Raw genomic sequence first — 72089 nt, forward strand, 5'->3', positions numbered from 1 at the left:
GCCGAAATATAGCGCAACTTCACTTTAAGACTGAAAGAGTAGCCGGGACCGCCTTGCGCGCATCGTGATTTTGACCAACTTGGGCTCGATTTCCCGGAAGCGGGGGGATATTTTCTACTTCCGCGTACTCTAAACTAACGCCTGATGGCCTTGGTTTGCAGTGAAATGGACACAGGAAAACTTTTTGAGCGCTCACTTTCAAGCTTGTGGGCCGAAATACACCCACACTTCACTTTAAGACTGAAACAGTAGCCGAGACCGCGTTACGCGCATCGTGATTTTCATCAACTTCTGCTCGATTTCCCGGAACTTGGGGAATATTTTCCAGTCCCGGGGAATCTAAACTAACTCCTAATGGCCATGGTTTGCAGTGAAATGTACACAGCACAAGTTTTTGAACGCACACTTTCGAGGTTCTGGACCGAAATAGAGCCCCACTTCACTTGAAGACTGAAAGAGTAGCCGAGACCGACTTACCCGCATCCTGATTTTGAGCAACTTTGGCTCGACTTGCCGGAACTTAGGGGATATATTCCAGTTCTGAGGACTCTAAACTAATTCCTGATGGCCTTGGTTTGCAGTAAAATGGACACAGCAAAACTTTTTAAACGCTCAATTTCGAGCTCACTGGCCAAAATATAGCCCCACTCTATTTTAAGATTGAAAGAGTAGCCGAGGCCGGCTTTCGCGCATCGTAATTTTGACGAACTTAAGCTCGATTTTCGGAAACTTGGGGGATATTTTTCTCTCCCGGGGACTCTAACGTATTTCCTCTTGGCCTTGGTTTGCAGTGAAATGGACACAGGAAAACTTTTTGAACGCTCACTTTCGAGCCTTTGGGCCGAAATATAGCCCATTTCATTTTAAGGCTGAAAGAGTAGACGAGACCGCCTTACGCGCATCGTGATTTTGAGCCTCTATGGCTCGATTTCTCGGAACTTGGGGGATAGTTTCCAGCTTTGGGAGCTCTAAACTAACTCCTGATTGCCTTAGTTTTCAGTGAAATCGACACAGATTAAATTAGCGCCCGCTCGGTGCCGAGCTTCTAGGTCGAAATATAGCCCCACTTCATTTTAAGACTGAAAAAATAGACGAAACGGCCTCACGCGCATCGTGATTTTCAGCAACTTTGGCTCAATTTGCCGGAACTTGTGGGATATTTTTCAATCCCAGGGACTGTAAACTAACTCCCGATCGCCTTGGTTTGCATTGAAATGGACAGAGCAAAACATTTTAAACGCTCACCTTCAAGCTTCTGAGCCGAATATAGCCCCACTTCACTTTAAGCCTGAAAGAGTAGCCGAGAGCGTCTTACGCGCATCGTGATTTTGACCAACTTTGGCTTGATTTTACGGAACTTGGGGGATATTTTCCAGTCCCGGGGACTCTAAAGTAACTCCTGCTGGCCTTGCTTTGCAGTGAAATAGACACAGCAAAACTTTTTGAACGCTCACTTTGGACCTTCTGGGCCGAAATATAACCCCACTTCACTTTAAGACTTAAAGAGTTGCCGAGACCGCTTTACGCGCATCGTGATTTTGACCATCTTCGGCTTGATTTCCCGGGACTTGGGGGATATTTTCTAGTCCCGGGGACTATAAAATAAGTCCTGATGACCTTGTTTTGCAGTGAAATTGAAACAGCAAAAGTTTTTGAAAGCAGAGTTTCGAGCTTCTGGGCCGAAATATAGCCCCACTTCACTTTAAGACTGCAACAATAGCTGACCCGCGTAAGGCGAATCGTGCTTTTGACCAACTTCGGATCGATATCTCGGAACTTGGGGGATATTTTCCAGTGCTGGGGACCCTAAACTAACTCCTGATCACCTTGGTTTGAAGTGAACTTGACAAGGGAAAACTTTTTGAACGCTCACTTTCGAGCTTCTGGGGCGAAATATAGCCCCACTTCACTTTAAGACTGAAAGATTAGCCAAGACAGTCTTACGCCCATGGTGATTTTGACAAACTTAGGCTAAATTTGCCGGAATTTGGGGGATATTTTCCACTCCGTGGGTCTCTAAACTAATTCCTGATGGCTTTGGTTTGCACTGAAATGGACACAGCAAAACTTTTTGAACGCTTATCTTCGAGCTTCTGGACTAAAATATAGCCCAACTTCACTTTAAGACTGAAAGAATAGCTGAGACCGCCTTGCGCGCATCGTGATTTTGACCAACCTCGGCTCGATTTCCCGGAATTTGGGGGATATTTTTCAGTCCCGGAGACTCTAAACTAACTCCTGATCGTCTTGGTTTGCATTGAAATGGACACAGCCAAACTTTTTGAACGCTCACTTTCGAGCTTCGGGCCTAAAATATAGCCCAACTTCACTTTCAGACTGAAAGAGTAGCCGAAACCGTCTTGCGCGAATCGTGATTTTGACCAATTTCGGGTCGATTTCCCGGAGCTTGGCGGATATATTCGAGTCACGCGAGCTCTAAATTAACTCCTTATGGCCTTGGTTTTCGGAGAAATGGACAGAGCAGAACTTTTGTAACACTCACCTTCTAGCTTGTGGGCTTAAATAGAAGCCCACTTTACTTTAACCCTGAAATAGTAGCCGAGACCGCCTTACGCGCATCGTGATTTTGACCAAGTTCAGCTCGATTTCCCGGAACTTGGGGGATATTTTCCAGTCCGGGGGACTCTAAACTAATTCCTGATGGCCTTTGTTTGCAGTGAAATGCACAGAGCATAACTTTTTTAACGATCACTTTGCAGCTTCTGGGCCGAAATATAGCCCCACTTCACTTTAAGACTGAAAGAGTAGCGGAGACCGCCTTACAGGCATCGAGATTTTGACCAACTTCAGCTCGATTTCCCGGAACTTGGCGGATATTTTCCAGCCCGGGTGACTTTAAACTAACTCCTGATGGCCTTTGTTTGCAGTTAAATGCACAAAGCGTAACTTTTTAAACGGTCAGTTTCGAGCTTCTGGGCCGAAATATAGCCCCACTTCACTTTAAGACTGAAACAATAGCCCAGATCGCGTTTCGCGCATCGTGATTTTGACCAACTTCGGATCGATATCCCGGAACTTGGGGGATATTTTCCAGTCCCGCGAACACTAAACTAACTCCTGATGGCCTTGGTTTGCAGTGAAATGGACACAGCAAATTTTTTTGAACCCTTACTTTGGAGCCTCTGGGCCGAAATAGAGCCCCACTTTATTTTAACACTAAAAGAGTAGCCGAAACGGCCTTACGCGCTTATTTATTTTGCCAAACTTTGTCTCGATTTTTCGGCACTGACGGGATATTTTCCAGTCCCTGGGACTCTAAACTAACTCTTGATGGCTTTGCTTCGACGTAAAATTGACACAGGAAAACTTTTTGAACGCTCACTTTCGAGCTTCTGGGGCGAAATATAGCCCCACTTCACTTTAAGACTGAAAGATTAGCCGAGACCGCCTTACGCACATGGTGATTTTGACCAACTTCGGCTAAATTTGCCGGAATTTGGGGGATATTTTCCACTCCCTGGGTCTCTAAACTAATTCCTGATGGCTTTGGTTTGCAGTGAAATTGACACAGCAAAACTTTTTAAACACTCAGTTTCGAGCTTGTGGGCCGAAATATTGCCCCACTTCACTTTAAGACTGAAAGAGTAGCCGAGACCGCCGTACGCGCGTCGTGATTTTGACCAACTTTGGCTAAATTTCCCCGAGCTTGGGGGATATTTTCCATTCCCGGGGACTCTAAACTGGCCCCCGACGTCCTTGGTCTGCAGTAAAATGGACACAGCAAAACTTTTTGAACGCTCACTTTCGAGCTTTTGGGCCGAAATATAGCTCCACTTTACTTTAAGATTGAAAGAGTAGCCGAGACCGGCTTACGCGCATCGTAATTTTGACCAACTTAGGCTCGATTTCCCGGAGCTTGGGGGATATTTTACAGTCCCGCGGACTCTAAAGTAACTCCTGATGGGCTTGCTTTGGAGTGAAATGGACACAGCAAAACTTTCTGAACGCTCACTTTCAAGCTTCTGGGCGGAAATAGTGCCCCAGTTCACTTTAAGAATGAAAGAGTAGCCGAGACCGCCTTACGCTTATCGTGATTGTGACCAACTTTGGCTCGATTTGCCGGGAAATGGGGGATATTTTCCGGTACCGGGGACTCTAAAGTAACTCCTGATTGTCTTGGTTTGCATTGAAATGGAGAGAGCAAAACTTTTTGAACGTTCCCCTTCGAGCTTCTGAGCCGAAATATAGCCCCACTTCACTTTAAGACTGAAAGAGTAGCCGAGACCGTCTTACGCGCATCGTGGTTTTGACCAACTTCGGCTAGATTTCCCGAAACTTCGGCGATATATTCCAGTCCCAAGGACTCTAAAGTAATTCCTGATGGCCTTGGTTTGCAGTGAAGTGGACACAGCCAATTTTTTTGAACGGATACTTTCGAAATTCTGCGGAGAAATATAGCCCAACTTCACTTTAAAACTGAAAGAGTAGCCGAGACCGCCTTAGGCGCATTGTGATTTTGACTAACTTCGGCTCGAGTTTTCGGAACTTAAGGGATATTTTTCAGTCCCGCGGACTCTAAACTTACTCACGATGGCCTTGGTTTTCAGTTAAATTGAGAGAGCAAAACTTTTTGAACGCTCACTTTCGAGCTTCTGGACCGAAATGTAGCCCTACTTCACTTTAAGACTGAAAGAGTAGCCGAGACCGCCTTACGCGCATGGTGATTTTGACCAACTTCGTCTCGATTTCGCGGAACTTGGGGGATATTTTCCAGTTCCGCGGACTCTAAACTAACTCCTGATGGCTTTGGTTTGCAGTGAAATGAACACAGGATAACTTTTTGAACGCTCACTTTCGAGCTTCTGGGCCGAAGCATAGCCCTACTTCACCTTAAGACTGAAAGAGTAGCTGAGATTGCCTTACGCGCATCGTGATTTTGGGTTACTTCGGCTCGATTTCCCGGAACTTGGGAAATAACTCCCAGTCCCGGGCACTCTAAACTAATTCCTGATGGCCTTGGTTTTCATTGAAATGGACACAAGCAAACTTTTTGAACGTTCACTTTCGAGCTTCTGGGCCGAAATATAGCCCCACTTCACTTTAAGACTGAAAGAGTAGCCGAGACCGCCTTACGCGCATGGTAAATTTGTCCAACTTTGGCTTGATTTCTCGGGGTTTGGGGGATATTTTCCAGTCCCGAAAGCTCTAAACTAACTCCTGATTGCCTTGGTTTTCAGTGAAATGGACACAGGTAAAAGGAGCGCACGCTAGGTTTCCAGGTTGTAGGCCGAAATCTAGCCCCACTTTATTTTAAGACTGAAAGAGTAGACGAAGCCGCCTTAAGCGCATCGACATTTTTAGCCACTATGGCTCCATCTGCCAAAACTTGGGGGATATTTTCCAGTCCCGGGGACTCTAAGCTAACTCCTGATAACCTTAGTTTTCAGTAAAATGGTCACAGGTAACAGGAGCGCACGCTCCCTGTCGAGCTTGTAGGTCGAAATAAAGCCCCACCCCATTTTAAGACTGAAAGAGTAAACGAAACTGCCGTACGCTTATCGTAATTTTAAGAAACTATGGCTGAATTTGCCGAAACTTGGAGGATAGTTTCCAGTCTCGAGGACTATAAACTATCTCCTGATGGACTTAGTTCTTAGTGAAAAGGACACAGGCAACAGGAGCGCACGTTCGGTGTCAAGCTTGTAGAACCGAAATATGGCCCCACTTCATTTTCAGAGTGAAAGAGTAGCCGACGCCGCCTTACTCGCATCTTGATTTTGAGCATCTTTGGCTCGTTTTGCCGGAATTCGGGGAATATTTTCCAGTCCCGAGGACTCTATGCTAAGTCATGATGAACTTAGTTTTCAGTGATATGTACACAGGCAAAAGGAGCGCACGCCCGGTCTCGAGCTTCTAGGTCGAAATATAGCTTCCCTTAATTTTAAGACTGAAAGAGTAGCCGAGACCGCCTTACGCGCATGGTGATTTTGGGCCACTTTTGCTCGATTTCCCGGAAGTTGGCGAATAATTTAAAGTCCCGGGGACGCTAAACTAACTCCCGATGACCTTGGTTTCCAATTTAATGAACACAGCAAAACATTCTGAACGTTCACCTTCGAGCTTCAGGACCGAAATATAGCCCTACTTAAATTAAACACTGAAAGAATAGCCGAGAGCCCGTTACGTGCATGGTGATTTTGATCAACTTCGGCGCGATTTCCTGGAACTTGGAGAATATTTTCCAGTCCCGGGGACTCTAAACTAACTCCTGACGGCCTTGGTTTCCAGTGAAAGGGACAGAGCAAAAACTTTTTGAACGCGCACTTTCCAGCTTCTTGGCCGAACTATAGCCCAACTTCACTTAAAGACTGAAAGACTAACCGAGAGCGCCTTACGCGCATCGTGACTTTGACCAACTTGGGCTCGATCTGGCGGAACTTGGGAAATATTTTCTAGTCCCAAGCGCTCTAAACTAACTCCTGATGGCCTTGCTTTGCAGTGAAATGGACACAGCCAAACTTTTCGAATGCGCACTTTCGAGCCTCTGTGCCGAAATATAGCGCAACTTCACTTTAAGACTGAAAAAGTAGCCGGGACCGCCTTGCGCGCATCGTGATTTTGACCAACTTGGGCTCGATTTCCCGGAACTGGGGAGATATTTTCTACTTCCGCGTACTCTAAACTAACGCCTGATGGCCTTGGTTTGCAGTGAAAATGACACAGCAAAACTTTTTGAACGCTCACTTTCGAGCTTGTGGGCCGAAATACAGCCACACTTCACTTTAAGACTGAAACAGTAGCCGAGACCGCGTTACGCGCATCGTGATTTTGATCAACTTCTGCTCGATTTCCCGGAACTTGGGGAATATTTTCCAGTCCCGGGGACTCTGAACTAACTCCTGATGGCCATGGTTTGCAGTGAAATTTACACAGCACAAGTTTTTGAACGCACACTTTCGAGGTTCTGGACCGAAATAGAGCCCCACTTCACTTGAAGACTGAAAGAGTAGCCGAGACCGACTTACGCGCATCCTGATTTTGAGCAACTTCGGCTCGATTTGCCGGAACTTGGGGGATATTTTCCAGTCCCGGGGACTCTAAACTAACTCCTGCTGGCCTTGCTTTGCAGTGAAATGGACAGAGCAAAACTTTTTGAACGCTCAATTTCGAGCTTCTGGGCCAAAATATAGCCCCACTTTACTTTAACACTACAAGGGTAGCCGAGACCGCCTTACGCGCATGGTGATTTTGACAAACTTCGGGTTGATTTCCCGGAACTTGGGGGATATTTTCCAGTCCCGGGGACTCTTAACTAACTCCTGCTTGTGTCGGTATGGAGTGAAATGGAAACAGCAAAACTTTTTGAACGCTGATTTTCCAGCTTCTGGGCCCAAAAGTTTAGCCCCACTTCACTTTAAGACTGAAAGAGTAGCCGAGACCGCCTTATGCGAATCGTGATTTTGACAAACTACGCCTCGATTTCTCGAAACTTGGGGGATATTTTCCAGACCCGGAACCTTTAAACTAACTCCTGATTGCCTTGGTTTGCAGTAAAATGGAAACGGCAAAACTTTTTCAACGCTCACTTTAAAGCTTCTGGGCCAACACATAGCCCCACTTCACTTTAAGACTTAAAGAGTAGCCGAGACCGTCTTAAGCGCGTCGTGATTTTGACCAAGTTCGGCTCCGTTTTCCGGAACTGGGGGGATATTTTCCAGTCCTGGGGACTCTAAACTAACTCCTGATTGCCTTGGTTGGCCGAGCAATGGACACAGGAAAACTTTCTGAACGCTCACTTTCGAGCTGCGGGGTCGAAATATAGCCCCACTTCACTTTAAAACTGAAAGAGTAGCCGAGACCGCCTTGCGCGCAACGTGATTTTGACCAACTTCCGCTTGATTTCCCGGAACTTGGGGGATATTTTACAGTCCCGCGGACTGTAACGTATTTCCTCTTGGCCCTGGTTTGCAGTGAAATGGACACAGGAAAACTTTTTGAACACTCACTTTCGAGCCTGTGGGCCGAAATATAGCCCATTTCATTTTAAGGCTGAAAGAGTAGACGAGACCGCCTTACGCGCATCGTGATTTTGAGCCTCTATGGCTCGATTTCTCGGAACTTGAGGGATAGTTTCCAGCTTTGGCAGCTCTAAACTAACTCCTGATTGCCTTAGTTTTCAGTGAAATCGACACAGATTGAATTAGCGCACGCTCGGTGCCGAGCTTCTAGGTCGGAATATAGCCCCACTTCATTTTAAGACTGAAAAAATAGACGAAACGGCCTTACGCGCATCGTGATTTTCAGCAACTTTGGCTCAATTTGTCGGAACTTGTGGGATATTTTGCAGTCCCAGGGACTGTAAACTAACTCCCGATCGCCTTGGTTTGCAATGAAATGGACAGAGCAAAACATTTTAAACGCTCACCTTGAAGCTTCTGAGACGAATATAGCCCCACTAAACTTTAAGCCGGAAAGAGTAGCCGAGAGCGTCTTACGCGCAACGTGATTTTGACCAACTTTGGCTTGATTTTCCGGAACTTGGGGGATATTTTCCAGTCCCGCGGACTCTAAACTAACTCCTGATGGCCTTGCTTTGCAGTGAAATGGACACAGCAAAACTTTTTGAACGCTCACTTTGGACCTTCTGGGCCGAAATATAACCCCACTTCACTTTAAGACTTAAAGAGTTGCCGAGAACGCTTTACGCGCATCGTGATTTTGACTATCTTCGGCTTGATTTCCCGGGACTTGGGGGATATTTTCTAGTCGCGGGGACTATAAACTAAGTCCTGATGACCTTGTTTTGCAGTGAAATTGAAACAGGAAAAGATTTTGAAAGCAGAGTTTCGAGCTTCTGGGCCGAAATATAGCCCCACTTCACTTGAGGAGTGAAAGATGAGCCGAGTCGGCCTTACGCGCATCGTGATTTTGACCAACTTCGGCTCGATTGGCGGGAACTTAGGGAATATTTTCCAGTTCTGTGGACTCTAAGCTAATTTCTGATGGCCTTGGTTTGCAATGAAATGGACACAGCAAAACTTTTTGAACGCTCATCTTCGAGCTTCTGCGCCAAAATATAGCCCCACTTCACTTGAAGACTGAAAGAATAGCCGAGACCGCCTTACAGACATCGTGATTTCGACCAAGTTCAGCTCGATATCCCGGAACTTGGGGGATATTTTCCAGTCCTGGGGACCGTAAACTAACTCTTGATCACCTTGGTTTGAAGTGAACTTGACAAGGGAAAACCTTTTGAACGCTCACTTTCGAGCTTCTGGGGCGAAATATTGCCCCACTTCACTTTAAGACTGAAAGATTAGCCAAGACCGCCTTACGCCCATGGTGATTTTGACAAACTTCGGCTAAATTTGCCGGAATTTGGGGGATATTTTCCACTCCGTGGGTCTCTAAACTAATTCCTGATGGCTTTGGTTTGCAGTGAAATTGACACAGCAAAACTTTTTAAACACTCAGTTTCGAGCTTGTGGGCCGAAATATTGCCCCACTTCACTTTAAGACTGAAAGAGTAGCCGAGACCGCCGTACGCGCGTGGTGATTTTGACTAACTTTGGCTAAATTTCCCCGAACTTGGGGGATATTTTCCATTCCCGGGGACTCTAAACTGGCCCCCGACGTCCTTGGTCTGCAGTAAAATGGACACAACAAAACTTTTAAAAGAGTAGCCGAGCCCGCCTTACGCGCATCGTGATTTTGTTCAACTTCGGCTCGGTTTCCCGGAACTTGGGGAATACTTTTTAGTCCCGCGGACTGTAAAGTAATTCCTGATGGCCTTGGTTCGCATTGAAATGGACACAGCAAAACTTTTTCACTTTCGAGCTTCTTGGCCCAAATATAGCCCCACTTCACTTAAAGACTGAAAGAGTAAGCGAGAGCGCCTTACGCGCATCGTGATTTTGACCAACTTCGGCTCGATTTCCCGCAACTTGGGGGATATGTTTTTAGTCCCGGGGACTCTAAACTAACTCCTGATGGCCTTGGTTTGCATTTAAATGGACATAAGAAAACATTTTGAACGCTCACCTTCGAGCTTCTGGGCCCAAATAAAGCTCCACTTCACATTAAGACTTTAAGAGTAGCCGAGACCGCCTTACGCGCATCGTGATTTTGACCAGCTTAGGCTCGATTTCCTGCAACTTGGGCGATATTTTCAAATCCGGCGGACTCTAAACTAACACCTGATTACCTTGCTTTGCAGTGAATTGGGCACAGCATAATTTTTTCAACGCTCACTTTCGACCTTCTTTGTCGAAATATAGCCACACTTCACTTTAAGACTGAAAGAGTAGCCGAGACCGCCTTACGCGCATCGTGATTTTGACCACCTTCGAATCGATTTCTAGGAACTTGCGGGCTATTTTCCAGTCCCGAGGACTCTAAACTAACCCCTGATCGCCTTGGTTTGTATTGAAATGGACAGAGGAAAACATTTTGAACGCTCACCTTCGAGCTTCTGGGCCGAAATATAGCCACACTCTACTTTAAGATTGAAAGAGTAGCCGAGTCCGCCTTACGCGCATCGTGATTTTGACCAACTTCGGATCGATATCTAGGAACTTGGGGGATATTTTCCAGTCCCGAGGACTCTAAACTAACCCCTGATTGCCTTGGTTTGTATTGAAATGGACAAAGGAAAACATTTTGAACGCTCACCTTCGAGCTTCTGGGCCGAAATATAGCCCCCACTCTACTTTAAGATTGAAAGAGTAGCCGAGTCCGTCTTACGCGCATCGTGAGTTTGACAAACTTTGGCTCGATTTCCCGGAACTTAGGGGATATATTCAAGTCTCGGGAACTCTAAACTATCTCCTGATTGCCTTGGCTTGCAGGGAAATGGAAACAGCAAGTTTTTTTGAACGCTCACTTTGGACCTTCTGGGCCGAAGTAGAGCCTCACTTCACTTTAAGACTGAACGAATAGCCGAGACGGCCTTACGCGTATCTTCATTTTGACAACCTTTGTCTCCATTTTCCCGCACTTACAGGATATTTTCCAGTCCCTGGGACTCTAACATAACTTCTGCTCGCCTTTGTTTGCAGTGAAGTTGACACAGGAAGACCTTTTGAACGGTCACTTTCGAGCTTCTGGGCAGAAATATAGCCCCACTTCACTTTAAGACTGAAAGATTAGCCGAGACCGCCTTACGCACATGGTGATTTTGACCAACTTCGGCTAAATTTGCCGGAATTTGGGGGATATTTTCCACTCCCTGGGTCTCTAAACTAATTCCTGATGGCTTTGGTTTGCAGTGAAATTGACACAGCAAAACCTTTTTAAACACTCACTTTAGAGCTTCTGGGCCGAAATATTGCCCCGCTTCACTTTAAGACTGAAAGAGTAGCCGAGACCGCCTTATGGGCATGGTGATTTTAACCAACCTCGGCTCGATTGCCAGGAAGTTGGGGGATATTTTCTACTCCCGGAAACTCTAAATCAACTCCCGATGCCCTTCGTTTGCAGTGAAATAGACAGAGCAAAACTTTTTAAACGCTCACTTTCAAGCCCTTGGGCAGCAATGTAGCCCCACTTAACTTCAAGACTGAAAGAGTAGCCGAGACCGCCTTACGCGCATCGTGATTTTGATCAACTTCGGCTCGATTTTCCGGAAATTGGGGGATATTTTCCAGTGCCGGAATCTCTAAACTAAACCCTGATGTCTTTATTTTTTGCTGAAATGGACACAGGTTAAAGAAGCGCAAGCTAGGTGTCGAGCTTCTAGGGCGAAATATAGCCCCACTTCATTTTAAGACTAAAAGAGTAGCCGAGACCGCCTTACGCGAATGGTGATTTTTGAGCATCTTTGGCTGGATTTGCGGGGACTAGGGGGATATTTTTCAGTCTCGGGGACCCTAAACTAACTCCTGATTGCCGTATTATTAAGTGAAAAGGACAGAGGTAAACGACGCGGACGCTAGGTGTGGAGCTTCTAGGCCGAAATATAGCCCCACTTTAATTTAAAACGGTAAGAGTACCATAAACTCTTACGCACATCGTGATTTTCAGCAACTTTGGTTGATTTGGCGGATTTTGGTTGATATTTTACAGTCCCGGGGACTCTAAACTAACTTCTGATGGCCTTAATTTTTACTAAAATGGACACAGATAAAAGAAGCGCTCGCTCGGTGTCGAGCTTCTAGGCCGAAATATAGCCCCACTTCACTTTAAGACGGAAAGAGTAGCAAAGAACGCCTTCCGCGCATCGTGATTTTCACCAACTTCGGCTCGATTTCCCGCAACTTCGAGGATATTTTCCAGTCCCGGGATTTCTAAACTAACTCCTCATTGTCGTGGTTTGCAGTAAAGTGGACTTAGCAGAACTTTTTAAACGCTCACTTGTGAGTTTCTGGAACAAAATATAGCCCAACTTTACTTTAAGACTGATAGAGTAGCCGAGAGCGGCTTACGCGCATGGTGATTTTGACCAAATTTGGCTCGATTTCCCGGAACTTGGGGGATATATTCCAGTCCCGGGGACTCTAAACTAACTCCTGATGGCCTGGGTTTGCAGTGAAATGGACACAGGAAAACTTTTTGAACGCTTCCTTTCGAGCTTCTGGGCCGAAAGATAGCCCCACTTCACTTTAAGACTTAAAGAAAAGCCGAGACCGCCTTACGCGCATCGTGATTTTGACCATCTTCGGCTTGATTTCGCGGGACTTGGGGGACATTTTCTAGTCCCGGGGATGCTAAACTAAGTCCGGATGGCCTTGTTTTGCAGTGAAATTGAAACAACCAAACTTTTTGAAAGCAAAGTTTCGAGCTTCTAGGCCGAAATATAGCCCCACTTCACTGGAAGAGTGAAAGATGAGCCGGAAATGAGGGAATATTTTCCAGTTCTGTGGACTGTAAACGTATTCCTGATGGCCTTGGTTTGCAGTGAAATGGACACAGCAAAACTTTTTGAACGCTTATCTTTGAGCTTCTGGCCTAAAATATAGCCCAACTTCACTTTAAGCCTGAAAGAATAGCTGAGACCGCCTTGCGCGCATCGTGATTTTGACCAACTTCGGCTCAATTTTCTGGAATTTGGGGGATAGTTTCCAGTGCCGGAGACTCTAAACTAACTCCTGATCGTCTTGGTTTGCATTGAAATGGACACAGCGAAACTTTTTGAACGCTCACTTTCGAGCTTCTGGCCCGAAATATAGCCCACTTTACTTTAAGACTGAAAGAGTAGGCGACACCGCCTTACGCGCATCGTGATTTTGACCAACTTCGGATCGAGTTTCCGGAACTTAAGGGTTATTTTTCAGTCCCGTAAACTCTAAACTAACTCACGATGGCCTTGGTTTTCAGTTAAATTGAGAGAGCAAAACTTTTTAAACACTCAGTTTCGAGCTTGTGGGCCGAAATATTGCCCCACTTCACTTTAAGACTGAAAGAGTAGCCGAGACCGCCGTACGCGCGTGGTGATTTTGACCAACTTTGGCTAAATTTCCCCGAACTTGGGGGATATTTTCCATTCCCGGGGACTCTAAACTGGCCCCCGACGTCCTTGGTCTGCAGTAAAATGGACACAACAAAACTTTTAAAAGAGTAGCCGAGCCCGCCTTACGCGCATCGTGATTTTGTTCAACTTCGGCTCGGTTTCCCGGAACTTGGGGAATACTTTTTAGTCCCGCGGACTGTAAAGTAATTCCTGATGGCCTTGGTTCGCATTGAAATGGACACAGCAAAACTTTTTCACTTTCGAGCTTCTTGGCCCAAATATAGCCCCACTTCACTTAAAGACTGAAAGAGTAAGCGAGAGCGCCTTACGCGCATCGTGATTTTGACCAACTTCGGCTCGATTTCCCGCAACTTGGGGGATATGTTTTTAGTCCCGGGGACTCTAAACTAACTCCTGATGGCCTTGGTTTGCATTTAAATGGACATAAGAAAACATTTTGAACGCTCACCTTCGAGCTTCTGGGCCCAAATAAAGCTCCACTTCACATTAAGACTTTAAGAGTAGCCGAGACCGCCTTACGCGCATCGTGATTTTGACCAGCTTAGGCTCGATTTCCTGCAACTTGGGCGATATTTTCAGATCCGGCGGACTCTAAACTAACACCTGATTACCTTGCTTTGCAGTGAATTGGGCACAGCATAATTTTTTCAACGCTCACTTTCGACCTTCTTTGTCGAAATATAGCCACACTTCACTTTAAGACTGAAAGAGTAGCCGAGACCGCCTTACGCGCATCGTGATTTTGACCACCTTCGAATCGATTTCTAGGAACTTGCGGGCTATTTTCCAGTCCCGAGGACTCTAAACTAACCCCTGATCGCCTTGGTTTGTATTGAAATGGACAGAGGAAAACATTTTGAACGCTCACCTTCGAGCTTCTGGGCCGAAATATAGCCACACTCTACTTTAAGATTGAAAGAGTAGCCGAGTCCGCCTTACGCGCATCGTGATTTTGACCAACTTCGGATCGATATCTAGGAACTTGGGGGATATTTTCCAGTCCCGAGGACTCTAAACTAACCCCTGATTGCCTTGGTTTGTATTGAAATGGACAAAGGAAAACATTTTGAACGCTCACCTTCGAGCTTCTGGGCCGAAATATAGCCCCCACTCTACTTTAAGATTGAAAGAGTAGCCGAGTCCGTCTTACGCGCATCGTGAGTTTGACAAACTTTGGCTCGATTTCCCGGAACTTAGGGGATATATTCAAGTCTCGGGAACTCTAAACTATCTCCTGATTGCCTTGGCTTGCAGGAAATGGAAACAGCAAGTTTTTTTGAACGCTCACTTTGGACCTTCTGGGCCGAAGTAGAGCCTCACTTCACTTTAAGACTGAACGAATAGCCGAGACGGCCTTACGCGTATCTTCATTTTGACAACCTTTGTCTCCATTTTCCCGCACTTACAGGATATTTTCCAGTCCCTGGGACTCTAACATAACTTCTGCTCGCCTTTGTTTGCAGTGAAGTTGACACAGGAAGACCTTTTGAACGGTCACTTTCGAGCTTCTGGGCAGAAATATAGCCCCACTTCACTTTAAGACTGAAAGATTAGCCGAGACCGCCTTACGCACATGGTGATTTTGACCAACTTCGGCTAAATTTGCCGGAATTTGGGGGATATTTTCCACTCCCTGGGTCTCTAAACTAATTCCTGATGGCTTTGGTTTGCAGTGAAATTGACACAGCAAAACCTTTTTAAACACTCACTTTAGAGCTTCTGGGCCGAAATATTGCCCCGCTTCACTTTAAGACTGAAAGAGTAGCCGAGACCGCCTTATGGGCATGGTGATTTTAACCAACCTCGGCTCGATTGCCAGGAAGTTGGGGGATATTTTCTACTCCCGGAAACTCTAAATCAACTCCCGATGCCCTTCGTTTGCAGTGAAATAGACAGAGCAAAACTTTTTAAACGCTCACTTTCAAGCCCTTGGGCAGCAATGTAGCCCCACTTAACTTCAAGACTGAAAGAGTAGCCGAGACCGCCTTACGCGCATCGTGATTTTGATCAACTTCGGCTCGATTTTCCGGAAATTGGGGGATATTTTCCAGTGCCGGAATCTCTAAACTAAACCCTGATGTCTTTATTTTTTGCTGAAATGGACACAGGTTAAAGAAGCGCAAGCTAGGTGTCGAGCTTCTAGGGCGAAATATAGCCCCACTTCATTTTAAGACTAAAAGAGTAGGCGAGACCGCCTTACGCGAATGGTGATTTTTGAGCATCTTTGGCTGGATTTGCGGGGACTAGGGGGATATTTTTCAGTCCCGGGGACTCTAAACTAATTCCTGATTGCCGTATTATTAAGTGAAAAGGACAGAGGTAAACGACGCGGACGCTAGGTGTGGAGCTTCTAGGCCGAAATATAGCCCCACTTTAATTTAAAACGGTAAGAGTACCATAAACTCTTACGCACATCGTGATTTTCAGCAACTTTGGTTGATTTGGCGGATTTTGGTTGATATTTTACAGTCCCGGGGACTCTAAACTAACTTCTGATGGCCTTAATTTTTACTAAAATGGACACAGATAAAAGAAGCGCTCGCTCGGTGTCGAGCTTCTAGGCCGAAATATAGCCCCACTTCACTTTAAGACGGAAAGAGTAGCAAAGAACGCCTTCCGCGCATCGTGATTTTCACCAACTTCGGCTCGATTTCCCGCAACTTCGAGGATATTTTCCAGTCCCGGGATTTCTAAACTAACTCCTCATTGTCGTGGTTTGCAGTAAAGTGGACTTAGCAGAACTTTTGAGAGCGGCTTACGCGCATGGTGATTTTGACCAAATTTGGCTCGATTTCCCGGAACTTGGGGGATATATTCCAGTCCCGGGGACTCTAAACTAACTCCTGATGGCCTGGGTTTGCAGTGAAATGGACACAGGAAAACTTTTTGAACGCTTCCTTTCGAGCTTCTTGGCCGAAAGATAGCCCCACTTCACTTTAAGACTTAAAGAAAAGCCGAGACCGCCTTACGCGCATCGTGATTTTGACCATCTTCGGCTTGATTTCGCGGGACTTGGGGGACATTTTCTAGTCCCGGGGATGCTAAACTAAGTCCGGATGGCCTTGTTTTGCAGTGAAATTGAAACAACCAAACTTTTTGAAAGCAAAGTTTCGAGCTTCTAGGCCGAAATATAGCCCCACTTCACTGGAAGAGTGAAAGATGAGCCGGAAATGAGGGAATATTTTCCAGTTCTGTGGACTGTAAACGTATTCCTGATGGCCTTGGTTTGCAGTGAAATGGACACAGCAAAACGTTTTGAACGCTTATCTTTGAGCTTCTGGCCTAAAATATAGCCCAACTTCACTTTAAGCCTGAAAGAATAGCTGAGACCGCCTTGCGCGCATCGTGATTTTGACCAACTTCGGCTCAATTTTCTGGAATTTGGGGGATAGTTTCCAGTGCCGGAGACTCTAAACTAACTCCTGATCGTCTTGGTTTGCATTGAAATGGACACAGCGAAACTTTTTGAACGCTCACTTTCGAGCTTCTGGCCCGAAATATAGCCCACTTTACTTTAAGACTGAAAGAGTAGGCGACACCGCCTTACGCGCATCGTGATTTTGACCAACTTCGGATCGAGTTTCCGGAACTTAAGGGTTATTTTTCAGTCCCGTGAACTCTAAACTAACTCACGATGGCCTTGGTTTTCAGTTAAATTGAGAGAGCAAAACTTTTTGAACGGTCACTTTCGAGCTTCTTGACCGAAATATAGCCCTACTTCACTGTAAGACTGAAAGAGTAGCCGAGACCGCCTTACGCGCATCGTGATTTTGACCAACCTCGGGTCGATTTCCCGGAGCTTGGCGGATATATTCGAGTCCCGCGAGCTCTAAACTAACTCCTTATGGCCTTGGTTTTCGGAGAAATGGACAGAGCAGAACTTTTTTAACGCTCACCTTCTGGCTTGTGGGCTTAAATAGAAGCCCACTTTACTCTAACCCTGAAATAGTAGCCGAGACCGCCTTACGCACATCGTGATTTTGACCAAGTTCAGCTCGCTTTTCCCGGAACTTGGCGGATATTTTCCAGTCCGGGGGACTTTAAACTAACTCCTGATGGCCTTTGTTTGCAGTTAAATGTACAAAGCGTAACTTTTTAAACGGTCACTTTCGAGCTTCTGGGCCGAAATATAGCCCCACTTCACTTCAAGACTGAAAGAGTAGCCGAGATCGCGTTACGCGCATTTGTCCAACTTCGGCTTGATTTCTCAGGGTTTGGGGGATATTTTCCAGTCCCGGAAGCTCTAAGCTAACTCCTGATTGCCTTGGTTTTTAGTGAAATTGACACAGGTAAAAGGAGCGCTCGTTAGGTTTCCAGGTTGTAGGCCGAAATGTAGCCCCACTTTATTTTAGGACTGAAAGGGTAGACGAAACCGCCTTAAGCGCATCGACATTTTTAGCCACTATGGCTCCATCTGCCAAAACTTGGGGGATATTTTCCAGTCCCGGGGACTCTAAGCTAACTCCTGATAACCTTAGTTTTCAGTAAAGTGGTCACAGGTAACAGGAGCGCACGCTCCCTGTCGAGCTTGTAGGTCGAAATAAAGCCCCACTTCATTTTAAGACTGAAAGAGTAAACGAAACTGCCGTACGCTTATCGTAATTTTAAGAAACTATGGCTCAATTTGCCGAAACTTGGAGGATAGTTTCCAGTCTCGAGGACTCTAAACTATCTCCTGATGGACTTAGTTCTTAGTGAAAAGGACACAGGCAAAAGTAGCGCACGCTCGGTGTCAAGCTTGTAGAACCGAAATATGGCCCCACTTCATTTTCAGAGTGAAAGAGTAGCCGACACCGCCTTACTCGCATCTTGATTTTGAGCATCTTTGGCTCGATTTGCCGGAATTCGGGGAATATTTTTCAGTCCCGAGGACTCTATGCTAAGTCATGATGAACTTAGTTTTCAGTGATATGTACACAAGCAAAAGGAGCGCACGCTCGGTGTCGAGCTTCTCGGCCGAAATATAGCCCCACTTCATTTTAAGATTGAAAGAGTAGCCGAGACCGCCTTACGCGCATCGTGAATTTGAGCAACTTTGGCTCGATCTGCCAGAATTTGGGAAATATTTTCCAGTCCGGAGGACTTTAAACTAGCACCTGATGGCCTAAGATGTCAGTGAAAATGGACACAGGTAAAATTGGCGCACGCCCGGTCTCGAGCTTCTAGGTCGAAATATAGCCCCCCTTAATTTTAAGACTGAAAGAGTAGCCGAGACCGCCTTACGCGCATGGTGATTTTGGGCCACTTTTGCTCGATTTCCAGGAAGTTGGCGAATAATTTAAAGTTCCGGGGACGCTAAACTAACTCCCGATGACCTTGGTTTCCAATTTAATGAACACAGCAAAACATTGTGAACGCTCACCTTCGAGCTTCAGGGTCGAATTATAGCCCTACTTAAATTTAACACTGAAAGAATAGCCGAGAGCCCGTTACGCGCATGGTGATTTTGATCAACTTCGGCGCGATTTCCTGGAACTTGGAGAATATATTCCACTCTAGGGGACTCTAATAATAATAATAATAATAATAATAATAATAATAATAATAAAATATTTATATAGCGCCAATATCCTAAAAGTTCAAAAGCGGTTTACAGTTAGAAATAATAAAAACACTTAAGACAAATAAAGTAAAAATAAAAAAATGTCGCTAAAAAGTTATAAAAATGCTTTCTTAAAAAGGAAGGCTTTTAGTTTATGTTTAAAAAGGGACACTGAGGAGCTGTTCTTGATGTCAGACGGAAGAGTGTTCCAGAGTGTAGGAGCTGCTACAGAGAAAGATCTTGCGCCATATGTTTTCAAATTGAAGTGCGGAACGGAAAGAAGTTCTTTAGAAGATGAACGTAGCTGACGAGACGGAGTGTAAGGAGTGAGAAGATCACGAACGTATGAAGGTGCCAGATCGTTTAGGGCCTTGTACGTGATGAGTAGAATTTTAAAGATGATACGATAGTTAACAGGAACCCAGTGGAGATTAAACTAAACTAACTCCTGACGGCCTTGGTTTCCAGTGAAAGGGACAGAGGAAAACTTTTTGAACGCGCACTTTCGAGCTTCTTGGCCGAACTATAGCCAAACTTCACTTTAAGACTGAAAGACTAACCGAGAGCGCCTTAAGTGCATCGTGATTTTGACCAACTTGGGCTCGATTTCCCGGAACTGGGGGGATATTTTCTACTTCCGCGTACTCTAAACTAACTCCTGATGGCCTTGCTTTGCAGTGACATGGACACAGCAAAACTTTTCGAATGCGCACTTTCGAGCCTCTGTGCCGAAATATAGCGCAACTTCACTTTAAGACTGAAAGAGTAGCCGGGACCGCCTTGCGCGCATCGTGATTTTGACCAACTTGGGCTCGATTTCCCGGAACTGGGGAGATATTTTCTACTTCCGCGTACTCTAAACTAACGCCTGATGGCCTTGGTTTGCAGTGAAAATGACACAGCAAAACTTTTTGAACGCTCACTTTCGAGCTTGTGGGCCGAAATACAGCCACACTTCACTTTAAGACTGAAACAGTAGCCGAGACCGCGTTACGCGCATCGTGATTTTGATCAACTTCTGCTCGATTTCCCGGAACTTGGGGAATATTTTCCAGTCCCGGGGACTCTAAACTAACTCCTGATGGCCATGGTTTGCAGTGAAATTTACACAACGCAAGTTTTTGAACGCACAATTTCGAGGTTCTGGACCGAAATAGATACCCACTTCACTTGAAGACTGAAAGAGTAGCCGAGACCGACTTACGCGCATCCTGATTTTGAGCAACTTCGGCTCGACTTGCCGGAACTTAGGGGATATATTCCAGTTCTGAGGACTCTAAACTAATTCCTGATGGCCTTGGTTTGAAGTAAAATGGACACAGCAAAACTTTTTGAACGCTGAATTTCGAGCTTCTGGGCCAAAATATAGCCCCACTTTTACTTTAACACTAAAAGGGTAGCCGAGACGGCGTTACGCGCATCGTGATTTTGACCAACTTGGGCTCGATTTCCCGGAACTGGGGAGATATTTTCTACTTCCGCGTACTCTAAACTAACGCCTGATGGCCTTGGTTTGCAGTGAAAATGACACAGCAAAACTTTTTGAACGCTCACTTTCGAGCTTGTGGGCCGAAATACAGCCACACTTCACTTTAAGACTGAAACAGTAGCCGAGACCGCGTTACGCGCATCGTGATTTTGATCAACTTCTGCTCGATTTCCCGGAACTTGGGGAATATTTTCCAGTCCCGGGGACTCTAAACTAACTCCTGCTTGTCTTGGTTTGGAGTGAAATTTACACAGCAAAACTTTTTGAACGCTGACTTTCCAGCTTCTGGGCCCAAAAGTTTAGCCCCACTTAATTTTAAGATTGAAAGAGTAGCCGAGGCCGCCTTACGCGCATCGTAATTTTGACTAACTTAAGCTCGATTTTCGGAAACTTGGGGCATATTTTCCAGTTCCGGGGACTCTACACTAACTCCTACTTGTCTTGGTTTGGAGTGAAATGGACACAGGAAAACTTTTTTAACGCTCTTGTGCGAGCTCACTGGCCAAAATATAGCCACACTTCACTTTAAGACTGAAAGAGTAGCCGAGACCGCCTTATGCGAATCGTGATTTTGACAAACTACGCCTCGATTTCCCGAAACTTGGGGGATATTTTCCAGACCCGGCAACTTTAAACTAACTCCTGATTGCCTTGGTATGCAGTAAAATGGAAACGGCAAAACTTTTTCAACGCTCACTTTAAAGCTTCTGGGCCAACACATAGCCCCACTTCACTTTAAGACTTAAAGAGTAGCCGAGACCGTCTTAAGCGCATCGTGATTTTGACCAAGTTCGGCTCCATTTCCCGGAACTGGGGGGATATTTTCCAGTCCCGGGAACTCTAAACTAACTCCTGATTGCCTTGGTTGGCCGAGCAATGGACACAGGAAAACTTTTTGAACGCTCACTTTCGAGCTACTGGGTCGAAATATAGTCCCACTTCACTTTAAAACTGAAAGAGTAGCCGAGACCGCCTTGCGCGCAACATGATTTTGACCAACTTCCGCTTGATTTCCCGGAACTTGGGGGATATTTTACAGTCCCGGGAACTGTAACGTATTTCCTCTTGGCCTTGGTTTGCAGTGAAATGGACACAGGAAAACTTTTTGAACGCTCACTTTCGAGCCTTTGGGCCGAAATATAGCCCATTTCATTTTAAGGCTGAAAGAGTAGACGAGACCGCCTCACGCGCATCGTGATTTTGAGCCTTTATGGCTCGATTTCCCGGAACTTGGGGGATAGTTTCTAGCTTTTGCAGCTCTAAACTAACTCCTGATTGCCTTAGTTTTCAGTGAAATCGACACAGCTTAAATTAGCGCACGCTCGGTGCCGAGCTTCTAGGTCGAAATATAGCCCCACTTCATTTTAAGGCTGAAAGAGTAGACGAGACCGCCTTACGCGCATCGTGATTTTGAGCCTCTATGGTTCGATTTCCTGGAACTTTGGGGATAGTTTCCAGCTTTGGGAGCTCTAAACTAACTCCTGATTGCCTTAGTTTTCAGTGAAATCGACACAGATTAAATTAGCGCACGCTCGGTGCCGAACTTCTAGGTCGAAATATAGCCCCACTTCATTTTACGACTGAAAAAATAGACGAAATGGCCTTACGCGCATCGTAATTTTCAGCAACTTTGGCTCAATTTGCCGGAACTTGTGGGATATTTTTCAATCCCAAGGACTGTAAACTAACTCCCGATCGCCTTGGTTTGCATTGAAATGGACAGAGCAAAACATTTTAAACGATCACCTTCAAGCTTCTAAGCCGAATATAGCCCCACTTCACTTTAAGCCTGAAAGAGTAGCCGAGAGCGTCTTACGCGCATCGTGATTTTGACCAACTTTGGCTTGATTTTCCGGAACTTGGGGGATATTTTCTAGTCTCGGGGACTTTAAGCTAAGTCCTGATGACCTTGTTTTGCAGTGAAATTGAAACAGGAAAAGTTTTTGAAAGCAGAGTTTCGAGCTTCTAGGGCGAAATATAGCCCCACTTCACTTGAGGAGTGAAAGATGAGCCGAGTCCACCTTACGCGCATCGTGATTTTGACCAACTTCGGCTGGATTGGCCGGAACTTAGGGAATATTTTCCAGTTCTGTGGACTCTAAACTTATTCCTGATGGCCTTGGTTTGCAATGAAATGGACACAGCAAAACTTTTTGAACGCTCATCTTCGAGCTTCTGCGCCAAAATATAGCCCCACTTCACTTGAAGACTGAAAGAATAGCCGAGACCGCCTTACAGACATCGTGATTTTGACCAAGTTCAGCTCCATTTACCGGAACTTGGGGGATATTTTCCAGTCCGGGGGACTTTAAAATAACTCCTGATGGCCTTTTTTTACAGTTAAATGCACGAAGCGTAACTTTTTAAACGGTCACTTTCGAGCTTCTGGGCTGAAATATAGCCCCACTTCACTTTAAGACTGCAAATATCGCCGACCCGCGTTTCGCGAGTCGTGATTTTGACAAACTTCGGATCGATATCCCGGAACTTAGGGGATATTTTCCAGTCCTGGGGACACAAAACTAACTCCTGATCACCTTGGTTTGAAGTGAACTTGACAAGGGAAAACTTTTTGAACGCTCACTTTCGAGCTTCTGGGGCGAAATATAGCCCCACTTCACTTTAAGACAGAAAGATTAGCCAAGACGGTCTTACGCCCATGGTGAATTTGACAAACTTAGGCTACATTTCCCGGAATTTGGGGGATATTTTCCACTCGCTGGGTCTCTATACTAACTCCTGATGGCCTTGGTTTGCAGTGAAATTGACACAGCAAAACTTTTTAAACACTCAGTTTCGAGCTTCTGGGCCGAAATATTGCCCCACTTCACTTTAACACTGAAAGAGTAGCTGAGACCGCGTACGCGCGTCGTGATTTTGACCAACTTCGGCTAAATTTCCCCAACTTGGGAGATATTTTCCATTCCCGGGGACTCTAAACTGACCCCCGACGTCCTTGGTCTGCAGTAAACTGGACACAGCAAGGCTTTTTGAACGCTCATTTTCGAGCTTCTGGGACGAGAGATAGCCCCACTTTACTTTAAGACTAAAAGAGTAGCCGAGCCCGGCTTACGCGCATCGTGATTTTGACAAACTTCGGCTATGTTTCCCGGAACTTGGGGAATATTTTTTAGTCCCACGCACTCTAAAGTAACTCCTGATGGCCTTGGTTCGCATTGAAATAGACACAGCAAAACTTTTTGAACGTTCACTTTCGAGCTTCTTGGCCCAAATATAGCCCCACTTCACTTAAAGACTGAAAGAGTAAGCGAGAGCGCCTTACGCGCATCGTGATTTTGACCAACTTCGGCTCGATTTCCCGCAACTTGGGGGTATTTTTTTAGTCCCGGGCACTGTAAACTAACTCCTGATGGCCTTGGTTTGCATTGAAATGGACAGAGGAAAACATTTTGAACGCTCACCTTCGAGCTTCTGGACCCAAATATAGCCCCACTTCACTTTAAGACTTTAAGAGTAGCCGAGACCGCCTTACGCGCATCGTGATTTTGACCAGCTTAGGCTCGATTTCCCGGAACTTGCGGGATATTTTCAAATCCGGCGGACTCTAAACTAACACCTGATTACCTTGCTTTGCAGTGAATTGGACACAGCATAACTTTTTCAACGCTCACTTTCGACCTTCTTTGCCGAAATATAGCCACACTTCACTTTGAGACTGAAAGAGTAGCCGAGACCGCCTTACGCGCATCGTGATTTTGACCAACTTCGAATCGATTTCTAGGAACTTGGGGGGTATTTTCCAGTCCCGAGTACTCTAAACTAACCCCTGATTGCCTTGGTTTGTATTGAAATGGACAGAAGAAAACATTTTGAGCGCTCACCTTCGAGCTTCTGGGCCGAAATATAGCCCCACTCTACTTTAAGATTGAAAGAGTAGCCGAGTCCGTCTTACGCGCATCGTGAGTTTGACAAACTTTGGCTCGATTTCCCGGAACTTAGGGGATATATTCAAGTCTCGAGGACTCTAAACTATCTCCTGATTGCCTTGGTTTGCAGTAAAATGGACACAGTAATTTTTTTTGAACGCTCACTTTGGACCTTCTGGGCCGAAGTAGAGCCTCACTTCACTTTAAGACTGAACGAATAGCCGAGACGGCCTTACGCGTATCTTCATTTTGACAACCTTTGTCCTAATCTTCCCGCACTTACAGGATATTTTCCAGTCCCTGGGACTCTAACCTAACTTCTGCTCGCCTTTGTTTGCAGTGAAATCGACACAGGAAGACCTTTTGAACGGTCACTTTCGAGCTTCTGGGCAGAAATATAGCCCCACTTCACTTGAAGAGTGAAAGATGAGCCGAGTCCGCCTTACGCGCAACGTGATTTTGACCAACTTCGGCTAAATTTCCCGAAATTTGGAGGATATTTTCCAGTCCCTGGGTCTCTAAACTAATTCCTGATGGCCTTGGTTTGCAGTGAAATGGACACAGCAAAACGTTTTGAACGCTTATCTTCGAGCTTCTGGCATAAAATGTAGCCCAACTTCACTTTAAGACTGAAAGAATAGCTGAGACCGCCTTGCGCGCATCGTGATTTTGGCCAACTTCGGCTCGATTCCCCGGAATTTGGGGGATAGTTTCCAGTTCCGGAGACTCTAAACTAACTCCTGATCGTCTTGGGTTGCATTGAAATAGACACAGCCAAACTTTTTGAACGCTCACTTTCGAGCTTCTGGCCCGAAATATAGCCCACTTTACTTTAAGACTGAAAGAGTAGCCGAAACCGTCTTGCGCGAATCGTGATTTTGACCAACTTCGGGTCGATTTCCCGGAGCTTGGCGGATATATTCGAGTCCCGCGAGCTCTAAGTTAACTCCTTATGGCCTTGGTTTTCGGAGAAAGGGACAGAGCAGAACTTTTTTAACACTCACCTTCTAGCTTGTGGGCTTAAATAGAAGCCCACTTTACTTTAACCCTGAAATAGTAGCCGAGACCGCCTTACGCGCATCGTGATTTTGACCAAGTTCAGATCGATTTCCCGGAACTTGGGGGATATTTTCTAGTCCGGGGGAGTCTACACTAACTCCTGATGGCCTTGGTTTGCAGTGAAATGCACAGAGCATAACTGTTTTAACGATCACTTTGCAGCTTCTGGGTCGAAATATAGCCCCACTTCACTTCAAGACTGAAAGAGTACCGGAGACCGCCTTAGAGGCATCATGATTTTGACCAACTTCAGGTCGATTTCCCGGAACTTGGCGGATATTTTCCAGTCCCGGGGACTTTAAACTAACTCCTGATGGCCTTTGCTTGCAGTTAAATGCACAAAGCGTAACTTTTTAAACGGTCACCTTCGAGCTTCCGGGCCGAAATATAGCCCCACTTCACTTTAAGACTGAAACAATAGCCGAGATCGCGTTTCGCGCATCGTGATTTTGACCAACTTCGGATCGATATCCCGGAACTTGGGGGATATTTTCTAGTCCCGGGGACTCTAAACTAACTCCTGATCGCCTTGCTTTGAATTGAAACTGACAGAGCAAAACGTTGTGAATACTCACCTTCGAGCTTCTGAGCCGAAATATAGCCCCACTTCACTTTAAGACTGAAAGAGTAGCCGAGTCTGTCTTACGCGCATCGTGGTTTTGACCAACTTCGGCTAGATTTCCCGAAACTTCGGGGATATATTCCAGTCCCAAGGACTCTAAAGTAATTCCTGATGGCCTTGGTTTGCAGTGAAATGGACACAGCCAATTTTTTTGAACGCATACTTTCGAAATTCTTGGGAGAAATATAGCCCCACTTCACTTTAAAACTGATAGAGTAGCCGAGACCGCCTTAGGCGCATCGTGATGTTGACCAACTTCGGCTCGCGTTTCCGGAACTTAAGGGATATTTTTCAGTCCCGGGAACTCTGAACTAACGCACGATGGCCTTGGTTTTCAGTTAAATTGAGAGAGCAAAACTTTTTGAACGCTCACTTTCGAGCTTATGGACCGAAATATAGCCCTACTTCACTTTAAGACTGAAAGAGTAGCCGAGACCGCCTTACGCGCATCGTGATTTTGACCAACTTCGTCTCGATTTCGCGGAACTTGGGGGATATTTTCCAGTTCCGGGGACTCTAAGCTAACTCCTGACTGCTTTGGTTTGCAGTGAAATGGACACAGGATAACTTTTTGAACGCTCACTTTCGAGCTTCTGGGCCGAAGCATAGCCGTTCTTCACTTTAAGACTGAAAGAGTAGCTGAGATTGCCTTACGCGCATCGTGATTTTGGGTTACTTCGGCTCGATTGCCCGGAACTTGGGAGAAAACTCCCATTCCCGGGCACTCTAAACTAATTTCTGATGGCCTTGGTTTTCAGTGAAATGGACACAGCCAAACTTTTTGAACGTTCACTTTCGAGCTTCTGGGCCGAAATATAGCCCCACTTCACTTTAAGACTGAAAGAGTAGCCGAGACCGCCTTACGCGCATGGTAAATTTGTCCAAGTTTGGCTTGATTTCTCGGGGTTTGGGGATATTTTCCAGTCCCGAAAGCTCTAACCTAACTCCTGATTGCCTTGGTTTTCAGTGAAATGGACACAGGTAAAAGGAGCGCACGCTAGGTTTCCAGGTTGTAGGCCGAAGTGTAGCCCCACTTTATTTTAAGACTGAAAGGGTAGACGAAACCGCCTTAAGCGCATCGAAATTTTTAGCCACTATGGCTCCATCTGCCAAAACTTGGGGGATATTTTCCAGTCCCGGGGACTCTAAGCTAACTCCTGATAACCTTAGTTTTCAGTAAAGTGGTCACAGGTAACAGGAGCGCACGCTCCCTGTCGAGCTTGTAGGTCGAAATAAAGTCCCACTTCATTTTAAGACTGAAAGAGTAAACGAAACTGCCATACGCTTATCGTAATTTTAAGAAACTATGGCTCAATTTGCCGAAACTTGGAGGATAGTTTCCAGTCTCGAGGAATCTAAACTATCTTTTGATGGACTTAGTTCTTAGTGAAAAGGACACCGGCAAAAGGAGCGCACGCTCGGTGTCAAGCTTGTAGAACCGAAATATGGCCCCACTTCATTTTCAGAGTGAAAGAGTAGCCGACACCGCCTTACTCGCATCTTGATTTTGAGCATCTTTGGCTCGATTTGCCGGAATTCGGGGAAAATTTTCAAGTCCCGAGAACTCTATGCTAACTCATGATGAACTTAGTTTTCAGTGATATGTACACAGGCAAAAGGAGCGCACGCTCGGCGTCGAGCTTCTCGTCCGAAATCTAGCCCCACTTCATTTTAAGACTGAAAGAGTAGCCGAGACCGCCTTACCCGCATGGTGATTTTGAGCAACTTTGGCTCGATCTGCCAGAATTTGGGGAATATTTTCCAGTCCCAAGGACTCTAAACTAACACCTGATCGCCTAAGATGTCAGTGAAATGGACACAGGTAAAATTAGCGCACGCCCGGTCTCGAGCTTCTAGGTGGAAATATAGCCCCCCTTAATTTTAAGACTGAAAGAGTAGCCGAGACCGCCTTACGCGCATGGTGATTTTGGGCCACTTTTGCTCGATTTCCCGGAGGTTGGCGAATAATTTAAAGTCCCGGGGACGCTAAACTAACTGCCGATGACCTTGGTTTCCAATTTAATGAACACAGCAAAACATTCTGAACGCTCACCTTCGAGCTTCAGGGCCGAAATATAGCCCTACTTAAATTTAAGACTGAAAGAATAGCCGAGCGCCCGTTACGCGCATTGTGATTTTGATCAACTTCGGCGCGATTTCCTGGAACTTGGAGAATATTTTCCAGTCCCGGGGACTCTAAACTAACTCCCGACGGCCTTGGTTTCCAGTGAAAGGGACAGAGCAAAACTTTTTGAACGCGCACTTTCGAGCTTCTTGGCCGAACTATAGCCCAACTTCACTTTAAGACTGAAAGACTAACCGAGAGCGCCTTACGCGCATCGTGACTTTGACCAACTTGGGCTGGATCTGGCGGAACTTGGGAAATATTTTCTAGTCCCAAGCGCTCTAAACTAACTCCTGCTGGCCTTGCTTTGCAGTGAAATGGACACAGCCAAACTTTTCGAATGCGCACTTTCGAGCCTCTCGGCCGAAATATAGCGCAACTTGACTTTAAGACTGAAAGAGTAGCCGGGACCGCCTTGCGCGCATCGTGATTTTGACCAACTTGGGCTCGATTTCCCGGAGGTGGGGGGATATTTTCTACTTCCGCGTACTCTAAACTAACGCCTGATGGCCTTGGTTTGCAGTGAAATGGACACAGCAAAACTTTTTGAACGCTCAGTTTCGAGCCTTTGGGCCGAAATATAGCCCATTTCATTTTAAGGCTGAAAGAGTAGACGAGACCGCGTTACGCGCATCGTGATTTTGAGCCTCTATGGCTCGATTTCCCGGAACTTTGGGGATAGTTTCCAGCTTTGTGAGCTCGAAACTAACTCCTGATTGCCTTAGTTTTCAGTGAAATCGACACAGATTAAATTAGCGCACGCTCGGTGGCGAGCTTCTAAGTCGAAATATAGCCCCACTTCATTTTAAGACTGAAAAAATAGACGAAACGGCCTTACGCGCATCGTGATTTTCAGCAACTTTGGCTCAATTTGCCGGAACTTGTGGGATATTTTTCAGTCCCAGGGACTTTAAACTAACTCCCGATTGCCTTGGTTTGCATTGAAATGGACAGAGCAAAACATTTTAAACGCTCACCTTCAAGCTTCTGAGCCGAATATAGCCGCACTTCACTTTAAGCCTGAAAGAGTAGCCGAGACCGTCTTACGCGCATCGTGATTTTGACCAACTTTGGCTTGATTTTCCGGAACTTGGGGGATATTTTCCAGTCCCGGGGACTCTAAACTAACTCCTGCTGGCCTTGCTTTGCAGTGAAATGGTCACAGCAAAACTTTTTGAACGCTCACTTTGGACCTTCTGGGCCGAAATATAACCCCACTTCACTTTAAGACTTAAAGAGTTGCCGCGACCGCTTTACGCGCATCGTGATTTTGACTATCTTCGGCTTGATTTCCCGGGACTTGGGGATATTTTCTAGTCCCGGGGACTTTAAACTAAGTCCTGATGACCTTGTTTTGCAGTGAAATTGAAACAGCAAAAGTTTTTGAAAGCAGAGTTTCGAGCTTCTGGGCCGAAATATAGCCCCACTTCACTTGAGGAGTGAAAGATGAGCCGAGTCGGCCTTACGCGCATCGTGATTTTAACCAACTTCGGCTCGATTGGCAGGAACTTAGGGAATATTTTCCAGTTCTGTGGACTCTAAACTAATTCCTGATGGCCTTTGTTTGCAATGAAAAGGACATAGCAAAACTTTTTGATCGCTTATCTTCGAGCTTCTGCGCCAAAATATAGCCCCACTTCACTTGAAGACTGAAAGAATAGCCGAGACCGCCTTACAGACATCGTGATTTTGACCAAGTTCAGCTCGATTTCCCGGAAGTTGGGGGATATTTTCCAGTCCGGCGGACTTTAAAATACCTCCTGATGGTGTTTTTTTGCAGTTAAATGCACGAAGCGTAACTGTTTAAACGGTCACTTTCGAGCTTCAGGGCTGAAATATAGCCCCACTTTACTTTAAGAGTGCAACAATAGCCGACCCGCGTTTCGCGAATCGTGATTTTGACCAACTTCGGTTCGATATCTCAGAACTTGGGAGATATTTTCCAGTCCTGGGGACCCTAAACTAACTCCTGATCACTTTGGTTTGAAGTGAACTTGACAAGGGAAAACTTTTTGAACGCTCACTTTCGACCTTCTTTGCCGAAATATAGCCACACTTCACTTTAAGACTGAAAGAGTAGCCGACACCGCCTTACGCATCGTGGTTTTGACCAACTTCGGATCGATTTCTAGGAACTTGCGGGGTATTTTCCAGTCCCGAGTACTCTAAACTAACCCCTGATCGCCTTGGTTTGTATTGAAATGGACAGAGGAAAACATTTTGAACGCTCACTTTCGAGCTGCTGGGCCCAAATATAGCCCCACTCTACTTTAAGAGTGAAAGAGTAGCCGAGTCCGTCCTACGCGCATCGTGAGTTTGACAAACTTTGGCTCGATTTCCCGGAACTTAGGGATATATTCAAGTCTCGGAGACTCTAAACTATCTCCTGATTGCCTTGGTTTGCATGGAAATGGACACAGCAGTTTTTTTTGAACGCTCACTTTGGACCTTCTGGGCCGAAGTAGAGCCTCACTTCACTTTAAGACTGAACGAATAGCCGAGACGGCCTTACGCGTATCTTCATTTTGACAACGTTTGTCCCTATTTTCCCGCACTTACAGCATATTTTCCAGTCCCTGGGACTCTAACCTAAGTTCTGCTCGCCTTTGTTTGCAGTGAAATTGACACAGGAAGACCTTTTGAACGGTCACTCTCGAGCTTCTGGGCAGAAATATCGCCCCACTTCACTTTAAGACTGAAAGATTAGCCGAGACCGCCTTACGCACATGGTGATTTTGACCAACTTCGGCTAAATTTCCCGGAATTTGGGGGATATTTCCACTCCCTGGGTCTCTAAACTAATTCCTGATGGCTTTGGTTTGCATTGAAATTGACACAGCAAAACCTTTTTAAACACTCACTTTAGAGCTTCTGGGCCGAAATATTGCCCCGCTTCACTTTAAGACTGAAAGAGTAGCCGAGACCGCCTTACGGGCATAGTGATTTTAACCAACCTTCCCAGGAAGTTGGGGGATATTTTCTACTCCCGGAAACTCTAAATTAAGTCCCGATGGCGTTCGTTTGCAGTGAAATAGACAGAGCAAAACTTTTTAAACGCTCACTTTCAATCTCTTGGGCAGCAATGTAGCCCCACTTTACTTGAAGACTGAAAGAGTAGCCGAGACCGCCTTACGCGCATCGTGATTTTGATCAACTTCGGCTCGATTTTCCAGAAATTGGGGGATATTTTTCAGTCCCCGGGACTCTAAACTAACTCCTGATTGCCGTATTATTAAGTGAAAAGGACAGAGGTAAACGAAGCGGACGCTAGGTGTGGAGCATCTAGGCCGAAATATAGCCCCACTTTAATTTAAAACGGTAAGAGTACCATAAACTCTTACGCACATCGTGATTTTCAGCAACTTTGGTTGATTTGCCGGATTTCGGTTGATATTTTACTACCCGGGGACTCTAAACTAACTTCTGATGGCCTTAATTTTTACTAAAATGGACACAGATAAAAGGAGCGCTCGGTCGGTGTCGAGCTTCTAGGCCGAAATATAGCCCCACTTCACTTTAAGACGGAACGAGTAGCAAAGAACGCCTTCCGCGCATCGTGATTTTCACCAACTTCGGCTCGATTTCCCGCAACTTCGAGGATATTTTCCAGTCCCGGGATTTCTAAACTAACTCCTCATTGTCGTGGTTTGCAGTGAAGTGGACTTAGCAGAACTTTTTAAACGCTCACTTGTGAGTTTCTGGAACAAAATATAGCCCAACTTTACTTTAAGACTGATAGAGTAGCCGAGACCGGCTGACGCGCATGGTGATGTTGACCAAATTTGGCTCGATTTCCCGGAACTTGGGGGATATATTCCAGTCCCGGGGACTCTAAACTAACTCCTGATGGCCTGGGTTTGCAGTGAAATGGACACAGGAAAACTTTTTGAACGCTTCCTTTCGAGCTTCTAGGCCGAAACATAGCCCCACTTCACTTTAAGACTTAAAGAGTAGCCGAGACCGCCTTACGCGCATCGTGATTTTGACCATCTTCAGCTTGATTTCGCGGGACTTGGGGGATATTTTCTAGTCCCGGGGATTCTAAAGTAAGTCCGGATGGCCTTGTTTTGCAGGGAAATTGAAACAGCAAAACTTTTTGAAAGCAAAGTTTCGAGCTTCTAGGCCGAAATATAGCCCCACTTCACTTGAGGAGTGAAAGATGAGCCGAGTCCGCCTTACGCGCATCCTGATTTTGACCAACTTCGGCTCGATTTGCCGGAAATTAGGGAATATTTTCCAGTTCTGTAGACTAAACTTATTCCTGATGGCCTTGGTTTGCAGTGAAATGGACACAGCAAAACTTTTTTTCAACGCTTATCTTCGAGCGTCTGGCCTAAAATATAGCCCAACTTCACTTTAAGACTGAAAGAATAGCTGAGACCGCCTTGCGCGCATCGTGATTTTGACCAACTTCGGCTCGATTTCCCGGAATTTGGGGGATATTTTCCAGTCTCGGAGACTCTAAACTAACTCCTGATCGTCTTGGTTTGCATTGAAATGGACACAGCGAAACTTTTTGAACGCTCACTTTCGAGCTTCTGGCCCGAAATATAGGCCACTTTACTTTAAGACTGAAAGAGTAGCCGAAACCGTCTTGCGCGAATCGTGATTTTCAGCAACTTCGGGTCGATTTCCCGGAGCTTGGCGGATATATTCGAGTCTCGCGAGCTCTAAGTTAACTCCTTATGGCCTTGCTTTTCGGAGAAATGGACAGAGCAGAACTTTTTTAACACTCACCTTCTAGCTTGTGGGCTTAAATAGAAGCCCACTTTACTTTAACCCTGAAATAGTAGCCGAGACCGCCTTGCGCGCATAGTGATTTTGACCAACTTCGGCTCGATTTCCCGGAATTTGGGGGATATTTTCCAGTCTCGGAGACGCTAAACTAACTCCTGATCGTCTTGGTTTGCATTGAAATGGACACAGCGAAACTTTTTGAACGCTCACTTTCGAGCTTCTGGCCCGAAATATAGGCCACTTTACTTTAAGACTGAAAGAGTAGCCGAAACCGTCTTGCGGGAATCGTGATTTTCAGCAACTTCGGGTCGATTTCCCGGAGCTTGGCGGATATATTCGAGTCTCGCGAGCTCTAAGTTAACTCCTTATGGCCTTGGTTTTCGGAGAAATGGACAGAGCAGAACTTTTTTAACACTCACCTTCTAGCTTGTGGGCTTAAATAGAAGCCCACTTCACTTTAACCCTGAAATAGTAGCCGAGACCGCCTTGCGCGCATAGTGATTTTGACCAACTTCGGCTCGATTTCCCGGAATTTGGGGGATATTTTCCAGTCTTGGAGACTCTAAACTAACTCCTGATCGTCTTGGTTTGCATTGAAATGGAGAGAGCATAACTTTTTCAACGATCACTTTGCAACTTCTGGGCCGACATGTAGCCCCACTTCAATTTAAGACTGAAAGAGTAGCGGAGACCGCCTTACAGGCATCGTGATTTTGACCACCTTCAGCTCGATTTCCCGGAACTTGGCGGATATTTTCCTGTCCCGGGGACTTTAAACTAACTCCTGATGGCCTTTGTTTGCAGTTAAATGCACGAAGCGTAACTTTTTAAACGGTCACTTTCGAGCTTCTGGGCCGAAATATAGCCCCACTTCACTTTAAGACTGAAACAATAGCCGAGATCGCGTTTCGCGCATCGTGATTTTGACCAGCTCCGGATCGATATCCCGGAACTTGGGGGATATTTTCCAGTCCCGGGGACTCTAAACTAACTCCTGATCGCCTTGCTTTGCATTGAAACAGACAGAGCAAAACGTTGTGAAGACTCACCTTCGAGCTTCTGGGCCGAAATATAGCCCCACTTCTTTTTAAGAGTAAGAGTAACCGAGTCTGTCTTACGCAAATCGTGATTTTGACTAACTTCGGCTCGATTTCCCGTAACCTGGGGGATATATTCCAGTCCCGGGAACACTAAACTAACTCCTGATGGCCTTGGTTTCTAGTGAAATGGACACAGCAAATTTTTTTGAACCCTTATTTTGGGGCTTTTGCGCCGAAATAGAGCCCCACTTTATTTTAACCCTAAAAGAGTAGCCGCGACGGCCTTACGCGCTTATTTATTTTGCCAAACTTTGTCTCGATTTTTCGGTACTTACGAGATACTTTCCAGTCCCTGGGACTCTAAACTAAGTCTTGATGGGTTTTGGTCCGAAGTGAAATTGACACAGGAAAACTTTTTGAACGCTCACTTTCGAGCTTCTGGGGCGAAATATAGCCCCACTTCACTTTAAGACTGAAAGATTAGCCAAGACCGCCTTACGCCCTGGTGATTTTGACAAACTTCGGCTAAATTTCCCGGAATTTGGGGGATATTTTCCACTCCCTGGGTCTCTAAACTAACTCCTGATGGCCTTGGTTTGCAGTGAAATTGACACAGCAAAACTTTTTAAACACTCAGTTTCGAGCTTCTGGACCGAAATATAGCCCTACTTCACTTTAAGACTGAAAGAGTAGCCGAGACCGCGTACGCGCGTCGTGATTTTGACCAACTTCGTCTCGATTTCACGGAACTTGGGGGATATTTTCAAGTTCCGAGGACTCTAAAATAACTACTGATGGCTTTGGTTTGCAGTGAAATTGACACAGGATAACTTTTTGAACGCTCACTTTCGAGCTTCTGGGCCGAAGCATAGCCCTACTTGACTTTAAGACTGAAAGTGTAGCTGAGATTGCCTTACGCGCATCGTGATTTTGGGTTACTTTGGCTCGATTTCCCGGAACTTCTCCCGGAACTTGTTCCTGATGGCCTTGGTTTTCAGTGAAATGGACACAGCCAAACTTTTTGAACGTTCACTTTCGAGCTTCTGGGCCAAAATATAGCCCCACTTCACTTTAAGACTGAAAGAGTAGCCGAGACCGCCTTAAGCGCATGGTAAATTTGTCCAACTTGGGCTTGATTTCTCGTGGTTTGGGGGAAATTTTCCAGTCCCGGATGCTCTAAACTAACTCCTGATTGCCTTGGTTTTCAGTGAAATGGACACATGTAAAAGGAGCGCACGCTAGGTTTTTAGGTTGTAGGCCGAAATGTAACCCCACTTTATTTTAAGACTGAAAGGGTAGCCGAGACCGCCTTACGCGCATGGTGATTTTGAGCAACTTTGGCTCGATCTGCCAGAATTTGGGGAATATTTTCCAGTCCCAAGGACTCTAAACTAACACCTGATCGCCTAAGATGTCAGTGAAATGGACACAGGTAAAATTAGCGCACGCCCGGTCTCGAGCTTCTAGGTGGAAATATAGCCCCCCTTAATTTTAAGACTGAAAGAGTAGCCGAGACCGCCTTACGCGCATGGTAATTTTGGGCCACTTTTGCTCCATTTCCCGGAGGTTGGCGAATAATTTAAAGTTCCGGGGACGCTAAACTAACTGCCGATGACCTAGGTTTCCAATTTAATGAACACAGCAAAACATTCTGAACGCTCACCTTCGAGCTTCAGGGCCGAAATATAGCCCTACTTAAATTTAAGACTGAAAGAATAGCCGCGAGCCCGTTACGCGCATGGTGATTTTGATCAACCTCGGCGCGATTTCCTGGAACTTGGAGAATATTTTCCAGTCCCGGGGATTCTAAACTAACTCCTGAAGGCCTTGGTTTCCAGAGAAAGGGACAGAGCAAAACTTTTTGAACGCGCACTTTCGAGCTTCTTGGCCGAACTATAGCCCAACTTCACTTTAAGACTGAAAGACTAACCGAGAGCGCCTTACGCGCATCGTGACTTTGACCAACTTGGGCTGGATCTGGCGGAACTTGGGAAATATTTTCTAGTCCCAAGGGCTCTAAACTAACTCCTGATGGCCTTGCTTTGCAGTGAAATGGACACAGCAAAACTTTTCGAATGCGCACTTTCGAGCCTCTGGGCCGAAATGTAGCGCAACTTGACTTTAAGACTGAAAGAGTAGCCGGGACCGCCTTGCGCGCATCGTGATTTTGACCAACTTAGGGTCGATTTCCCGGAACTGGGGGGATATTTTCTAGTTCCGCGTACTCTAAACTAACGCCTGATGGCCTTGGTTTGCAGTGAAATGGACACAGCAAAACTTTTTGAACGCTCACTTTCGAGCTTGTGGGCCGAAATACAGCCACACTTCACTTTAAGACTCAAAGGGTAGCCGAGACCGCGTTACGCGCATCGTGATTTTGATCAACTTCTGCTTGATTTCCCGGAACTTGGGGAATATTTTCCAGTCCCGGGGACTCTAAACTAACTCCTGAGGGCCTTGGTTTGCAGTGAAATTTACACAGCACAAGTTTTTGAACGCACACTTTCGAGGTTCTGGACCGAAATAGAGCTCCAGTTCACTTGAAGACTGAAAGAGTAGCCGAGACCGACTTACGCGCATCCTGATTTTGAGCAACTTCGGCTCGACTTGCCGGAACTTAGGGGATATATTCCAGTTCTGAGGACTCTAAACTAATTCCTGATGGCCTTGGTTTGCAGTAAAATGGACACAGCAAAACTTTTTGAACGCTGAATTTTGATCTTCCGGGCCAAAATATAGGCCCACTTTACTTTAACACTAAAAGGGTAGCCGAGACCGCCTTACGCGCATGGTGATTTTGAGAAACTTCGGGTTGATTTCCCGGAACTTGGGGGATATTTTTCAGTCCCAGGGACTGTAAACTAACTCCCCATCGTCTCGGTTTGCATTGAAATGGACAGAACAAAACATTTGAAACGCTCACTTTGAAGCTTCTGAGCCGAATATAGCCCCACTTCACTGTAAGCCTGAAAGAGTAGCCGAGACCGTCTTACGCGCATCGTGATTTTGACCAACTTTGGCTTGATTTTCCGCAACTTGGGGGATATTTTCCAGTTCCGGATACTCTAAACTAACTCCTGCTGGCCTTGCTTTGCTGTGAAATGGACACAGCAAAACGTTTTGAACGCTCACTTTGGACCTTCTGGGCCGAAATATAACCCCACTTCACTTTAAGACTTAAAGAGTTGCCGCGACCGCTTTACGCGCATCGTGATTTTGACCATGTTCGGCTTGATTTCCCGGGACTTGGGGGATATTTTCTAGTCCCGGGGACTTTAAACTAAGTCCTGATGACCTTGTTTTGCAGTGAAATTGAAACAGCAAAAGTTTTTGAAAGCAGAGTTTCGAGCTTCTGCGCCGAAATATAGCCCCACTTCACTTGAGGAGTGAAAGATGAGCCGAGTCCGCCTTACGCGCATCGTGATTTTGACCAACTTCGGCTCGATTTGCCGGAACTTAGGGAATATTTTCCAGTTCTGTGGACTCTAAACTCATTCCTGTGGCCTTGGTTTGCAATGAAATGGACACAGCTAAATTTTTTGAACGCTCATCTTCGAGCTTCTGCGCCAAAATATAGCCCCACTTCACTTGAAGACTGAAAGAATAGCCGAGACCGCCTTACAGACATCGTGATTTTGACAAAGTTCAGCTCGATTTCCCGGAACTTGGGGGATATTTTCCAGTCCGGGGGACTTTAAAATAACTCCTGATTGCCTTTTTTTGCAGTTAAATGCACGAAGCGTAACTTTTTAAACGGTCACTTCCGAGCTTCTGGGCCGAAATATAGCCCCATTTCACTTTAAGACTGCAACAATAGCCGACCCGCGTTTCGCGAATCGTGATTTTGACCAACTTGGAATCGATATCCCGGAACTTGGCGGATATTTTCCAGTACTGGGGACTCTAAACTAACTCCTGATCACCTTGGTTTGAAGTGAACTTGACAAGGGAAAACTTTTTGAACGCCCACGTTCGAGCTTCTGGGGCGAAATATAGCCCCACTTCACTTTAAGACTGAAAGATTGGCCAAGACCGTCTTACGCCCATGGTGATTTTTAAAAACTTCGCGTAAATTTCCCGGAATTTGGGGGATATTTTCCACTCCCTGGGTCTCTATACTAACTCCTGATGGCCTTGGTTTGCAGTGAAATTGACACGGCAAAACTTTTTAAACACTCAGTTTCGAGCTTCTGGGGGAAATATTGCCCCACTTCATTTTAAGACTGAAAGAGTAGCCGAGACCGCGTACGCGCGTCCTGATTTTGACCAACTTCGGCTAAATTTCCCGGAACTTGAGGGATATTTTCCATTCCTGGGGACTCTAAACTGACCCCCCACGTCCTTGGTCTGCAGTAAACTGGACACAGCAAGGCTTTTTGAACGCTCATTTTCGAGCTTCTGGGGCGAGATATAGCCCCACTTTACTTTAAGACTAAAAGAGTAGCCGAGCCCGCCGTACGCGCATCGTGACTTTTACCAACTTCGGCTCGGTTTCCCGGAACTTGGGGAATATTTTTTAGTCCCGCGCACTCTAAAGTAACTCCTAATGGCCTTGGTTCGCATTGAAATAGACACAGCAAAACTTTTTGAACGTTCACTTTCAAGCTTCTTGGCCCAAATATAGCCCCACTTCACTTAAAGACTGAAAGAGTAAGCGAGAGCGCCTTACGCGCATGGTGATTTTGACCAACCTCGGTTCGATTTACCGCAACTTGGGGCATATTTTTTTAGTCCCCGGGACTCTAAACTAACTCCTGATGGCCTTGGTTTGCATTGAATTGGACAAAGGAAAACATTTTGAACGCTCACCTTCGAGTTTCTGGGCCAAAATATAGCCCCACTTCACTTTCAGACTTTAAGAGTAGCCGAGACCGCCTTACGCGCATCGTGATTTTGACCAGCTTAGGCTCGATTTCCCGGAACTTGGGGGATATTTTCAAATCCCGCGGACTCTAAACTAACACCTGATTGCCTTGCTTTGCAGTGAATTGGGCACAGGATAAGTTTTTCAACGCTCACTTTCGACCTTCTTTGCCGAAATATAGCCCCACTTCACTTTAAGACTGAAAGAGTAGCCGAGACCGCCTTACGCGCATCGTGATTTTGACCAACTTCGGATCGATTTCTAGGAACTTGGGGGGTATTTTCCAGTCCCGAGGACTCTAAACTAACCCATGATCGCCTTGGTTTGTATTGAAATGGACAGAGGAAAACATTTTGAACGCTCACCTTCGAGTTTCTGGGCCCAAATATAGCCCCACTCTACTTTAAGATTGAAAGAGTAGCCGAGTCCGTCTTACGCGCATCCTGAGTTTGACAAACGTTGGCTCGATTTCCCGGAACTTAGGGGATATATTCAAGTCTCGGGGACTCTAAACTATCTCCTGATTACCTTGGTTTGCAGTGAAATGGACACAGCATTTTTTTTTTGAACCCTCACTTTGGACCTTCTGGGCCGAAGTAGAGCCTCACTTCACTTTAAGACTGAACGAATAGCCGAGACGGCCTGACGCGTATTTTCATTTTGACAACGTTTGTCCCCATTTTCCCGCACTTACAGGATATTTTCCAGTCCCTGGGACTCTAACCTAACTTCTGCTCGCCTTTCTTTGCAGTGAAATTGACACAGGAAGACCTTTTGAACGGTCACTTTCGAGCTTCTGGGCAGAAATATAGCCCCACTTCACTTTAAGACTGAAAGATTAGCAGAGACCGCCTTACGCACATGGTGATTTTGACCAACTTCGGCTAAATTTCCCGGAATTTTGGGGATATTTTCCACTCCCTGGGTCTCTAAACTAATTCTTAATGGCTTTGGTTTGGACTGAAATCGACAGAGCAAAACCTTTTTGAACGCTTATCTTCGAGCTTCTGGCCTAAAATATAGCCCAACTTCACTTTAAGACTGAAAAAATAGCTGAGACGGCCTTGGGCGCATCGTGATTTTGACCAACTTCGGCTCGATTTCCCGCAACTTGGGGGATATTTTTTTAGTCCCGGGACTCTAAACTAACTCCTGATGGCCTTGGTTTGCAGTGAAATGGACACACCAAAACTTTTTGAACGCTTATCTTCGAGCTTCTGGCCTAAAATATAGCCCAACTTCACTTTAAGACTGAAAGAATAGCTGAGACCGCCTTGCGCGCATCGTGATTTTGACCAACTTCGGCTCGATTTCCCGGAATTTGGGGGATATTTTCCAGTCCCGGAGACTCTAAACTAACTCCTGATCGTCTTGGTTTGCATTGAAATGGACACAGCGAAACTTTTTGAACGCTCACTTTCGAGCTTCTGGCCCGAAATATAGCCCACTTTACTTTAAGACTGAAAGAGTAGCCGAAACCGTCTTGCGCGAATCGTGATTTTGACCAACTTCGGGTCGATTTCCCGGAGCTTGGCGGATATATTCGAGTCCCGCGAGCTCTAAATTAACTCCTTATGGCCTTGGTTTTCGGAGAAATGGACAGAGCAGAACTTTTTTAACACTCACCTTCTAGCTTATGGGCTTAAATAGAAGCCCACTTTACTTTAACCCTGAAATAGTAGCCGAGACCGCCGTACGCGCGTCCTGATTTTGACCAAGTTTGGCTAAATTTCCCGGAACTTGGGGGATATTTCCATTCCCGGAGACTCTAAACTGGCCCCCGACGTCCTTGGTCTGCAGTAAAATGGACACAGCAAAACTGTTTGAACGTTCACTTTCGAGCTTCTGGCCCGAAATATAGCTCCACTTTACTTTAAGATTGAAAGAGTAGCCGAGACCGGCTTACGCGCATCGTAATTTTGACCAACTTCGGCTCGATTTCCCGGAACTTGGGGGATATTTTACAGTCCCGCGGACTCTAAAGTAACTCCTGATGGCCTTGCTTTGGAGTGAAATGGACACAGCAAAACTTTCTGAACGCTCACTTTCAAGCTTCTGGGCGGAAATATTGCCCCAGTTCACTTTAAGAATGAAAGAGTAGCCGAGACCGCCTGCTGCTTATCGTGATTGTGACCAACTTTGACTCGATTTCCCGAGAAATGGGGGATATTTTCCGGTACCGGGGACTCTAAAGTAACTCCTGATTGCCTTGGTTTCCATTGAAATGGAGAGAACAAAACTTTTTGAACGCTCCCCTTCGAGCTTCTGAGCCGAAATATAGCCCCACTTCACTTTAAGACTGAAAGAGTAGCCGAGACCGTCTTACGCGCATCGTGGTTTTGACCAACTTCGGCTAGATTTCCCGAAACTTCGGGGTTATATTCCAGTCCCAAGGACTCTAAAGTAATTCCTGATTGCCTTGGTTTGCAGTGAAATGGACACAGCCAATTTTTTTGAACGCACACTTTCGAAATTCTGGTTTTGAAATATAGCCCCACTTCACTTTAAAACTGAAAGAGTAGCCGAGACCGCCTTAGGCGCATCGTAATTTTGACCAACTTCGGCTCGAGTTTCCGCAACTTAAGGGATATTTTTCAGTCCCGGGGACTCTAAAGTAACTCACGATGGCCTTGGGTTTCAGTTAAATTGAGAGAACAAAACTTTTTGAACGCTCGCTTTCGAGCTTCTGGACCGAAATATAGCCCTACTTCACTTTAAGACTGAAAGAGTAGCCGAGACCGCCTTACGCGCATGGTGATTTTCACCAACTTCGTCTCGATTTCGCGGAACTTGGGGGATATTTTCCAGTTCCGGGGACCCTAAACTAACTCCTGATGGCTTTGGTTTGCAGTGAAATGGACACAGGATAACTTTTTGAACGCTCACTTTCGAGCTTCTTCGCCGAAGCATAGCCCTACTTTACTTTAAGACTGAAAGAGTAGCTGAGATTGCCTTACGCGCATCGTGATTTTGGGTTACTTCGGCTCGATTTCCCGGAACTTCTCCCGGAACTTGTTCCTTATGGCCTTGGTTTTCAGTGAAATGGACACAGCCAAACTTTTTGAACGTTCATTTTCGAGCTTCTGGGCCGAAATATCGCCCTACTTCACTTTAAGACTGAAAGAGTAGCCGAGACCGCCTTACGCGCATGGTAAATTTGTCCAACTTGGGCTTGATTTCTCGTGGTTTGGGGGATATTTTCCAGTCCCGGATGCTCTAAACTAACTCCTGATTGCCTTGGTTTTCAGTGAAATGGACACAGGTAAAAGGAGCGCACGCTAGGTTTTTAGGTTGTAGGCCGAAATCTAGCCCCACTTTATTTTAAGACTGAAAGGGTAGACGAAACCGCCTTAAGCGCATCGACATTTTTAGCCACTATGGCTCCATCTGCCAAAACTTGGGGGATATTTTCCAGTCCCGGGGACTCTAAGCTAACTCCTGATAACCTTAGTTTTCAGTAAAATGGTCACAGGTAACAGGAGCGCACGCTCCCTGTCGAGCTTCTAGGTCGAAATAAAGCCCCACTTCATTTTAAGACTGAAAGAGTAAACGAAACTGCCGTACGCTTATCGTAATTTTAAGAAACTATGGCTCAATTTGCCGAAACTTGGAGGATAGTTTCCAGTCTCGAGGACTCTAAACTATCTCCTGATGGACTTAGTTCTTAATGAAAAGGACACAGGCAAAAGGGGCGCACGCTCGGTGTCAAGCTTGTAGAACCGAAATATGGCCCCACTTCATTTTCAGAGTGAAAGGGTAGCCGACACCGCCTTACTCGCATCTTGATTTTGAGCATCTTTGGCTCGATTTGCCGGAATTCGGGGAATATTTTCCAGTCCCGAGGACTCTATGCTAACTCATGATGAACTTAGTTTTCAGTGATATGTACACAGGCAAAAGGAGCGCACGCTCGGTGTCGAGCTTCTCGGCCGAAATATAGCCCCACTTCATTTTAAGACTGAAAGAGTAGCCGAGACTGCCTTACGCGCATGGTGATTTTGAGCAACTTTGGCTCGATCTGCCAGAATTTGGGAAATATTTTCCAGTTCCAAGGACTCTAAACTAACACCTGATCGCCTAAGATGTCAGTGAAATGGACACAGGTAAAATTAGCGCACGCCCGGTCTCGAGCTTCTAGGTGGAAATATAGCCCCCCTTAATTTTAAGACTGAAAGAGTAGCAGAGATCGCCTTACGCGCATCGTGATTTTGGGCCACTTTTGCTCGATTTCCCGGTAGTTGGCGAATAATTTAAAGTCCCGGGGACGCTAAACTAACTCCCGATGACCTTGGTTTCCAATTTAATGAACACAGCCAAACATTGTGAACGCTCACCTTGGACCTTCAGGGCCAAAATATAGCCCTACTTAAATTTAAGACTGAAAGAATAGCCGAGAGCCCGTTACGCGCATTGTGATTTTGATCAACTTCGGCGCGATTTCCTGGAACTTGGAGAATATTTTCCACTCCCGGGGACTCTAAACTAACTCCTGACGGCCTTGGTTTTCAGTGAAATTTACACAGCACAAGTGTTTGAACGCACAATTTCGAGTTTCTGGACCGAAATAGAGCCCCACTTCACTTGAAGACTGAAAGAGTAGGCGAGACCGACTTACGCGCATCCTGATTTTGAGCAACTTCGGCTCCATTTGCCGGAACTTAGGGGATATATTCCAGTTCTGAGGACTCTTAACTAATTCCTGATGGGCTTGGTTTGCAGTGAAATGGACACAGCAAAACTTTTTGAACGCTGAATTTCGAGCTTCTGGGCCAAAATATAGCCCCACTTTACTTTAACACTAAAAGGGTAGCCGAGACCGCGTTACGCGCATGGTGATTTTGAGAAACTTCGGGTTGATTTCCCGGAACTTGGGGGGTATTTTCCAGTCCCGGGGACTCTAAACTAACTCCTGCTTGTCTTGGTTTGGAGTGAAATGGAAACAGCAAAACTTTTTGAACGCTGACTTTCCAGCTTCTGGGCCCAAAAGTTTAGCCCCACTTCACTTTAAGACAGGAAGAGTAGCCGAGACCGCCTTATGCGAATCGTGATTTTCACAAACTACGCCTCGATTTCCCGGAACTTGGGGGATATTTTCCAGACCCGGCAACTTTAAACTAACTCCTGATTCCCTTGGTTTGCAGTAAAATGGACGCGGCAAAACTTTTTCAACGCTCACATTAAAGCTTCTGGGCCAACACATAGCCCCACTTCACTTTAAAACTTAAAGAGCAGCCGAGGCCGTCTTAAGCGCATCGTGATTTTGACCAAGTTCGGCTCCATTTCCCGGAACTGGGGGGATATTTTCCAGTCCCGGGGACTCGAAACTAACTCCTGATGCCCTTGGTTGGCCGAGCAATGGACACAGGAAAACTTTTTGAACGCTCACTTTCGAGCCGCTGGCTCGAAATATACCCCATTTCATTTTAAGGCTGAAAGAGTAGACGAGACCGCCTTACGCGCACCGTGATTTTGAGCCTCTATGGCTCGATTTCCCGGAACTTGGGGGATAGTTTCCAGCTTTGTGAGCTCTAAACTAACTCCTGATTGCCTTACTTTTCAGTGAAATCGACACAGATTAAATTAGCGCACGCTCGGTGCCGAGCTTCTAGGTCGAAATATACCCCACTTCATTTTAAGACTGAAAAAATAGACGAAACGGCCTTACGCGAATCGTGATTTTCAGCAACTTTGGCTCAATTTGCCGGAACTTGTGGGATATTTTTCAATCCCAGGGACTGTAAGCTAACTCCCGATCGCCTTGGTTTGCACTGAAATGGACAGAGCAAAACATTTTAAACGATCACCTTCAAGCTTCTGAGCCGAATATAGCCCCACTTCACTTTAAGCCTGAAAGAGTAGCCGAGACCGCTTTACGCGCATCGTGATTTTGACCATGTTCGGCTTGATTTCCCGGGACTTGGGGGATATTTTCTAGTCCCGGGGACTTTAAACTAAGTCCTGATGACCTTATTTTGCAGTGAAATTGAAACAGTAAAAGGTTTTGAACGCAGAGTTTCGAGCTTCTGGGCCGAAATATAGCCCCACTTCACTTGAGGAGTGAAAGATGAGCCGAGTCTGCCTTACGCGCATCGTGATTTTGACCAACTTCGGCTCGATTTGCCGGAACTTAGGGAATATTTTCCAGTTCTGTGGACTCTAAACTAATTCCTGATGGCTTTGGTTTGCAATGAAATGGACACAGGAAAACTTTTTGAACGCTCATCTTCGAGCTTCTGCACCAAAATATAGCCCCACTTCACTTGAAGACTGAAAGAATAGCCGAGATCACCTTACAAACATCGTGATTTTGACCAAGTTCAGCTCGATTTCTCGGAACTTGGGGGATATTTTCCAGTCCTTGGGACTTTAAAATAACTCCTGATGGCCTTTTTTTTGCAGTTAAATGCGCGAAGCGTAACTGTTTAAACGGTCACTTTCGAGCTTCTGGGCTGAAATATAGCCCCACTTCACTTTAAGACTGCAACAATAGCCGACCCGCATTTCGCGAATCGTGATTTTGACCAACTTGGGATCGATATCCCGGAACTTGGCGGATATTTTCCAGTCTTGGGGACCCTAACCTAACTCCTGATCACCTTGGTTTGAAGTGAACTTGACTAGGGAAAACTTTTTGAGCGCTCACTTTCGAGCTTCTGGGGCGAAATATAGCCCCACTTCACTTTAAGACTGAAAGATTAGCCAAGACCGTCTTACGCCCATGGTGATTTTGACAAACTTACGCTAAATTTCCCGGAATTTGGGGATAGTTTCCACTCCCTGGGTCTCTATACTAACTCCTGATGGCCTTGGTTTGCAGTTGAATCGACACAGCAAAACTTTTTAAACACTCAGTTTCGAGCTTCTGGGGCGAAATATTGCCCCACTTCACTTTCAGACTGAAAGAGTAGCCGAGACCGCCTTACGCGCATCGTGATTTTGATCAGCTTAGGCTCGATTTCCCGGAACTTGGGGGATATTTTCAAATCCGGCGGACTCCAAACTAACACCTGACTGCCTTGCTTTGCAGTGAATTGGGCACAGCATAACTTTTTCAACGCTCACTTTCGACCTTCTTTGCCGAAATATAGCCACACTTCACTATAAGACTGAAAGAGTAGCCGAGACCGCCTTATGCGCATCGTGATTTTCACCATTTTCGGATCGATTTCTAGGAACTTGGGGGGTATTTTCCAGTCCCGAGGACTCTAATCTAACCATTGATCGCCTTGGTTTGTATTGAAATGGACAGAGGAAAACATTTTGAACGCTCACCTTCGAGCTTCTGGACGCAAATATAGCCCCACTCTACTTTAAGATTGAAAGAGTAGCCGAGTCCGTCTTACGCACATCGTGAGTTTGACAAACTTTGGCTCGATTTCCCGGAACTTAGGGGATATATTCAAGTCTCGCGGACTCTAAACTATCTCCTGATTGCCTTGGTTTGCAGTGAAATGGACACAGCAGTTTTTTTTGAACGCTCACTTTGGACCCTCTGGGCCGAAGTAGAGCCTCACTTCACTTTAAAACTGAACGAATAGCCGAGACGGCCTGACGCGTATCTTCATTTTGACAACCTTTATCCCCATTTTCCCGTACTTACAGGATATTTTCCAGTCCCTGGGACTCTAACCTAACTTCTGCTCGCCTTTGTTTGCAGTGAAATTGACACAGGAAGACCTTTTGAACGGTCATTTTCGAGCATCTGGGCAGAAATATAGCCCCACTTCACTTTAAGACTGAAAGAGTAGCCGAGACCGTCTTACGCGCATCGTGGTTTTGACCAACTTCGGCTAGATTTCCCGAAACTTATATTCCAGTCCCAAGGAGTCTAAAGTAATTCCTGATTGCATTGGTTTGCAGTGCAATGGACACAGCCAATTTTTTTGAACGCATACTTTCGAAATTCTGGTTTTGAAATATAGCCCCACTTCACTTTAAAACTGAAAGAGTAGCCGAGACCGCACCAGGCGCATCGTGATATTGACCAACTTCGGCATGAGTTTCCGGAACTTAAGGGATATTTTTCAGTCCCGGAGACCCTAAACTAACTCACGATGGCCTTGGTTTTCAGTTAAATTGAGAGAGCAAAACTTTTTGAACGCTCACTTTCGAGCTTCTGGACCAAAATATAGCCCTACTTCACTTTAAGACTGAAAGAGTAGCTGAGATTGCCTTACGCGCATCGTGATTTTGGGTTACTTCGGCTCGATTTCCCGGAACTTGGGAAATAATTCCCAGTCCCGGGCACTCTAAACTAATTCCTGAGTGCCTTGGTTTTCAGTGAAATAGACACAGCCAAACTTTTTGAACGTTCACTTTCGAGCTTCTGGGCCGAAATATAGCCCCACTTCACTTTAAGACTGAAAGAGTAGCCGAGACCGCCTTACGCGCATGGTAAATTTGTCCAACTTGCGCTTGATTTCTCGTGGTTTGGGGGATATTTTCCAGTCCCGGAAGCACTAAACTAACTCCTGATTGCCTTGGTTTTCAGTAAAATGGACACAGGTAAAAGGAATGCACGCTAGGTTTCCAGGTTGTAGGCCGAAATCTAGCCCCACTTTATTTTAAGACTGAAAGGGTAGACGAAACCGCCTTAAGCGCATCGACATTTTTAGCCACTATGGCTCCATCTGCCAAAACTTGGGGGATATTTTCCAGTCCCGGGGACTCTAAGCTAACTCCTGATAACCTTAGTTTTCAGTAAAATGGTCACAGGTAACAGGAGCGCACGCTCCCTGTCGAGCTTCTAGGTCGAAATAAAGCCCCACTTCATTTTAAGACTGAAAGAGTAAACGAAACTGCCGTACGCTTATCGTAATTTTAAGAAACTATGGCTCAATTTGCCGAAACTTGGAGGATAGTTTCCAGTCTCGAGGACTCTAAACTATCTCCTGATGGACTTAGTTCTTAGTGAAAAGGACACAGGCAAAAGGAGCGCACGCTCGGTGTCAAGCTTGTAGAACCGAAATATGGCCCCACTTCATTTTCAGAGTGAAAGAGTAGCCGACACCGCCTTACTCGCATCTTGATTTTGAGCATCTTTGGCTCGATTTGCCGGAATTCGGGAAATATTTTCCAGTCCCGAGGACTCTATGCTAACTCATGATGAACTTAGTTTTCAGTGATATGTACACAGGCAAAAGGAGCGCACGCTCGGTGTCGAGCTTCTCGGCCGAAATATAGCCCCACTTCATTTTAAGACTGAAAGAGTAGCCGAGACCGCCTTACGCGCATGGTGATTTTGAGCAACTTTGGCTCGATCTGCCAGAATTTGGGGAATATTTTCCAGTCCCAAGGACTCTAAACTAACACCTGATCGCCTAAGATGTCAGTGAAATGGACACAGGTAAAATTAGCGCACGCCCGGTCTCGAGCTTCTAGGTGGAAATATAGCCCCCCTTAATTTTAAGACTGAAAGAGTAGCCGAGACCGCCTTACGCGCATCGTGATTTTGGGCCACTTTTGCTCCATTTCCCGGAAGTTGGCGAATAATTTAAAGTTCCGGGGACGCTAAACTAACTCCCGATGACCTTGGTTTCCAATTTAATGAACACAGCAAAACATTCTGAACGCTCACCTTCGAGCTTCAGGGCCGAAATATAGCCCTACTTAAATTTAAGACTGAAAGAATAGCCGCGAGCCCGTTACGCGCATGGTGATTTTGATCAACTTCGGCGCGATTTCCTGGAACTTGGAGAATATTTTCCAGTCCCGGGGACTCTAAACTAACTCCTGACGGCCTTGGTTTCCAGTGAAAGGGACAGAGCAAAACTTTTTGAACGCGCACTTTCGAGCTTCTTGGCCGAACTATAGCCCAACTTCACTTTAAGACTGAAAGACTAACCGAGAGCGCCTTACGCGCATCGTGACTTTGACCAACTTGGGCTCGATCTGGCGGAACTTGGCAAATATTTTCTAGTCCCAAGGGCTCTAAACTAACTCCTGATGGCCTTGCTTTGCAGTGAAATGGACACAGCCAAACTTTTCGAATGCGCACTTTCGAGCCTCTGGGCCGAAATATAGCGCAACTTGACTTTAAGACTGAAAGAGTAGCCGGGACCGCCTTGCGCGCATCGTGATTTTGACCAACTTGGGCTCGATTTCCCGGAACTGGAGGGATATTTTCCAGTCCCGGGGACTCTAAACTATATCCTGCTTGTCTTGGTTTGGAGTAAAATGGAAACAGCAAAACTTTTTGAACGCTGACTTTCCAGCTTCTCGGCCCAAAAGTTTAGCCCCACTTCATTTTAAGATTGAAAGAGTAGCCGAGGCCGCCTTACGCGCATCGTAATTTTGACTAACTTAAGCTCGATTTTCGGAAACTTGGGGGATATTTTCCAGTCCCGGGGACTCTAAACTAACCCATTATGGCCTTGCTTTGCAGTGACATGGACACAGGAAAACTTTTTTAACGCTCTTGTGCGAGCTTCTGGGCCAAAATATAGCCACACTTCACTTTAAGACTGAAAGAGTAGCCGACACCGCCTTATGCGAATCGTGATTTTGACAAACTACACCTCGATTTCCCGGAACTTGGGGGATATTTTCCAGACCCGGCAACTTTAAACTAACTCCTGATTGCCTTCGTTTGCAGTAAAATGGAAACGGCGAAACTGTTTCAACGCTCACTTTAAAGCTTCTGGGCCAACACATAGCCCCATTTCACTTTAAGACTTAAAGAGTAGCCGATACCGTCTTAAGCGCATCGTGATTTTGACCAAGTTCGGCTCCATTTCCCGGAACTGGGGGGATATTTTCCAGTCCCGGGGACTCTAAACTAACTCCTGATTGCCTTGGTTGGCCGAGCAATGGACACAGGAAAACTTTTTGAATGCTCACTTTCGAGCCTTTGGGCCGAAATATAGCCCATTTCATTTTAAGGCTGAAAGAGTAGCCGAGACCGTCTTACGCGCATCGTGATTTTGAGCCTCTATGGCTCGATTTCCCGGAACTTAGGGGATAGTTTCCACCTTTGGGAGCTCTAAACTAACTCCTGATTGCCTTAGTTTTCAGTGAAATCGACACAGATTAAATTAGCGCACGCTCGGTGCCGAGCTTCTAGGTCGAAATATAGCCCTACTTCATTTTAAGACTGAAAAAATAGACGAAACGGCCTTACGCGCATCGTGATTTTCAGCAAGTTTGGCTCAATTTGCCGGAACTTGTGGGATATTTTTCAGTCTCAGGGACTGTAAGCTAACTCCCGATCGCCTTGGTTTGCATTGAAATGGACAGAGCAAAACATTTTAAACGCTCACCTTCAAGCTTCTGAGCCGAATATAGCCCCACTTCACTTTAAGCCTGAAAGAGTAGCCGAGAGCGTCTTCCACGCATCGTGATTTTGACCAGCTTTGGCTTGATTTTGCGGAAATTGGGGGATATTTTCAAGTCCCGGGGACTCTAAACTAACTCCTGATGACCTTGCTTTGCAGTGAAATGGACACAGCAAAAATTTTTTGACGCTCACTTTGGACCTTCTCGGCCGAAATATAACCCCACTTGACTTTAAGACTCAAAGAGCTGCCGAGACCGCTTTACGCGCATCGTGATTTTGACCATCTTCGGCTTGATTTCCCGGGACTTGGGGGATATTTTCTTGTCCCGGGGAATATAAACTAAGTCCTGATGACCTTGTTTTGCAGTGAAATTGAAACAGCAAAAGTTTTTGAAAGCAGAGTTTCGAGCTTCTGGGCCGAAATATAGCCCCACTTCACTTGAGGAGTGAAAGATGAGCCGAGTCCGCCTTACGCGCATCGTGATTTTGACCAACTTCGGCTTGATTGGCCAGAAGTTAGGGAATATTTTCCAGTTCTGTGGACTCTAAACTAATTCCTGATTGCCTTGGTTTGCAATGAAATGGACACAGCAAAACTTTTTGAACGCTCATCTTCGAGCTTCTGCGCCAAAATATAGCCCCACTTCACTTGAAGACTGAAAGAATAGCCTAGACCGCCTTAAAGACATCGTGATTTTGACAAAGTTCAGCTCGATTTACCGGAACTTGGCGGATATTTTCCAGTCCGGGGGACTTTAAATTAACTCCTGATGGCCTTTTTTTGCAGTTAAATGCACGAAGCGTAACTTTTTAAACGGTCACTTTCGAGCTTCCTGGCTTAAATATAGCCCCACTTAACTTTAAGACTGAAACAATAGCCGACCCGCGTTTCTCGAATCGTGATTTTGACCAACTTTGGATTGATATCTCGAAACTTGGGGGATATTTTCCAGTCCTGGGGACCCTAAACTAACTCCTGATCACCTTGGTTTAAAGTGAACTTGACAAGGGAAAACTTTTTGAACGTTCACTTTCGAGCTTCTGGGGCGAAATATAGCCCCACTTCACTTTAAGACTGAAAGATTAGCCAGGACCGTCTTACGCCATGGTGATTTTGACAAACTTAGGCTAAATTTCTCGGAATTTGGGAGATATTTTCCAGTCCCTGGGTCTCTATACTAACTTTTGACGGCCTTGGTTTGCAGTGAAATTGACAGAGCAAAACTTTGTAAACACTCAGTTTCGAGCTTCTGGGGCGAAATATTGCCCCACTTCACTTTAAGACTGAAAGAGTAGCCGAGACCGCGTACGCGCGTCGTGATTTTGACCAACTGCGGCTAAATTTCCCGGAACTTGGGGGATATTTTCCATTCCCGGGGACTCTAAACTGACCCCCGACGTCCTTGGTCTGCAGTAAACTGGACACAGCAAGGCTTTTTGAACACTCATTTTCGAGCTTCTGGGACGAGATATAGCCCCACTTTACTTTAAGACTAAAAGAGTAGCCGAGCGCGCCTTAGGCGCATCGTGACTTTGACCAACTTCGGCTCGGTTTCTCGGAATTTGGGGAATATTTGTTAGTCCCGCCGACTCTGAAGTAACTCCTGATGGCCTTGGTTCGCATTGAAATGGACACAGCAAAACTTTTTGAACGTTCACTTTCGAGCTTCTTGGCCCAAATATAGCCCCACTTAACTTAAAGACTGAAAGAGTAAGCGAGAGCGCCTTACGCGCATGGTGATTTTGACCAACTTCGGCTCGATTTCCCGCAACTTGGGGCATATTTTTTTAGTCCCGGTGACTCTAAACTAACTCCTGATGGCCTTGGTTTGCATTGAAATGGACATAGGAAAACATTTTTAACGCTCACCTTCGAGCTTCTTGGCCCAAATATAGCCCCACTTCACTTTAAGACTTTACGAGTAGCCGAGACCGCCTTACGGGCATCGTGCTTTTGACAAACTTAGGCTCGATTTCCCGGATCTTGGGGAATATTTTCAAATCCGGCGGACTCTAAACTAACACCTGATTGCCTTTCTTTGCAATGAATTGTGCACAGCATAACTTTCTCAACGCTCACTTTCGATCTTCTTTGCCGAAATATAGCCACACTTCACTTTAAGACTGAAAGAGTAGCCGAGACCGCCTTACGCGCATCGTGATTTTGACCAACTTCGGATGGATCTCTAGGAACTTGGGGGCTATTTTCCAGTCCCGAGGACTCTAAACTAACCCCTGATCGCCTGGGTTTGTATTGAAATGGACAGAGGAAAACATTTTGAACGCTCACCTTCGAGTTTCTGGGCCCAAATATAGCCTCACTCTACTTTAAGATTGAAAGAGTAGCTGAGTCCGCCTTACGCGCATCGTGATTTTGACCAACTTCGGCTCCATTTGCCGGAAATTAGGGAATATTTTCCAGTTCTGTGGACTCTAAACTTATTCCTGATGGCCTTGGTTTGCAGTGAAATGGACAGAGCAAAACTTTTTGAACGCTTATCTTCGAGCTTCTGGTCTAAAATATAGCCCAACTTCACTTTAAGACTGAAAGAATGGCTGAGACCACCTTGCGCGCATCGTGATTTTGACCAACTTCGGCTCGATTTCTCGGAATTTGGGGGATATTTTCCAGTCCTGGAGACTCTAAACTAGCTCCTGATTGTCTAGGTTTGCATTGAAATGGACACAGCGAAACTTTTTGAACGCTCACTTTCGAGCTTCTGGCCCGAAATGTAGCCCACTTTACTTTAAGACTGAAAGAGTAGGCGAAGCCGTCTTGCGCGAATCGTGATTTTGACCAACTTCGGGTCGATTTCCCGGAGCTTGGCGGATATATTCGAGTCCCGCGAGCTCTAAATTAACTCCTTATGGCCTTGGTTTTCGGAGAAATGGACAGAGCAGAACTTTTTTAACACTCACCTTCTAGCTTGTTGGCTTAAATAGAAGCCCACTTCACTTTAACCATGAAATAGTAGCCGAGACCGCCTTGCGCGCATCGTGATTTTGACCAAGTTCAGCTCGATTTCCCGGAACTTGGGGGATATTTTCCAGTCCGGGGGACTCTAAACTAACTCTTGATGGCCTTGGTTTGCAGTGAAATGCACAGAGGATAACTTTTTTAACGATCACTTTGCAGCTTCTTGGCCGAAATAAAGCCCCACTTCATTTTAAGACTGAAAGAGTAGCGGAGACCGCCCTACAGGCATCGTGATTTTGACAAAGTTCAGCTCGATTTCCCGGAACTTGGCGGATATTTTCCAGTCCGGGGGACTTTAAACTTACTCCTGATGGCCTTTGTTTGCAGTTAAATGCCCAAAGCGTAACTTTTTAAACGGTCACTTTCGAGCTTCTGGGCTGAAATATAGCCCCACTTCACTTTAAGACTGAAACAATAGCCGACCCGCGTTTCGCGAATCGTGAATTTGACCAACTTCGGATCGATATCCCGGAACTTGGGGGATATTTTCCAGTCCTGAGGACCCTAAACTAAATCCTGATCACGTTGGTTTGAGGTGAACTTGACAAGGGAAAACTTTTTTAACGCTCACTTTCGAGCTTCTGGGGCGACATATAGGCCTACTTCACTTTAAGACTGAAAGAGTAGCGGAGACCGCCCTACAGGCATCCTGATTTTGACCACCTTGAGCTCGATTTCCCGGAACTTGGCGGATATTTTCCAGTCCGGGGGAGTTTAAACTAACTCCTGATAGCCTTTGTTTGCAGTTAAATCCAAAAAGCGTAACTTTTTAAACGGTCACTTTCGATTTCCTGGGCCGAAATATAGCCCCACTTCACTTTAAGACTGAAACAATAGCCGAGATCGCGTTTCGCGCATCGTGATTTTGACCAACTTCGGATCGATATCCCGGAACTTGGAGGATATTTTCCAGTCCCGGGGACTCTAAACTAACTCCTGATCTCCTTGCTTTGCATTGAAACTGACAGAGCAAAACGTTGTGAAGACTCACCTTCGAGCTTCTGGGCCGAAATATAGCCCCACTTCTTTTTAAGAGTAAGAGTAGCCGAGTCTGTCTTACGCCAATCGTGATTTTGACTAACTTGGGCTCGATTTCTCGGAACCTGGGGGATACATTCCAGTCCCGGGAACACTAAACTAACTCCTGATGGCCTTGGTTTCCAGTGAAATGGACATAGCAAATTGTTTTGAACCCTTACTTTGGAGCTTCTGGGCCGAAATAGAGTCCCACTTTATTTTAACACTAAAAGAGTAGCCGAGACGGCCTTACGCGCTTATTTATTTTGCCAAACTTTGTCTCGATTTTTCGGCACTTACGGGATATTTTCCAGTCCCTGGGACTCTAAACTAACTCTTGATGGCTTTGGTTCGAAGTGAAATTGACACAGGAAAACTTTTTGAACGCTCACTTTCGAGCTTCTGGGGCGAAATATAGCCCCACTTCACTTTAAGACTGAAAGATTAGCCTAGACCGCCTTACGCCCTGGTGATCTTGACAAACTTCGGCTAAATTTCCCGGAATTTGGGGAATATTTTCCACTCCCTGGGTCTCTAAACTAACTCCTGATGGCCTTGGTTTGCAGTGAAATTGAGACAGCAAAAGTTTTTAAACACTCAGTTTCGAGCTTCTGGGCCGAAATATTGCCCTACTTAAATTTAAGACTGAAAGAATAGCCAAGAGCTCGTTACGCGCATGGTGATTTTGATCAACGTCGGCGCGATTTCCTGGAACTTGGAGAATATTTTCCACTCCCGGGGACTCTAAACTAACTCCTGACGGCCTTGGTTTCCAGTGAAAGGGACAGAGCAAAACTTTTTGAACGCGCACTTTCGAGCTTCTTGGCCGAACTATAGCCCAACTTCACTTTAAGACTGAAAGACTAACCGAGAGCGCCTTACGCGCATCGTGACTTTGACCAACTTCGGCTCGATCTGGCGGAACTTGGGAAATATATTCTAGTCCCAAGGGCTCTAAACTAACTCCTGCTGGCCTTGCTTTGCAGTGAAATGGACACAGCCAAACTTTTCGAATGCGCACTTTCGAGCCTCTGGGCCGAAATATAGCGCAACTTGACTTTAAGACTGAAAGAGTAGCCGGGACCGCCTTGCGCGCATCGTGATTTTGACCAACTTGGGCTCGATTTCACGGAACTGGGGGGATATTTTCTAGTTCCGCGTACTCTAAACTAACGCCTGATGGTCTTGGCTTGCAGTGAAATGGATACAGCCAAACTTTTTGAACGCTCACTTTCGAGCTTGTGGGCCGAAATACAGCCACACTTCACTTTAAGACTGAAACAGTAGCCGAGACCGCCTTACGCGCATGGTGATTTTGACAAACTTCGGGTTGATTTCCCGGAACTTGCGGGATATTTTCCAGTCCCGGGGACTCTAAACTAACTCCTGCTTGTCTTGGTTTGGAGTAAAATGGAAACAGCAAAACTTTTTGAACGCTGACTTTCCAGCTTCTCGGCCCAAAAGTTTAGCCCCACTTCACATTTAAGATTGAAAGAGTAGCCCTGAACGCCTTACGCGCATCCTAATTTTGACTAACTTAAGCTCGATTTTCGGAAACTTGGGGGATATTTTCCAGTCCCGGGGACTCTAAACTAACCCATTATGGCCTTGCTTTGCAGTGAAATGGACACAGGAAAACTTTTTTAACGCTCTTGTGCGAGCTTCTGGGCCAAAATATAGCCACACTTCACTTTAAGACTGAAAGAGTAGCCGAGAACGCCTTATGCGAATCGTGATTTTGACAAACTACACCTCGATTTCCCGGAACTTGGGGGATATTTTCCAGACCCGGCAACTTTAAACTAACTCTTGATTGCCTTGGTTTGTAGTAAAATGGAAACGGCAAAACTTTTTCAACGCTCAGTTTAAAGCTTCTGGGCCAACACATAGCCCCACTTCACTTTAAGACTTAAAGAGTAGTCGAGACCGTCTTAAGCGCATCGTGATTTTGACCAAGTTCGGCTCCATTTCCCGGAACTGGGGGGGATATTTTCCAGTCCCGGGGACTCTAAACTAACTCCTGATTGCCTTGGTTGGCCAGGCAATGGACACAGGAAAACTTTTTGAACGCTCACTTTCGAGCCTTTGGGCCGAAATATAGCCCATTTCATTTTAAGGCTGAAAGAGTAGACGAGACCGCCTTACGCGCATCGTGATTTTGAGCCTCTATGGCTCGATTTCCCGGAACTTGGGGGATAGTTTCCAGCTTTGGCAGCTCTAAACTAACTCCTGATTGCCTTAGTTTTCAGTGAAATCGACACAGATTAAATTAGCGCACGCTCGGTGCCGAGCTTCTAGGTCGAAATATAGCCCCACTTCATTTTAAGACTGAAAAAATAGACGAAACGGCCTTACGCGCATCGTGATTTTCAGCAAGTTTGGCTCAATTTGCCGGATCTTGTGGGATATTTTTAGTCCCAGGGACTGTAAACTAACTCCCGATCGCCTTGGTTTGCATTGAAATGGACAGAGCAAAACATTTTAAACGCTCACCTTTAAGCTTCTAAGGCGAATATAGCCCCACTTCACTTTAAGCCTGAAAGAGTAGCCGAGACCGTCTTACGCATCGTGATTTTGACCAACTTTGGCTTGATTTTGCGGAAATTGGGGGATATTTTCCAGTCACGGGGACTAAACTCACTCCTGATGGCCTTGCTTTGCAGTGAAATGGACACAGCAAAACTTTTTGAACGCTCACTTTGGACCTTCTGGGCCGAGATATAACCCCACTTCACTTTGAGACTTAAAGAGTTGCGAAGACCGCTTTACGAGCATCCTGATTTTGACCATCTTCGGCTTGATTTCCCGGGACTTGGGGGATATTTTCTTGTCCCGGGGAATATAAACTAAGTCCTGATGACCTTGTTTAGCAGTGAAATTGAAACAGCCAAAGTTTTTGAAAGCAGAGTTTCGATCTTCTGGGCCGAAATATAGCCCCACTTCACTTGAGGAGTGAAAGATGAGCCGAGTCCGCCTTACGAGCATCGTGATTTTGACCAACTTCGGCTCGATTGGCCAGAACTTAGGGAATATTTTCCAGTTCTGAGGACTCTAAACTTGTTCCTGATGGCCTTGGTTTGCAATGAAATGGACACAGCAAAACTTTTTGAAACCTCATTTTCGAGCTTCTGCGCCAAAATATAGCCCCACTTCACTTGAAGACTGAAAGAATAGCCGAGACCGCCTTACAGACATCGTGATTTTGACCAAGTTCAGCTCGATTTCCCGGAACATGGCGGATATTTTCCAGTCCTGGGACCCTAAACTAACTCCTGATCACCTTGGTTTGAAGTGAACTTGACAAGGGAAAATTTTTTGAACGCTCACTTTCGAGCTTCTGGGGCGAAATATAGCCCCACTTCACTTTAAGACTGAAAGATTAGTGAAGACCGTCTTACGCCCATGGTGATTTTGACAAACTTCGGCTAAATTTCCCGGAATTTGGGGGGTATTTTCCACTCCCTGGGTCTCTATACTAACTTATGATGGCCTTGGTTTGCAGTGAAATTGGCATAGCAAAACTTTTTAAAGACTCAGTTTCGAGCTTCTGGGGCGAAATATTGCCCCACTTCACTTTAAGACTGAAAGAGTAGCCGAGACCGCGTACGCGCGTCGTGATTTTGACCAACTGCGGCTAAATTTCCCGGTACTCGGGGGATATTTTCCATTCCCGGGGACTCTAAACTGACCCCCGACGTCCTTGGTCTGCAGTAAACTGGACACAGCAAGGCTTTTTGAAGGCTCATTTTCGAGCTTCTGGGACGAGATATAGCCCCACTTTACTTTAAGACTAAAAGAGTAGCCGAGCCCGCCTTACGCGCATCGTGACTTTGACCAACTTCGGCTCGGTTTCTCGGAACTTAGGGAATATTTTTTAGTCCCGCGGACTCTAAAGTAACTCCCGATGGCCTTGGTTCGCATTAAAATGGACACAGCAAAACCTTTTGAACGTTCACTTTCGAGCTTCTTGGCCCAAATATAGCCCCACTTCACTTAAAGACTGAAAGAGTAAGCGAGAGCGCCTTACGGGCATCGTGATTTTGACCAACTTCGGCTCGATTTCCCGCAACTTGGGGCATATTTTTTTAGTCCCGGTGACTCTAAACTAACTCCTGATGGCCTTGGTTTGCATTGAAATGGACATAGGAAAACATTTTGAACGCTCACCTTCGAGCTTCTGGGCCCAAATATAGCCCCACTTCACTTTAAGACTTTACGAGTAGCCGAGACCGCCTTACGCGCATCGTGATTTTGACCAGCTTAGGCTCGATTTCCCGGATCTTGGGGGATATTTTCAAATCCGGCGGACTCTAAACTAACACCTGATTGCCTTGCTTTGCAGTGAATTGGGCACAGTATAACTTTTTCAACGCTCACTTTCGACCTTCTTTGCCGAAATATAGCCACACTTCACTTTAAGACTGAAAGAGTAGCCGAGACCGCCTTACGCGCATCGTGATTTTGACAAAGTTCGGATGGATTTCTAGGAACTTTGGGGGTATTTTCCAGTCCCGAGTACTCTAAACTAACCCATGATCGCCTTGGTTTGTATTGAAATGGACAGAGGAAAACATTTTGAACGCTCACCTTCAAGCTTCTGGGCCCAAATATAGCCCCACTCTACTTTAAGATTGAAAGACTAGGCGAGTCCGTGTTACGCGCATGGTGAGTTTGACAAACTTTGGCTCGATTTCCCGGAACTTAGGGGATATATACAAGTCTCGAGGACTCTAAACTATCTCCTGATTGCCTTGGTTTGCAGTGAAATGGACACAGCAATTTTTTTTGAACGCTGACTTTGGACCTTCTGGGCCGAAGTAGAGCCTCACTTCACTTTAAGACTGAACGAATAGCCGAGACGGCCTTACGCGTATCTTCATTTTGACAACCTTTGTCCCCATTTTCCCGCACTTACAGGATATTTTCCAGTCCCTGGGACTCTAACCTAACTTCTGCTCGCCTTTGTTTGTAGTGAAATTGACACAGGAAAACCTTTTGAACGGTCACTTTCGAGCTTCTGGGCAGAAATATAGCCCCACTTCACTTTAAGACTGAAAGATTAGCCGAGACCGCCTTACGCACATGGTGATTTTGAGCAACTTCGGCTAAATTTCCCGGAATTTGGGGGATATTTTCCACTCCCTTGGTCTCTAAACTAATTCCTGATGGCTTTGGTTTGCAGTTAAATTGACACAGCAAAACCTTTTAAAACACTCACTTTAAAGCTTCTGGGCCGAAATATTGCCCCACTTCACTTTAAGACTGAAAGAGTAGCCGAGACCGCCTTACGGGCATGGTGATTTTAACCAACCTCGGCTCGATTGGCAGGAAGTTGGGGGATATTTTCTACTCCCGGAAACTCTAAATGAACTCCTGATGGCCTTCGTTTGCAGTGAAATAGACAGAGCAAAACTTTTTAAACGCTCACTTTCAAGCTCTTGCGCAGCAATGTAGCCCCACTTCACTTCAAGACTGAAAGAGTAGCCGAGACCGCCTTACGCGCATCGTGATTTTAATGAACTTCGGCTCGATTTTCCGGAAATTTGGGGATATTTTCCAGTGCCGGAATCTCTAAACTAAACCCTGATGTGCTTATTTTTTGCTGAAATGGACACAGGTTAAAGAAGCGCAAGCTAGGTGTCGAGATTCTAGGCCGAAATATAGCCCCATTTCATTTTAAGACTAAAACAGTAGCCGAGACCGCCTTACGCGAATGGTGATTTTTGAGCATCTTTGGCTGGATTTGCGGGGACTAGGGGGATATTTTTCAGTCCCGGGGACTCTAAACTAACCCCTGATTGCCGTATTATTAAGTGAAAAGGACAGAGGTAAACGAAGCGGACGCTAGGTGTGAAGCTTCTAGGCCGAAATATAGCCCCACTTTAATTTAAAACGGTAAGAGTACCATAAATTCTTACGCACATCGTGATTTTCAGCAACTTTGGTTGATTTGGCGGATTTTGGTTGATATTTTACAGTCCCGGGGACTCTAAACTAACTTCTGATGGCCTTAATTTTTACTAAAATAGACACAGATAAAAGGAGCGCTCGGTCGGTGTCGAGCTTCTAGGCCGAAATATAGCCCCACTTCACTTTAAGACGGAAAGAGTAGCAAAGAACGCCTTCCGCGCATCGTGATTTTCACCAACTTCGGCTCGATTTCCCGCAACTTCGAGGATATTTTCCAGTCCCGGGATTTCTAAACTAACTCCTCATTGTCGGGGTTTGCGGTGAAGTGGACTTAGCAGAACGTTTTAAACGCTCACTTGTGAGTTTCTGGAACAAAATATAGCCCAACTTTACTTTAAGACTGATAGAGTAGCCGAGACCGGCTTACGCGCATGGTGATTTTGACCAAATTTGGCTCGATTTCCCGGAACTTGGGGGATATATTCCAGTCCCGGGGACTCTAAACTAACTCCTCACGGCCTGGGTTTGCAGTGAAATGGACAAAGGAAACCTTTTTGAACGCTTCCTTTCGAGCTTCTTGGCCGAAACATAGCCCCACTTCACTTTAAGACTTTACGAGTAGCCGAGATCGCCTTACGCGCATCGTGATTTTGACCATCTTCGGCTTGATTTCGCGGGACTTGGGGGATAGTTTCCAGCTTTGGGAGCTCTAAACTAACTCCTGATTGCCTTAGTTTTCAGTGAAATCGACACAGATTAAATTAGCGCACGCTCGGTGCCGAGCTTCTAGGTCGAAATATAGCCCCACCTCATTTTAAGACTGAAAAAATAGACGAAACGGCCTTACGCGCATCGTGATTTTCAGCAACTTTGGCTCAATTTGCCGGATCTTGTGGGATATTTTTCAGTCCCAGGGACTGTCAACTAACTCCCGATCGCCTTGGTTTGCATTGAAATGGACAGAGCAAAACATTTTAAACGCTCACCTTCAAGCTTCTGAGCCGAATATGGCCCCACGTCACTTTAACCCTGAAAGAGTAGCCGAGAGCGTCTTACGCGCATCGTGATTTTGACCAACTTTGGCTTGATTTTCCGGAACTTGGGGGATATTTTCCAGTCCCGGGGACTCTAAACTAACTCCTGATGGCCTTGCTTTGCAGTGAAATGGACACAGCAAACCTTTTTGAACGGCCACTTTGGACCATCTGGGCCGAAATATAACCCCACTTGACTTTAAGACTTAAAGAGTTGCCGAGAACGCTTTACGCGCATCGTGATTTTGACCATCTTCGGCTTGATTTCCCGGGACTTGGGGGATATTTTTAAGTCCCGGGGACTATAAACTAAGTCCTGATGACCTTGTTTTGCAGTTAAATTGAAACAGCAAAAGTTTTTGAAAGCAGAGTTTCGAGCCTCTGGGCCGAAATATAGCCCCACTTTACTTGAGGAGTGAAAGATGAGCCGCGTCCTCCTTACGCGCATCGTGATTTTGAGCAACTTCGGCTCGATTGGCCGGAACTTAGGGAATATTTTCCAGTTGAGTGGACTCTAAACTAATTCCTGGTGGCCTTGGTTTGCAATGAAATGGACACAGGTAAAGTTTTTGAACGCTCATCTTCGAGCTTCTGGGCCGAAATATAGCCCTACTTCACTTGAAGACTGAAAGGATAGCGGAGACAACCTTACAAGCATCGTGATTTTGACAAAGTTCAGCTCGATTTCCCGGAACTTGGCGGATATTTTCCAGTCCGGGGGACTTTAAACTAACTCCTGATGGCCTTTTTTTGCAGTTAAATGCACGAAGCGTAACTTTTTAAACGGTCCTTTCGAGCTTCTGGGCTGAAATATAGCCCCATTTTACTTTAAGACTGCAATAATAGCCGACCCGCGTTTCGCGAATCGTGATTTTGACCAACTTCGGATCGATATCCCGGAACTTGGGGGATATTTTCCAGTCCTGGGGACCCTAAACTAACCCCTGATCACCTTCGTTTGAAGTGAACTTGGCAAGGGAAAACTTTTTGAACGCTCACTTTCGAGCTTCTGGGGCGAAATATAGCCCCACTTCACTTTAAGACGGAAAGATTAGCCAAGACCGTCTTACGCCCATGGTGATTTTGACAAGCTTCGGCTAAATTTCCCGGAATTTGGGGGATATTTTCCACTCCCTGGGTCTCTATACTAACTCCTGATGGCCTTGGTTTGCAGTGAAATATGCACAGCAAAACTTTTTAAAGACTCAGTTTCGAGCTTCTGGGGAGAAATATTGCCCCACTTCACTTTAAGACTGAAAGAGTAGCCGAGTCCGCGTACGCGCGTCGTGATTTTGACCAACTTCGGATCGATATCCCGGAACTTGTGGGATATTTTCCATTTCCGGGGACTCTAAACTGACCCCCGACGTCACTGGTCTGCAGTAAACTGGACACAGCAAGGCTTTTTGAACGCTCATTTTCGAGCTTCTGGACGAGATATAGCCCCACTTTACTTTAAGACTAAAAGAGTAGCCGAGCCCGCCTTACGCGCATCGTGAGTTTGACCAACTTCGGCTCGGTTTTCCGGAACTTAGGGAATATTTTTTAGTCCCACGGAGTCTAAGGTAACTCCTGATGGCCTTGGTTTTCAGTGAAATGGACACAGGATAACTTTTTAAACGTTCACTTTCGAGCTTCTTGGCCCAAATATACCCCCATTTCACTTAAAGACTGAAAGAGTAAGCGAGAGCCCGTTACGCGCATCGTGATTTTGATTAACTTCGGCTCGATTTCCCGCAAGTGGGGGATATTTTTTTAGTCCCAGGGACTCTAAACTAACTCCTGATTGCCTTTGTTTGCATTGAAATGGACATAGGAAAACATTTTGAACGCTCACCTTCGAGCTTCTGGGCCCAAATAGAGCCCCACTTCACTTTCAGACTTTAAGAGTAACCGAGACCCCCTTACGCGCATCGTAATTTTGACCAGCTTAGGCTCGATTTCCCGGAACTTGGGGGATATTTTCAAATCCGGCGGACTCTAAACTAACACCTGATTGCCTTGCTTTGCAGTGAATTGGGCACAGCATAACTTTTTCAACGCTCACTTTCGACCTTCTTTGCCGAAATATAGCCACACTTCACTTTAAGACTGAAAGAGTAGCCGAGACCGCCTTACGCGCATCGTGATTTTGACCAACTTCGGATCGATTTCTTGGAACTTAGGGGGTATTTTCCAGTCCCGAGTACTATACACTAACCCATGATCGCCTTGGTTTGTATTGAAATGGACAGAGGAAAACATTTTGAACGCTCACCTTCGAGCTTCTGGGCCCAAATATAGCCCCACTCTACTTTAAGATTGAAAGAGTAGCCGAGTCCGTGTTACGCGCATGGTGAGTTTGACAAACTTTGGCTCGATTTCCCGGAACTTAGGGGATATATTCAAGTCTCGGGGACTCTAAACTATCTCCTGATTGCCTTGGTTTGCAGTGAAATGGACACAGCAATTTTTTTTGAACGCTGACTTTGGACCTTCTGGGCCGAAGTAGAGCCTCACTTCACTTTAAGACTGAACGAATAGCCGAGACGGCCTTACGCGTATCTTCATTTTGACAACCTTTGTCCCCATTTTCCCGCACTTACAGGATATTTTCCAGTCCCTAGGACTCTAACCTAACTTCTGCTCGCCTTTGTTTGCAGTGAAACTGACACAGGAAGACCTTTTGAACGGTCACTTTCGAGCTTCTGGGCAGAAATATAGCCCCACTTCACTTTAAGACTGAAAGATTAGCCGAGACCGCCTTACGCACATGGTGATTTTGAGCAACTTCGGCTAAATTTCCCGGAATTTGGGGGATATTTTCCACTCCCTTGGTCTCTAAACTAATTCCTGATGGCTTTGGTTTGCAGTGAAAATGACACAGCAAAACCCTTTTAAACACTCACTTTAGAGCTTCTGGGCCGAAATATATCCCCACTTCACTTTAAGACTGAAAGAGTAGCCGAGACCGCCTTACGGGCATGGTGATTTTAACCAACCTCGGCTCGATTGGCAGGAAGTTGGGGGATATTTTCTACTCCCGGAAACTCTAAATGAACTCCTGATGGCCGTCGTTTGCAGTGAAATAGACAGAGCAAAACTTTTTAAACGCTCACTTTCAAACTCTTGGGCAGCAATGTAGCCCCACTTCACTTCAAGACTGAAAGAGTAGCCGAGACCGCCTTACGCGCATCGTGATTTTGATCAACTTCGGCTCGATTTTCCGGAAATTTGGGGATATTTTCCAGTGCCGGAATCTCTAAACTAAACCCTGATGTCTTTATTTTTTGCTGAAATGGACACAGGTTAAAGAAGCGCAAGCTAGGTGTCGAGCTTCTAGGCCGAAATATAGCCTCACTTCATTTTAAGACTAAAAGAGTAGTCGAGACCGCGTTACGCGAATGGTGATTTTTGAGCATCTTTGGCTGGATTTGCGGGGACTAGGGGGATATTTTTCAGTCCCGGGGACTCTAAACTAACCCCTGATTGCCGTATTATTAAGTGAAAAGGACAGAGGTAAACGAAGCGGACGCTAGGTGTGAAGCTTCTAGGCCGAAATATAGCCCCACTTTAATTTAAAACGGTAAGAGTACCATAAATTCTTACGCACATCGTGATTTTCAGCAACTTTGGTTGATTTGGCGGATTTTGGTTGATATTTTACAGTCCCGGGGACTCTAAACTAACTTCTGATGGCCTTAATTTTTACTAAAATAGACACAGATAAAAGGAGCGCTCGGTCGGTGTCGAGCTTCTAGGCCGAAATATAGCCCCACTTCACTTTAAGACGGAAAGAGTAGCAAAGAACGCCTTCCGCGCATCGTGATTTTCACCAACTTCGGCTCGATTTCCCGCAACTTCGAGGATATTTTCCAGTCCCGGGATTTCTAAACTAACTCCTCATTGTCGTGGTTTGCAGTGAAGTGGACTTAGCAGAACGTTTTAAACGCTCACTTGTGAGTTTCTGGAACAAAATATAGCCCAACTTTACTTTAAGACTGATAGAGTAACCAAACAGCGGCTTACGCACATGGTGATTTTGACCAAATTTGGCTCGATTTCCCGGAACTTGGGGGATATATTCCAGTCCCGGGGACTCTAAACTAACTCCTGACGGCCTCGGTTTGCAGTGAAATGGACACAGGAAAACTTTTTGAACGCTTCCTTTCGAGCTTCTTGGCCGAAACATAGCCCCACCTTACTTTAAGACTTAAAGAGTATCCGAGACCGCCTTACGCGCATCGTGATTTTGACCATCTTCAGCTTGATTTCGTGGGACTTGGGGGATATTTTCTAGTCCCGGGGATTCTAAACTAAGTCCGGATGGCCTTGTTTTGGAGTGAAATTGAAACAGCGAAACTTTTTGAAAGCAAAGTTTCGAGCTTCTAGGCCGAAATAGAGCCCCACTTCACTTGAGGAGTGAAAGATGAGCCGAGTCCGCGTTACGCGCATCGTAATTTTGACCATCTTCGGCTCGATTTGCCGGAAATTAGGGAATATTTTCCAGTTCTGTGGACTCTGAACTTATTCCTGATGGCCTTGGTTTCCCGTGAAATGGACACAGCAAAACTTTTTGAACGCTTATCTTCAAGCTTCTGGCCTAAAATATAGGCCAACTTCACTTTAAGACTGAAAGAATAGCTGAGACCGCCTTGCGCGCATCGTGATTTTGACCAACTTCGGCTCGATTTCCCGGAATTTGGGGGATATTTTCCAGTCTCGGAGACTCTAAACTAACTGCTGATCGTCTTGGTTTGCATTGAAATGGACACAGCGAAACTTTTTGAACGGTAACTTTCGAGCTTCTGGCCCGAAATATAGCCCCCTTTACTTTAAGACTGAAAGAGTAGCCGAAACCGTCTTGCGCGAATCGTGATTTTCACCAACTTCGGCTCGATTTCCCGGATATATTCGAGTCCCGCGAGCTCTAAATTAACTCTTTATGGCCTTGGTTTTCGGAGAAATGGACAGAGCAGAACTTTTTGAACACTCACCTTCTAGCTTGTGGGCTTAAATAGAAGCCCACTTCACCTTAACCCTGAAATAGTAGCCGAGACCGCGTTACGCGCATCGTGATTTTGACCAAGTTCAGCTCGATTTCCCGGAACTTGGGGGATATTTTCCAGTCCGGGGGACTCTAAACTAACTCCTGATGGCCTTGGTTTGCAGTAAAAGGCACAGAGCATAACTTTTTTAACGATCACTTTGGAGCTTCTGGGCCGAAATATAGCCCCACTTCACTTTAAGACTGAAAGAGTAGCGGAGACCGCCTTAGAGGCATCGGGATTTTGACCAAGTTCAGCTCGATTTCCCGGAACTTGGCGGATATTTTTATTCCGGAGGAGTTTAAACTAACTCCTGATGGCCTTTGTTTGCAGTTAAATGCACGAAGCGTAACTTTTTAAACGGTCACTTTCGAGCTTCTGGGCCGAAATATAGCCCCACCTCACTTTGAGACTGAAATAATAGCCGAGATCGCGTTTCGCGCATCGTGATTTTGACCAACTTCGGATCGATCTCCCGGAACTTGGGGGATATTTTCCAGTCCGGGGACTCTAAACTAACTCCTGATCGCCTTGCTTGGCATTGAAACTGACAGAGCAAAACGATGTGAAGCCTCACCTTCGAGCTTCTGGGCGGAAATATAGCCCCACTTCTTTTTAAGAGTAAGAGTAGCCGAGTCTGTCTTACGCAAATCGTGCTTTCGACTAACTTCGGCTCGATTTCCCGGAACCTGGGGGATATATTCCTGTCCCGGCAACACTAAACTAACTCCTGATGGCCTTGGTTTCCAGTGAAATGGACACAGCAAATTGTTTTGAACCCTTACTTTGGAGCTTCTGGGCCGAAATAGAGCCCCACTTTATTTTAACACTAAAAGAGTAGCCGAGACGGCCTTACGCGCTTATTTATTTTGCCAAACTTTCTCTCCATTTTTCGGTACTTACGGGATATTTTCCAGTCCCTGGGACTCTAAACTAACTCTTGATGGCTTTGCTTCGACGTAAAATTGACACAGGAAAACTTTTTGAACGCTCACTTTCGAGTTTCTGGGGCGAAATATAGCCCCACTTCACTTTAAGACTGAAAGATTAGCCAAGACCGCCTTACGCCCTGGTTATTTTGACAAACTTCGGCTAAATTTCCCGGAATTTGGGGGATATTTTCCACTCACTGGGTCTCTAAACTAACTCCTGATGGCCTTGGTTTGCAGTGAAATTGAGACAGCAAAACTTTTTTAACAGTCAGTTTCGAGCTTCTGAGCCGAAATATTGCCCCACTTCACTTTAAGACTGAAACAGTAGCCGAGACCGTCGTACGCGCGTCGTGATTTTGACCAACTTTGGCTAAATTTCCCCGAACTTGGGGGATATTTTGCATTCCCGGGGACTCTAAACTGGACCCCGACGTCCTTGGTCTGCAGTAAAATGGACACAGCAAAACTTTTTGAACGCTCACTTTCGAGCTTCTGGGCTGAAATATAGCTCCACTTTACTTTAACATTGAAAGAGTAGCCGAGACCGGCTTACGCGTATCGTAATTTTGACCAACGTCGGCTCGATTTCCCGGAACTTGGGGGATATTTTACAGTCCTGCGGACTCTAAAGTAACTCCTGATGGCCTTGCTTTGGAGTGAAATGGACACAGCAAAACTGTCTGAACGCTCACTTTCAAGCTTCTGGGCGGAAATATTGCCCCAGTTCACTTTAAGAATGAAAGAGTAGCCGAGACCGCCTTACGCTTATCGTGATTGTGACCAACTTTGGCTCGATTTCCCGGGAAATGGGGGATATTTTCCGGTACCTAGGACTCTAAAGTAACTCCTGATTGCCTTGGTGTGCATTGAAATGGGGAGAGCAAAACTTTTTGAACGCTCCCCTTCGAGCTTCTGAGCCGAAATATAGCCCCACTTCACTTTAAGACTGAAAGAGTAGCCGAGACCGCCCTACGCGCATGGTGATTTTGACCAACTTCGTCTCGATTTCGCGGAACTTGGGGGATATTTTCCAGTTCCGGGGACTCTAAACTAACTCCTGATGGCCTTGGTTTGCAGTGAAATGGACACAGGATAACTTTTTGAACGCTCACTTTCGAGCTTCTGGGCCGAAGCATAGCCCTACTTCACTTTAAGACTGGAAGAGTAGTTGAGATTGCCTTACGCGCATCGTGATTTTGGGTTACTTCGGCACGATTTCCCGGAACTTGGGAAGTAATTCCCAGTCCCAGGCACTCTAAACTAATTCGTGATGGCCTTGGTTTTCAGTGAAATGGATACAGCCAAACTTTTTGAACGTTCGCTTTCCAGCTTCTGGTCCGAAATATAGCCCCACTTCACTTTAAGACTGAAAGAGAAGCCGAGACCGCCTTACGCGCATGGTAAATTTGTCCAACTTCGGCTGCATTTCTCGGGGTTTGGGGGATATTTTCCAGTCCCGGAGAAACTAACTCCTGATTGCCTTGTTTTTCAGTGAAATGGACACAGGTAAAAGGAGCGCACGCTAGGTTTCCGGGTTGTAGGCCGAAATCTAGCCCCACTTTATTATAAGACTGAAAGGGTAGACGAAACCGCCTTAAGCGCATCGACAGTTTTAGCCACTATGGTCGATCTGCCAAAACTTGGGGGATATTTTCCAGTCCCGGGGACTCTAAGCTAACTCCTGATAACCTTAGCTTTCAGTAAAATGGTCACAGGTAACAGGAGCGCACGCTCCCTGTCGAGCTTCTAGGTCGAAATATAGCCCCACTTCATTTTAAGACTGAAAGAGTAAACGAAACTGCCGTACGCTTATCGTAATTTTAAGAAACTATGGCTCAATTTGCCGAAACTTGGAGGATAGTTTCCAGTCTCGAGGACTCTAAACTATCTCCTGATGGACTTAGTTCTTAGTAAAAAGGACACAGGCAAAAGGAGCGCACGCTCGGTGTCAAGCTTGTAGAACCGAAATATGGCGCTACTTCATTTTCAGACTGAAAGAGTAGCCGAGACCGCCTTATGCGCATGGTGATTTTGAGCAACTTTGGCTCGATCTGCCAGAATTTGGGAAATATTTTCCAGTCCCAAGGACTCTAAACTAACACCTGATCGCCTAAGATGTCAGGGAAATGGACACAGGTCAAATTAGCGCACGCCCCAGTCTCGAGCTTCTAGGTCGAAATATAGCCCCCCTTAGTTTTAAGACTGAAAGAGTAGCCGAGACCGCCTTACGCGCATCGGGATTTTCGGCCACTTTTGCTCGATTTCCCGGAAGTTGGCGAATAATTTAAAGTCCCGGGGACGCTAAACTAACTCCCGATGACCTTGGTTTCCAATTTAATGAACACAGCAAAACATTCTGAACGCTCACCTTCGAGCATCAGGGCCGAAATATAGCCCTACTTAAATTTAAGACTGAAAGAATAGCCGAGAGCCCGTTACGCGCATGGTGATTTTGATCAACTTCGGCGCGATTTCCTGGAACTTGGAGAATATTTTCCAGTCCCGGGGACTCTAAACTAACTCCTGACGGCCTTGGTTTCCAGTGAAAGGGACAGAGCAAAACTTTTTAGCTTTTTAGCCGAACTATAGCCCAACTTCACTTTAAGACTGAAAGACTAACCAAGAGCGCCTTACACGCATCGTGACTTTGACCAACTTCGGCTCGATCTGGCGGAGCTTGGCAAATATTTTCTAGCCCCAAGGGAGCTAAACTCACTCCTGCTGGCTTTGCTTTGCAGTGAAATGGACACAGCAAAACTTTTTGAACGCTCACTTTCGAGCTTGTGGGCCGAAATACAGCCACACTTCACTTTAAGACTGAAACAGTAGCCGGGACCCGCGTTACGCGCATCGTGATTTTGATCAAGTTCTGCTCGATTTCCCGGAACTTGGGGAATATTTTCCAGTCCCGGGGACTCTAAACTAACTCCTTATGGCCATGGTTTGCAGTGAAATTTACACAGCACAAGTTTTTGAGCGCACACTTTCGAGGTTCTGGACCGAAATAGAGCCCCACTTCACTTGAAGACTCAAAGAGTAGCGGAGACCGACTTACGCGTATCCTGATTTTGAGCAACTTCGGCTCGATTTGCCGGAACTTAGGGGATATATTCCAGTTCTGAGGACTCTAAACTAATTCCTGATGGCCTTGGTTTGCAGTAAAATGGACACAGCAAAACTTTTTAAACGCTGAATTTCGAGCTTTTTTTTGAACGCTCACTTTAAACCTTCTGGGCCGAAGTAGAGCCTCACTTCACTTTAAGACTGAACAAATAGCCGAGACGGCCTTACGCGTTTCTTCATTTTGACAACCTTTGTCCCCATTTTCCCGCACTTACAGGATATTTTCCAGTCCCTGGGACTCTAACCTAACTTCTGCTTGCCTTTGTTTGCAGTGAAATTGACACAGGAAGCCCTTTTGAACTGTCACTTTCGAGTTTCTGGGTAGAAATATAGCCCTACTTCACTTTAAGACTGAAAGAGTAGCCGAGACCGCCCTACGCGCATGGTGATTTTGACCAACTTCGTCTCGATTTCGCGGAACTTGGGGGATATTTTCCAGTTCCGGGGACTCTAAACTAATTCCTGATGGCCTTAGTTTTCAGTGAAATGGACACAGGATAACTTTTTGAACGTTCACTTTTGAGCTTCTGGGCCGAAATATAGCCCCACTTCACTTTAAGACTGAAAGAGTAGCCGAGACCGCCTTACGCGCATGGTAAATTTGTCCAACTTCGGCTGCATTTCTCGGGGTTTGGGGGATATTTTCCAGTCCCGGGCACTCTAAACTAATTCCTGATGGCCTTGGTTTTCAGTGAAATGGACACAGCCAAACTTTTTGAACGTTCACTTTCGAGCTTCTGGGCCGAAATATAGCCCCACTTCACTTTAAGACTGAAAGAGTAACCGAGACCGCCTTACGCGCATGGTAAGTTTGTCCAACTTTGCCTTGATTTCTCGGGGTTTGGGGGATATTTTCCAGTCCCGGAAGCTCTAAACTAACTTCCGATATCCTTGGTTTTCAGTGAAATGGACACAGGTAAAAGGAGCGCACGCTAGGTTTCCAGGTTGTAGGCCGAAATCTAGCCCCACTTTATTATAAGACTGAAAGGGTAGATGAAACCGCCTTAAGCCCAACGAAATTTTTAGCCACTATGGCTCGATCTGCCAAAACTTGGGGGATATTTTCCAGTCCCGGGGACTCTAAGCTAACTCCTGATAACCTTAGTTTTCAGTAAAATGGTCACAGGTAACAGGAGCGCACGCTCCCTGTCGAGCTTCTCGGCCGAAATATAGCCCCACTTCATTTTAAGACTGAAAGTGTAGCCGAGACCGCCTGGCGCGCATGGTGATTTTGAGCAACTTTGGCTCGATCTGCCAGAATTTGGGGAATATTTTCCAGTCCCAAGGACTCTAAACTAACACTTCATCGCCTAAGATGTCAGTGAAATGGACACAGGTAAAATTAGCGCACGCCCGGTCTCGAGCTTCTAGGTCGAAATATAGCCCCCTTAATTTTAAGACTGAAAGAGTAGCCGAGACCGCCTTACGCGCATGGTGATTTTGGGCCACTTTTGCTCGATTTCCCGGAAGTTGGCGAATAATTTAAAGTCCCGGGGACGCTAAACTAACTCCCGATGACCTTGGTTTCCAATTTAATGAACACAGCAAAACATTCTGAACGCTCACCTTCGAGCTTCAGGAGCGAAATATAGCCCTACTTAAATTTAAGACTGAAAGAATAGCCGAGAGCCCGTTACGCGCATGGTGATTTTGATCAACTTCGGCGCGATTTCCTGGAACTTGGAGAATATTTTCCAGTCCCGGGGACTCTAAACTAACTCCTAACGGCCTTGATTTTCAGTGAAAGCGACAGAGCAGAACTTTTTGAACGCGCACTTTCGAGCTTCTTTGCCGAACTATAGCCCAACTTCACTTTAAGACTGAAAGACTAACCGAGAGCGCCTTACGCGCATCGTGACTTTGACCAACTTCGGCTCGATCTGGCGGAACTTGGGAAATATTTTCTAGTCCCAAGGGCTCTAAACTAACTCCTGCTGGCCTTGCTTTGCAGTGAAATGGACACAGCAAAACTTTTCGAATGCGCACTTTCGTGCCGCTGG

Source organism: Orbicella franksi, chromosome 2 (genome assembly GCF_964199315.1).
Source record: "Orbicella franksi chromosome 2, jaOrbFran1.1, whole genome shotgun sequence".
Lineage (NCBI taxonomy): Eukaryota > Metazoa > Cnidaria > Anthozoa > Scleractinia > Merulinidae > Orbicella > Orbicella franksi.